We start from the raw sequence: 62,065 nt of genomic DNA, 5'->3' as shown, positions 1-62,065 counted from the left end.
CTATAACTGTCTCGCTAAATAAAACAACTTGATTTGTACAGGACGACAGCTGTAACTGTCTCACTAAATAAAACAACTTGGTTTGTACAGGACGACAGCTGTAACTGTCTCGCTAAATAAAACAACTTGATTTGTACAGGACTACAGCTGTAACTGTCTCGCTAAATAAAACAACTTGATTTGTACAGGACTACAGCTGTAACTGTCTCGCTAAATAAAACAACTTGATTTTGTACAGGACGACAGCTGTAACTGTCTCACTAAATAAAACAACTTGATTTGTACAGGACGACAGCTGTAACTGTCTCATTAAATAAAACAACTTGGTTTGTACAGGACTACAGCTATAACTGTCTCGCTAAATAAAACAACTTGATTTGTACAGGACGACAGCTGTAACTGTCTCACTAAATAAAACAACTTGGTTTGTACAGGACGACAGCTGTAACTGTCTCGCTAAATAAAACAACTTGGTTTGTACAGGACGACAGCTGTAACTGTCTCGCTAAATAAAACAACTTGATTTGTACAGGACGACAGCTGTAACTGTCTCGCTAAATAAAACAACTTGGTTTGTACAGGACGACAGCTGTAACTGTCTCGCTAAATAAAACAACTTGGTTTGTACAGGACGACAGCTGTAACTGTCTCGCTAAATAAAACAACTTGATTTGTACAGGACGACAGCTGTAACTGTCTCGCTAAATAAAACAACTTGGTTTGTACAGGACGACAACTGTAACTGTCTCGCTAAATAAAACAACTTGGTTTGTACAGGACGACAGCTGTAACTGTCTCGCTAAATAAAACAACTTGGTTTGTACAGGACGACAGCTGTAACTGTCTCGCTAAATAAAACAACTTGGTTTGTACAGGACGACAGCTGTAACTGTCTCACTAAATAAAACAACTTGGTTTGTACAGGACGACAGCTGTAACTGTCTCGCTAAATAAAACAACTTGATTTGTACAGGACTACAGCTGTAACTGTCTCGCTAAATAAAACAACTTGATTTGTACAGGACTACAGCTGTAACTGTCTCGCTAAATAAAACAACTTGATTTGTACAGGACGACAGCTGTAACTGTCTCACTAAATAAAACAACTTGATTTGTACAGGACGACAGCTGTAACTGTCTCATTAAATAAAACAACTTGGTTTGTACAGGACTACAGCTATAACTGTCTCGCTAAATAAAACAACTTGATTTGTACAGGACGACAGCTGTAACTGTCTCACTGAATAAAACAACTTGGTTTGTACAGGACGACAGCTGTAACTGTCTCGCTAAATAAAACAACTTGATTTGTACAGGACTACAGCTGTAACTGTCTCGCTAAATAAAACAACTTGATTTGTACAGGACTACAGCTGTAACTGTCTCGCTAAATAAAACAACTTGATTTGTACAGGACTACAGCTGTAACTGTCTCGCTAAATAAAGCATTTGACAACAAATTGCCCCTTCCCTGTAGCACAGCGGTATGTCTGCGGGCGTACAACACTAGAATTCGGATTTCGATACTAGTGGTGGGCAGAGAACAGATAGCCCTTATCAACAAACAAACAATCTAAGAAAAAAAGTGTTATTGAAGAGTGATTTCAACTAATACACTTCGTTCTATTGACAAGGTGAAAATATTATTTAAATATCATACACAAAGTTTTCTAACAGCTTTTATACAATTACATCAATAACACATTAAAATGGGATATCTAATAGGTTCGAATTAGTACACGTGATTATTAATAGTTTTCTGCACAGTCGTAATTATTTAACTTTTGATGCAATATGTTGTCTCTAGTTATATCTCTTTTTTTCACTAACTCAGTGTATAGATTCCAGGTTTCGATTACTGCAGGACAAACACTTTAAAAGTATCAACCAAATACCCAAATTTTACTTGTTCACAACGAATAAACACAAAATAGTTTTAACATTCTTATTTCGAGTTATCAAAGAACTGGAAAAAAAACACAAGCAAGAAAAATCTTCTAATGTATTATCTACATCAGAAGTTGAAATACATGTCTAAATATTTTCCATCAGATATTTGGTAGCTATGTGCCATTATTTCAAAGATTCTTTTTCTTTATTTCTATTTAAATAGTTTATTATATTCATATTTTGTACGCATACTGTTTCAAACCTACATGTGTGTTTATTTGGGAAAAAAAAAAATGCTTGTCAACCTCGAGTTCTACAGTTGCCTCAAGCATAACTTTGACAACCACATAAATGTCACATATGACTTGAAGGTTTGGAATACAACCGACGACATCTCGACAACTGTAAACCGTGACGCTGATACTGTTGCACATGTTTCAACTTAGATATTGACGTTGGGAATGTGGGGACACCGCCAATTGATATAGACGTTGCTAAAAATATATCTCAGAGGGATAAAAACAGCGTCACACTTTAATATGTGCCATTGATCTGATAACAAGATCAATTATTTAGATTATTAATAAATATGAAAAAAGTAGCACATAGTGATTGGATGACTGGCAGTGTATCTAGTGACGTACTTTAAAATGTAGCCAATCTTATTTCTTTGGTGAAATACACACGTGTTTATACTGACTCAGTGTTGGACAGGAGAATTCGTTCGTTTAGTAACCATACTTGTTTCTTGTCGCAGACCGGTTCTTGTCGATGTCTTTGGAATTGCAGTGCACTTTATTGTAACGTGTTCCTCCTCTGTCATGTTATACAGACGATGCCTGAAGCATGAGACGTGGTTAACAAGGAAGTACTGGTGAGTACAATCAGGTACAGTTGTCGAAATCAAGCTTCCGTGGTTAAATACACGATAAGAAACATACGGACTTATGTTGCACTAACACCAATAATATCGCCCTGATCTGTTGATAGTATTTCATGATTATCATTTGTCCAGAATTGCACAAAAACCATTAAACAAGACCATTGCACTGAAACATCGAGACAGTCACACTACAAAAACATGTTTGTATAACGTGTGATTGTTTTAAGATGGATATCGAAGGATATAAACCCCCCATTCCGTACCCCAGTAAGTTAGTGGTAGGTTAACGCACTTACAACGCTAAAATATGATGTTCGGTTCCCAGTAAACAGAACGCAAAGGAGGTCGTTGTTTAGAGATATTTTCTTAAGTTTAAAACTAACCACCTTGTGTTTGAAGGAGGAACTCAAATTGAAATGTAGATGAGAGTGTGTGTTTTAATTATAGCAAAGCCACATTGAGCTATCTGCTGAGCCCACCGAGGGGAAGCGAACCCCATAGATGAGAATATGTTCTGTTTACATTTGAAAGCAGGTGTCTCTTTTATTTTTGAAAACAGCCGAGAAACAAACCGATTTGTAAGAAGTTGTTGTTTTGAATTAAGCATAAAATGAACTATATGTGCTCTGCCCACCACGGGTATCGAAACCCGGTTTTTAGCGCTTAAGTTTGCAGACATACTGCTGAGTCACTGAGGGGGGGGCAATTTGTAAGGAGATAGACGTATAGGTTATAAATTTCAACAACATAAAATACATTTAATTGTTAAGTCAAAATTTCAATATTTCTGTCTTGGAAGGTGAATATATATATCCATACTTGTTGTAGTGTATTTCAATCATATAAAGGCACACAAGAAAAGTTTTACTTGTACAAGATAGAATAATAATTAGATACCTATAGAAACTGTCTAGTACATGCAATAATAATGATCGCTGACGCTGTAAAATAAATACAGAGTAGAGCGTTTTTACTTGGCTGTTTTGAGTAACTATGTTTATTACTTTCATTCGCATTTTAAACGTATATAATGTCTGTCTGTTTGTTTTTGTTCTATTTCCAACTAATGAAGTGAAAGTAAAAAAATAATTGTTTAGTCCTCTCAAAATTAACCTATTACGAGGTGGAAATACAAACGGACCGCTTCTCTTTTGTCCTGGCTCGGTATGGCCAGGTGGTTAAGGTACTCAACTCGTAATCTGAGGGTCGCGGGTTCGAATCCCCCGTCACACAAAACATTCTTGCCCTTTCAGCCTTGGGGGCGTTATAATGTGACGGTCAATCCTACTATTCGTCGGTAAAAGAGTAGCCCAAGCGTTGGCGGTGGGTGATGATGACTAACTACCTTCTCTCTAGTTTTACACTGCAAAATTAGAGACGGTTAGCGCAAATAGCCCTCGTATAGCTTTGCGCGAAATTCAAACCAAAAACCAAACGACCCAGAGAAGATAATTATTTTCACAAAACTGCATTAAAATAAACGTCTTTTTTTCTTCATTCCAGATCTCCCGCAAGTATTCGTTTTATATATTTAATAGTTTTCTGGTTGTTTTCTGAACCTGAGTTTCATGAGATGATGAATGGTTTTTTTTATATATTTAATAGTTTTCTGTTTGTTTTCTGAACCTGAGTTTCATGAGATGTGTTTTTCCAGGTGTTGAATTACGATTTAAATTTGATTTCCAATAGAAATATATAGCTAAGAGATTTAACAAATACAAACGCTTTAATTTGTTTTCAAAGCTACACAATGGACTATCGAGCTCTGCCCACCACGGGTATCGGAACCCGCTTTCTAGCAATATAAGTCCGCAGACATGCCGCTGTGCCACGGGGGGGACAGGAGGGACTCTTTAGCGTCAAATTTATTAAAAAAACTACATGAGTAATAACGTGTTAATCTGTCATCCTTTTATTAATATAAAATAACCTCTTAAAAAACTTAATCAAACTTGTATAACTCTTCATTTCAATACTTCACATGGTATGTTAAAGCGGGCTATACTTTACAATAGGTAAACTCTTTGGTAGATAGCTTAACAACAACCAAACCAACTCATTTGTTCTTTGCTGTAAACAATGTTTTTGATGGTGTTCCAATAACATTCCACTAGGTTGTACAGCTACAATGCATAATTGGCTTCAATATAAGATTCCCTCAACTATATCACGTGATTATATTGGATGTTTTAACCAAATAAACATTTGTATAAAACTTTCAAATATTATAAGACATTCCTTCTGTTAAGTCTCTTATCAAGTGGTTATTGTAAAGCTGGTATTTTGGGTGAAAACGCGTGTTGTTTTTATAAAATGTAGACTATGTAATAAATAAGTCATATTCAGCAGTGTATGACTTCGTATTAAATTTTCTCGTGATATTTCGATTAGGAAACTACGTTTAAATGATTCAAGAATAGATCCTTAAGAAATCGACAGAAAAATAATGAAATCACATAACCAGAAAATGTAAGATAAATTGTTTACTGATATTCGAGTAAAAAATGGAATAAGTTGGTTTAAGGTGACACGGTTGTTTCGCATAGCTGTGATGGGTTTCGTATCGCGTCATTTTAGATTCTAGCAGAGTGCGTCAATTCAAGCTACTCTGTCATGTACTCTAACATTTTTTTTCTCTGAACTGGCTGTCTTTATCTGTCATTTTCCACCACTTTATGTTGATAACTTTGAATTCTCTTGACGTTTTGAGTTTCTCTAATCTTTATGAACTCTCCTATAATATCATCATAAACTCTAATCTGTCTCTCTGTTTCAGTCTTGTTTGAATATGAGCAACTTAAAAAAGACGTATTAACAATATATATATATATACATGAAACAACCTGGAACAGGCAAATGAAGAGCAGTTAAAAAGATTGTTTGTTTGTTTTTGAATTTCGCGCAAAGCTACTCGAGGGCTATCTGTGCTAGCCGTCCCTAATTTAGCAGTGTAAGACTAGAGGGAAAGCAGCTAGTCATCTTAACCAACTCTTGGGCTACTCTTTTACCAACGAATAGTGGAATTGACCGTCACATTATAACGCCCCACGGCTTAAGGGCGAGCATGTTTGGCGCGAAGGGGATGCAAACCCGCGACCCTCAGATTACGAGTCGTACGCCTTAACACGCTTGGCCATGCCGGGCCCAGTTACAAAGAAAGATAAGCAGACAAGAAACAAGCCGCCATGCTAAGAAATAGTTATTGGTTAAGAGACATGCACAGATTATAAATTGAGATCGTGGAAAATTAAAATCAGGTTGTCGACAACAGTCTCAGCTGATAAAATGATAATAATAAAAAACATTTTGCGAAACGATTTGTTTTAGATAAAAGAAATGTGAAATATTTAGAATGTGATGTTTCTTTACACCAGTATAGTTTCAAACACTAAAATGGTTTAGTCATTGAAGGTCAATAAGAAACAGTTATAGTGAAGAAATAATAATCCGTGATAACGAGAAAACCCACTTCTAGAAAAAATTATATATGTAAAAACGGCTGGTATGGATACAGAAAGCACTATATAGAGGAGCGAACAACGTTTCGACCTTCTTCGGTCATCGTCAGGTTCACAAAGAAAGAAAGAGGTAACTGACCGATAGCTGACCCATGTTTGAAGGCGGTTGTGTAATTGAGTGTAGGAATATAGAGGGCGTGCTTAGATGTTGGATATATTTATTAATATAGGTATAAGTGTGTTCCTATGTATTGGTTTATTTTGAGCTTGAGTCGTATAAGTAAGGCTTCTTTAATTTTGCGTTTGTTTACCTTTGTTTCTTGATTGATTATTTGTGTGTTTTCTATGTTTATGTTGTGTTTATTTGATTTGCAGTGTTCGTTATAGTGAAGCTCAGTTTCACTCTTTTCTACAGCCATTTAGTGTAGGTTTATTAGTGTATTTCATTCATTTATTAACACATTCAACAGCCATTTAGTGTATGTTTATTAGTGTATTTCATTCATTTATTAACACATTCAACAGCCATTTAGTGTATATTTATTTGTGTATTTCATTCATTTATTAACACATTCAACAGCCATTTAGTGTATGTTTATTTGTGTATTTCATTCATTTATTAACACATTCAACAGCCATTTAGTGTATGTTTATTTGTGTATTTCATTCATTTATTAACACATTCAACAGCCATTTAGTGTATGTTTATTTGTGTATTTCATTCATTTATTAACACATTCAACAGCCATTTAGTGTATGTTTATTTGTGTATTTCTTTCATTTATTAACATATTCAACAACCATAGACTGTATGTTTATTAGCCTACTTCATTCATTTACTAACACATTTATCGACCCAGGAATGTATGTTTAAGCCTACGTTTTTCATCCTTATGACGTTACTAGTCTGTCTATATTTCTTATGTTTTTATGGCATTATCTTTATTTCTTTGTATTACTAGTTATCTGAACTGTTTGTTAGACTCATTGTTTCGAGAGTATATCTCCAGCTCTTTTTTTATGACTTTAAGTAATTTATTTTGATCAGCGATATATTATTTTGTCTCAAACTTTTGCCCCTGTTGTTTTCCAATTCCTTAGTTTATACTGTCTGGTGGTTAAGACACTCATCTCGGATTGAAACATGTTTTAATTACGGGGACATTTTCTCGGTTTGGGATTGACAACTTTGTAAACTGTGATTGGATTTGTTCCAAATAACATGGGAACATTAAGGTTGTGACTCCTCGTCTCAGTAAACAAAAAAATAAAAAAAAATCAGATTGTCGATAATTTTGGATCGTGTGGAGGAATTTATTGAATTTTGGAGGTGAACGTTGACGTTGTGCGATATAAATACATAAAATCTTGAATAGGAACGGCTGAGCAAGGGAATGCTATTTCTCTTGTTTTATATTTTATTAAGTTATTTCAACTCATTGCTGTAACATTATTGGTTGTAAAAATAATTTCTTTATTCGATTGCGTTTTTTTGTTTCATCAGAATTGTTCTCTGCAGTTTTATTTGAGTTCTCTTTGTCATTCTGTTAATGACAGCTGCTCGTTGACTTACCTTGTCGTCGAGCTGCTTGACTTAGTCCGTCTACCTGCACACCCGTACTTTTATTAAATTGGGTGTGTATTCTACGTCATCGTAAGCGTTTTATCCCATTTCCCAAGTAACATTAGTTAATAGTAGGTCTGTATCTGACTCACCGGTTGAAACGAGCGAGTTCATTTTTCGTGTAGTGACAGCGACAGCCATTAATTCTAATCCGAAACAAACTAACAACAACATATCTAACAATCTACAGGCCCACGCACTCTTTTTACTTCCTGAAGTTTTAGCTCAAAGAGAATAGAAGCATTATAAGCGTAGGAAAGAAAAGAAAAACAAAGGTTTTCTGTTGTAGAATGTGGAAGACTAACATATGAAACAAACACCATTTTGTTTGTACGTAAATTGCCCTACGTAGTACATGAAAAACCGTTTAATTATAATCATTACTTACACGTTCCTGAAACATGTGGAACAAAGAGTATAGGCACTCAGTGCTTTGTTTGTTTATTTACTAATGTAGTTTTAAGAAACTTCATGAAGTTTTAGCAGACTATATTTGTCACGAAGCGTCCATCAAATGGTGGTACCATCTGGTATAAAGGTTGTTGTTAGAAATCACTTCGTATCTGCGAAACAGCACGAAGAGAACTCGCATCTTCCAGTTCATAGTGGCAAAATTCTCGCGACTATTTTGCGAACTGAACAGATTAAATATGAATTGCCTGTTTACTCTAAGCCATTTGTTAGGCTTAGAGAACTTGTGATCAATTCTGTGAATTTAAACTTTAAATATTTGATTGCTTGCTTCAAATCACATCTTAGGCTTAGAAAATTTACACACAAATCCCCCTCGCTGACACTTTTACGGGTTAATTGTTTACTCCAAATTGCCAACTGGGTTTTAAAAATGAACATCCAAATCAGTGCTCTTAAGCTTTTACTATTTGACTGCTTGCTCTCAATCACCTTTTGAGGTTAGAAACTTTACAACCGGAACCCCGCACTGAAACTTCTACAATGTGGTTGTTTACTTCACGTCAGTTTTTGGCTTTAGAAGTTGAAGGCAGTACTAAAATGAAACTGGTATGTCTGTAAATTTTATTATTTTCTTTCTTTTCTAATTTAGAAAGGCGTAGACAGTATTGTTTTTCTCTAAACGTTTGTTTTCTCAAGAAACTTTGTAGATAAACTTAATAGCTCGTGACAGTTTTTGGCAAGTTTGTAGGCTTGCAACAATGAAATTTGGGTTTCGATACCCACGAGGGGCGCTACATAGATAGCCCAAATAAAAATGTTTCAATCTCGTGTCTGAAATATTGTAATTATATATCTCTTACATATATTTAGACAGAATTTAAATTAGTGCGAAAACATTCATGAAAGTGGTTGTTATTTCTTCTAAAATGGGTTGAAGTTGTTTTTTTTATATAAAAACGCTTTGATAAACTTAATTTCGATTGTTTAAACTTGCCCGGGCAAAACTGGACAGATATTTCTGTGTTAAACGTTCAATATGTACTTAACGAGAGCTTATAATTTTCAAAATGTCCTTGTGCATGCCTTGTGTAAAAATCTTACTTTTACAGTTCAGCCCCCACACCCCTCAGTGGCACAGCGATATGTCTGTGGGCTCACTCCGCTAAAAATCGGGTTTTGATACCCGTGGGGGGCAGAGCACAGATAGCCCATTATGTAACTTTGTGCTTAATACGAAACAAAAAAATTATATTTCGGTTAACGCATGCGTATGGCGAACTACAAACTGCTCAAGACTTTATTTTTCCTATAAAATTTAATATATATTTTTTTAAACAGAAAACGGTTGAAATACACTTATTATAGACATAGCACTTTCTCCTTTCCGGGATATATTTTTGTAAATGTTAATAACATACGATGAAATACTAAACGTTTGATAATATTTCACTAAAGAGTCACTTAAAATTTCGTTAAACAATCGGTATTACATATAATATTTAACTTCAATCAGAATTTGATACAAACAGTGTCTAGTCGGTCTTATAAGCTCTGGTATTAGTCGATAGGCTTGTTTTGGTTTGTCCTGAATTTCGTGCAAAGCTACACAAGGGCTGTCTGCGCTAGCCGTCCCTAATTAAGAAGTGTAAGACCAGAGGAAAGGCAGCTAGTCATCACCACCCACCGCCGACTCTTGGGCTACTTTTTTATCAACGAATAGTGGGATTGACCGTACTTTATAACGTCCACGCTGCTGAAAGGGCAAGCATGTTTGATGGGACGGGGATGCGAATCCGCGACCCTCAAATTAGGAGTCGAGTGCCCTAACTATCTAGCCCATGCTGGGCTTAGGCGAAACACCTGAATTGCACTGTAATGGCAGGTATAATGTTTCGAATATATTATTAAACATAATTCTTTGCTTTCACCACATGTGGTTTTCTTTCATTGACCTGCTACAGAAATAAGACTTCCTGGTTTACCAGCTCTATTGAATTACTACAAATTTGATCCAAATTATAATTTATAAATGGTATTAAAAATGAATGATGGCCAAGCATGTTAAGGCGTTCGACTCATAATCTGAGGGTCGCGGGTTCGCATCCCCTTCGCGCCAAACATACTCGTCCTTTCAGCCGTGGGAGCGTTATAATGTGACGGTTAATTCCACTATTCGTTGGTAAAAGAGTAGCCCAAGAATTGGCGATGGGTGGTGGTGACTAGCTACCTTCCCTCTAGTCTTACACTGCTAAATTACGGACGACTAGCGCAGATAGCCCTCGAGTAGCTTTGCGCGAAATTCAAAATTCAAATTAAAAAAATGAATGAACAATATTGTATTGTTAATTATCACCCTAACTTAATCTGTAAATGACTTTCATAAAATCGATAATAATTTACACCTGTTATGTATTATAACTTCAAATAGCCGAAATTTTAATTTAAAGTTAATTAAATATTTATCAGACTTGAGATTTTTATCAACAAGATTGCCACAATTTTGTTTATCAACATAAATTATAATTTACTATACAAATAATAATATAATTTGATAATAATGGTTTACATTACGAAAGTTTTCAAAGTTACAAACAATACTGAAGCTGTTATATGGTCTGAAACGCAACACTTTATCGACTGTTCACGGAGAGCAAATTAATTCTAATTTATATGCAAAAGTTTTGCAAATATTAAGTCTATCCGGTCTGGAACTGAACACTTTGTCGACAGTTTCTGAGAATCAAATTAATTTTATGTTGATATATAGATACACTTCACTTGATGGGAATTTTAGGCAGGTCTATTCTTCACACGTGAGTTTTTTTTATTATATTTTTCCGACGAAAATATTTAAAGCCCTCGTAGACGTAGTAGCGTCCAAAGTTAATTCAATGAAGTTTATAATGTCCAAAACCTATAAACGTTTCTGTTCAAATATCTGTAGTTCATCGATTAATAAGCTTATGTCACAATTATAGCATCCAAAACATATAGTATACTGACTGTAGCTGACCATCAATATTCTATTACAGTGAGATTCTCGAAAGTTCAACAATGTTCGAAGATACGCTAGTTTTTTTCGTAAAACATATTGTTGATTCATACTCTCGAGAATCTACGAATTTAGAGAACAAAGGGGAATAATATACGTTACGTGCATCAAACTAAAACAAACACTAACATTCAAACAAATGCATAACAGTAAATCCATTTCACACTTCAGTTAATCCATCTAGTCCTTGCCACTACAGTTGTTAGTTGAATGGAATTATGTATTAATTATGTTTCTGGTTTAGTTTTTAGTACTTTAAACAGCTTGTCTATTGAAAATCTCAGACAAATAAATTAATAGGTCCTAAGTTACCCGTTTTACAAAATTCTGTATAAGTTGAGATTTAACATGATAATCTAAAAACACCATCTGTATAATATTTTAGTCAAATATTTTTAAGTCAAGTCTTTTTAAGTCTGTGATCATGTTTTAACCGCAACTTTTCTATAATACCATGTTTTGATTATAGTTTCAACCTGTTATTTTATTTTAAATGTTGTTTTAGCTTTATATTATCTTGAAATACCAGTTTTAAAATGTAATTATCAAAAGACACTGATACGTTGAAAGCTAATTTGAATAAGCAGTAATAGACACAGTGAAAATATTCTGCCATAGCATGCTTTTGTGATGAAGTGAAATAATGGTACGTTAAAACATGAACTTTAAATGAAATGACTGATGAGATGAAACATCGATCTATTGGTAATTGCTTCGACAATAAACTTAAGAGTGTCGTGCAATGTTGTTATTTTTTTTTTATTATTTCTTAAGGCCACAGCAATTTATATAATAACGAAGCAACATTATTTTAGGTAAAACTAAATTTTATTCGCAGATATAAGTGTGTTAACAGATAAATTCATGTTTTTATGTACGAAAGAACGTCGTAATCGCACCCCGACGCTTCCTGGGGAATTGTTTCCAAGCTCCGAAGTTAGCTAGACCCTTAAAAGTTAAAGCTACAATTTGTCCTCACTAAATGACAAAATAGTTGGGTGGAACTGAGTGGTGACTGCGGTGTCGCTTTTACAACTTATATTTTAAATCTAAATTATTTACCTAAGCCTAATAATTATGGGTAATTTTGCTGTTTCACATTTTCTGTCTCAATTAAACAATTTTGACGATAAAATTAGACTGACGGAAAAGACCACTTCCCAGATGATTCGACGTCTTTTTATAAAAAACAACTTATTGTCGCAGCAGACAAACATTGTATAGTAAGCTTTCTAGATCAGCCACCATTTCTCAGGTACGTTTGTTTGTTAGTGTTTTTTTTTCATTTCGCGCAAAGCTACACGAGGGTTATCTGCCCTAGCCGTCCTTAAGTTAGCAGTGTAAGACGAGCCAACTCTTGGGCTACTTACTATTTAACAACGAATAGTAAAATTGACCGAAAAATTATAATGCTTCCAAAGCTGAAGGGGCGAACACGTTTGGTGCAATGAGGATTCGAGTCAAGCTCCCTAACAACCATGCCGAGTCCTCTGAGGTTTGAAGAAGACGGACTGACGATCTTGTCGAAACACGTAATACGTTCCCCCCAAAATAAGTCACTTCACCATGCTTATAAACCATTGTTTGCCAGCTTATTGTTATGATTGGATGATATAATTTTGATTTATGAAAAGTGTTTATAACAGTATATCACGTTAAACATAAAAAGAACTGTGACGTTTGTTTTATACAAAGCTTTTTGTGTAATTTACGGTCACTTGCGAGAATAGGTGTTTAATTGTAATACGTTTACACAGACAGGTGTTTAACTGTAATACGTTTACACAGACAGTTGTTTAATTGTAATACGTTTACACAAACTGACGTTTAACTGAAATACGTTTACACAAACTGGCGTTTAACTGAAATACGTTTACACAGACAGGTGTTTAACTGTAATACGTTTACACAGACAGTTGTTTAACTGTAACTCGTTTATTGTGACTGGTATTTAACAGACAGATACAGTAAAACAAATCTAGCCAATAAGAAAAATGTTTGACAAATAAGTTTGTTTATAAATATTCCGCGTAAAGCTACCGTTCCAAATTTTCAAGTGTTTTTTCTTTACTAAAGAACAGTGGGATGGCTATCATATTATTACGGCCTCCTGGCAGAAAAGGACGATCATAATTGGCGACAGGTTTCGACCCCTGAACTTCCAAATTGCTCGAATAAGTAATTCCTTATTCTATGATTCAATATCAGCCGTCCCTCACTGGTACAGCGGCAAGTCTACAGATTTACAACGATTCCCCTCGGTGGATTCAGCAGATAGCCCACTGTAGTTTTGCTATAAGAAAACACACACACATTCAATAAGTTACTAGTGCTGAGTTTTGAAAAGTGCGTCTTGTTAAGAATCACAAACTTCAAAATGTGTTTTACATTCTGGACTATTTTGCCGATAGAGTTCACTAATATTTGTGAAAGTCATAACTTTGTCAAGCGTACGGTTTAATGGTTTTACTGCCAGCACAATTGTTTCAATAATCGCGAAATTTACATTGTCCAATAAAATGTTGAAGCTGTCTTCGGAATAACCACGTAAATGCTGCTGATGAAAGTAGAATTGAAAATGCAGAACGAAGGGAATCCTGTGACATGCGCAGACGCTAGTGTGTGGAAATAAAAATGAGTACAGTAAACGCCAACTCACTTTCTTATCGTAGGGTGTGTGTGTTTTGTTTGTTTTCGTTTTCGATGAGTGGACCGAACTTTGATTAATAAACAAATACTCTACAGGTTTACTTTCGGCTACCAGAGGGTACTACGGTCGGTATTTCACTGAAACAATTAACATGGAATGTGAGCTTAAGGAATCCTTTTCGTTAGTTGAATTTCTTTGCAACAAAGTATTTTATGTCTGGATAACCTGTTCGTTCTCTAGTAATAAAACGTAAAAAGTCGAAACTCCAAGCAAGAGGTAATGAAACAAGAATTCAACAAATATAAGCGAACTGAAACATTTTTGAAAGATTTATCTGACAGTTAGTTGTTACTGGTGTGGCTTATACCGCTGACGTACGGTAAGTATCACGTGATCATTTGTGTTGAGAGACGTAAATAATACGATTTTGAGAATCACTTCAAATGTTATACGAGCCCTAACCTACTACGTTACAATGGTTCAGCGGTAAGTTTGCGAACTAATGACTACAAATCGGGTTTCGATACCCTTGATAGGGACAGCACAGATAGCTCATTCTGTAACTTTGAACTTAACTACAAAGAAATGTATTATACTTGTACTAAGCATTTTTTTTTTTACGTCCCAATGAATACTCATACGGTGTTTTGGTGTTAAGAAAACGTGAAATGTAGATTCAGATATTCAAGTATGGCATTGAGTCAGACTTTATACCAATCACAAAGCTGTTAGAAACAAAACGCTTGAAATGAACTGATAGTTCTATGTCTGTCGGTCAATTTTTTTTTCGAAAATCTCTTACGAAAAATCAAACAAAAGAGAATATTCATACAGATGAGAAACAGAGAGAAAGTGGATAATTTTTGGGTGACACTCGTTATTGTGGAGAAAATTTTGCTGTATTTCATAGTTTGAAATCCTTTTTTATCAACTTTTCATCCAGAAGACAGAATAAAACACAACTGACCCCTCTTGAAAAAATAATAAAGCTTAAGCCATCATTACCTGCTAATCCCTGTAAACTAAACTGTATAACTTGTGAGTGATGAAGTAAATCATGTTAAGGTTTATGGTAAACTATTGAAATGAAATAAAACTGTTTCATCTTGAACGTTTCTAAAGTGTTGAACAGTTGTAGAAAGCTGTATCTGTTCTTACTTTGCTAACAATACATAACCTATTCTACATGATATTTGCCAACGGCAAAAATGAATTCTATCGTAACGTATACATATAAACATAGAGTGTATCACTTGTGTAGTATAGATAACAAATTAACAGAAACGAGTTTGTTTGTTTTTGAATTTCGCACAAAGCTACTCGAGGGCTATCTGTGCTAGCCGTCCCTAATTTAGCAGTGTAAGACTAGAGGGAAGACAGTTAGTCATCACCACCCACCGCCATCTCTTGGGCTACTCTTTTACCAACGAGTAGTGGGATTGATCATCACATTATAACGTCCCCACGGCTGAAAGGGCGAGCATGTTTGGCGCGACGGGGATTCGAACCCGCGACCCTCAGATTACGAGTCGCACGCCTTAACAGAAATGAGCACACTTACAATATTGCACCATAAACGTTGTATTGGTTTTGATTCTGTTATAATTCGTCTACAAATTATAGTTATTAATATACATCAACCTTTATAAACCTCTGTGGTGAGGATTTGTGTTTGGTTTGTTTTCAGTTTCGTGTAAGCAACACGAGGGGCTATCTGCGCTCGCCGTCCCTTATTTAGCAGTGTAAGATTAGAGGGGAAGCAGCTAGTCATCACCACCTACCGCCAACTCTTGGGCTACTCTTTTACCAACGGATAGTGGGATTGACCGTCACATTATAACGCCCCCACGGCTGAAACGGTGAGCACGTTTGGTGCGACGGGGATTCGAACCCGCGACCTTCGGATTACGAATCGATCGCCTTAACCCATCCGGCCATGCCGGGCCCGTGGTGAGGAAGCCCAGTGGGCTTGTAGAATGGTCTAGGTATACGTGTTTCTGATGATATGTTAAATATATTTTAGTAATTGTAGTAGAAATATCGGAGTTTCTATGCATTTCTAAAACATACATCATTTAATACAATGGCCTCAAATCTCCCCTGTGGCTAAAGGGTAAGGCCCGGTGCTTATAACACTAAAAATCTGGTTTCGATACCTACGACAAAACTATGCTCACCAGATAAAATTAACGATGAATTAGACAAAATAAAACAATACTTCACCAACATCAATAAGTTTCCTCCACAAACCGTAGAAAACATTATACGCACACACCTAGACGGAAAGCAAAATCAACCAACTAAAGTAAATACAGCTCACGAATCAAAAAACCACGAAACCGTATACTGCTGTATACCATATATTCCTGACATCAGCAAACAAATAACCAACATTTGGCAAAAATTAGTAACAAAATATAACATTCCAATTAATACCAAATTTATTCAAAAACCCGGCACAAAACTGAGGTCTATACTATGTAAAAACTACACTGACAAACACCACACCAACATTAGTTATAAAATACAATGTGATAACTGCCACGACTTCTATATTGGAGAAACAAGTAGAAAAATGGAAACCAGATTCAAAGAACATAAAAAGTCACCTTCACACGTTTTCGAACACTGCAAGTCAAATAAACACAACATAACCATAGAAAACACTCAAATACTAAATAAAAAAACAAACATAAACAAACGCAAAATTAAAGAAGCCTTACTTATACAACAACTTAAACCCAAAATAAACCAATATAAAGGAACGCCTTTATACCTATATTAATAAAATAAATAAAATTATATATTCAAACATTAATACCGCCCTCTACATTTCGACACACAGTTACACAACCCCTTTCAAACATGTGGTCAGCTTCCGGTCAGTTACCTCTTTCTTTGTGAACCTGACGATGACCGAAGAAGGTCGAAACGTTGTTCGCTCTTCTATGTAAAAGTGTTTTCTCAGCCCAAATGAGCCGTTTTTGCATATAAATTTCTCAACAAGTGGGTTTCTCGTCATCACTGATTATAGATAACCCACTGTGTTGTTGTTTTTCTGATTACGCTAAATTTGCTTGCTTGGTTTGCTTGTTTTTAAGTTTAAACCTACACAATTGGCTGCCTATGAAATGTTATACACCAATTATAATTCTTCTTTAATTGTATATATTTACGTCAACAAAAAATGACGACCTTTTACCTATGACTATTTCGCAAACCAATCACCTGTAATCAAATATAACCATTGACAGTTAATTACAAGGAAGTAAGTTTATTATAAATATCAAAAGATATAGCTTAAAGGGAAGGGTACTATATTGAACGGGTGTAACAACTCAAATATGTAGGTGGAGTCTAATGACCGAATGGATACATAGTAACCAATGGTCAAAAACCACAATGTGCCTATTATCCAATAGTATCCAAACATGTAGCAAACTTCTTTATTATTGGAAGAAAAGGAAAAGCAATGGGAACATACCGCTTCAAGTAACGTCTAGAGTCGTGACGTCACAACTAGGTGCCTGGAATTAGAAAGCTGCCACCGATAGATGGAGCTCCCAGAACAAAAATTAACAAGAAAAAAGAACTACATAAGAGTTTGTGTCCCCAAGGAAGTTAGATAGGTGAGCTGGTGGACTCGGTCAACAAGAAACAAAGGTAAAGGTGTCATACGGGCGTATGAAGTTTAACATACGTTTCTAAACCGCTTGGACCGTGAGCTATATCGCAGTGAAAACTTCGGTTCACCGACCGTTGTGCGCATGTGTGTACGTGTGCGTTTGAAACTTAGTGACTGGTACAAAGTTTCATTTTGAGAATTTCAATACTTACGTAGAATCCCAAAGACCAAAAAGAACTGATGCCTATATTTGCATATCTATAGGAGTAAGTTTGTTTGTTTTTTAAATTTTTGTTGTTGTTGTTATTGGGGGAATACATGTACTTTGTAATCTCAAACGTTTAAGTTAAATATATTTAAAAGATAGACGGAAATTTTGACATTTGCGAGTAAAACGAAGACATGCGCGTTAAAAGAACCCTCTGAGGACATCTCTGATTTACAAAAATAATTGGTCACTTTAGAACAGTCACTTTTATGACTTTTGAGCCTTATTAGGTCATTAGTCCTTTGAATTCAGTGAACAGTGATGGAAATGACACCAACGGTCAACCAGTGCCAGGCTGCGGCTTATCGATGGACATATGACGGTCCACGTATGACCGAGGTTCCGCCAGATGACATGAATCAGTTTTACCACTATGCGAATAACACGAACATGAGCAACTCTGTGATGAGCCCAACCGGATACTACAGTGGTTCATCTATGCATAGTTACCGGTCTCCTAATGGTAAGCCAATATACCAGACTAAAAACATGCTCGAGAAAGGTATAGATGATTGAAATGTTTTAAACAACTAACATGTTTCACTTGTACTTCATAAAGACAATTCTATTTGAGGATGAACTTGACTGGGTTATAAATATCTGTCTGAATTATAAAATAACATTTGAATTAATGTAGTTAAATGAAGTGGATTAAAAACTAATTCTATGTTTAGATTTAAAAAATAATAATTACTGAATTACGAACTAGTTATATTTACATGTCAAGTGTGGGAGACCTGAGAAGTAATTATTCATGTACTCTAAGAGATAACTGTTTCTCTGCATTAAAAATTATCTTTTTGGGGTAGATGTATTGTAGCTATAAGTAGAAATAATTGTTTTCGTGGATTAAAAAGTAATTGTGTCAAAGGGTACACACCTGTTTGGAATGGAGACCCATTTTTCTGCACTAAAAGGCTGTTTGTCGGTATTAAAGATAGAGGCCCAACACGGCCAGGTGATAAAGGCACTCGACTCGTAATCCAAAGTTCGCGGGTTCGAATCCCCATAACACCAAATATGCTCGCTCTTTCAGCCGTAAGGGGGGATTATAATGTGACAGTCAATCCCACTATTCATTGGTAAAAGAGTAGCCCAAGAGCTGGCGGTGAGTGATGATGACTAACTGCCTTTCCTCTAGTCTTACACTGCTAAATTAGGGAGGGCTAGCGCAGATAGCCCTCGTGTAGCTTTGCGCGAAATTCAAAACAAACCAATTAAAGATAGTCGTTTGTTTAAACTGAAATATCTGGACTAAGATGTGATCGTTTCTCTAGATTAAGTGATCATTATTTACCTGAAGAGTAAAGATGTCTGTTTATTGGAGTTGAGAAGTCATGTTTCGCTCGCTACAGAGCGCCAAAAAAGTCTGCAACTATGGGCACTTCAACAAATTGTACAGAATGTCTTCCACGCTGTACAAGTTTGGATTAAACAAAAAAATTAAATCGACTTTTTTACGCTTTCACAACACCATTATCAATCACTTATCTGAAAAACTTCAAATCACCTATGGTTCTAGATAAATAGATACACACGGCCTTCGAAAAGTGGACTTAATCTTTTTGTTTCGAGGACAAAGTAACTATTTGTCTATATATTAAGAGCACCTATCTATTCAGATGAAGTTTTTATTATTTGAATGGGTAACGTTTGTTTGTTGTTGTTATTTTTTTGAATTTCGCACAAAGCTACTCGAGAGCTATCTGTGCGAGCCGTCCCTAATTTAGCAGTGTAAGACTAGAGGGAAGACAGCTAGTCATCACCACCCACCGCCAACTGTTGGGCTACTATTTTACCTTACCAACGAATAGTGGGATTGAACGTCACATTATAACGCCCCCACGGCTGGAAGGGCGAGCATGTTTGGTGCGACGGAGATTCGAACACGCGACCTTCAGATTACGAGTCGAGTGCCTTCACCCACCTGGCCATGCCGGGCCTTTGAATGGATTACGAAGTAGTATATATTTGTTTAATTAAGTAACAGTTTTATGTTTATATAACGAAGTTATCATTCACTTCTAGTAATGAAGAAATATTTTACTGGTCGAACATTATATATCGGTCTGTATTAAAAAGTAATTATTTCTTGGACTAACGGTATATATTTGCCTGTATTAAGAACTATTTTCTTGGTTTAAAAATAGATACTTCTAAATATTAAAGTATGTGTGTTTATTTAGTTAAAGAGGTAAGATTTTATCCAAATTAAGATATATTTATTAATATATAATAAAGTGTAAATATTTTAGGATATACAACGAAAAATCCTTAAAAGTTTTATTATGCATAAGACTTAAATAATTTAGGAAAACACTTTTCTGTAAACGTTCTCATGTCAGTTGTTACATGTAAACAAAATTAGAGAGATTTTTTCAATATTCTATTTCGTTCATTCTGTTATACTCACTATTTAGTTCTGATTCTTAAATACATCACGGCCCTTACGTCAATACTTACCACAAAATAATCATTGATTTCTATTAAAAATTCGTACAAATGTGTCGCTTTCGTGTGGACTTTCTGCAAGCTGTCTACTTATCTTAAAGTGTAATAATAAATTTTCCAAATTATTATTATATTACCATGATGTATTTCCATACACCATATGGTTTACTTGTAAACACAGTTCTATTTAAAATAACAACATTCTATAAACACTCGTACTTATCAGTTTGTAGAAACGTGTTTGTTGTTTTTATTTCAACTCAAAAACAAACGAATAACGTGTAATAATCTTTGTCGTTTTACTGAACATTTTTGCAGTTACCTGTATGCGTGTCTGTAGTTATTTTTTGAAATGTACTGAGATATTTACACGAAAACACCAGTTACCTGTATACGTGTCTGTAGTTATTTGTTAACACGTGTTTATATGCTTACACGAAAACAGCAGTAACTTGTACGTACATTCATGGTTGTGTATTATTAATACGTGTACTTTAAGTATTGTAAACTCTGACAGGAATAATAGTAACATAGTCATAAATATTTATTTTCATTCCTCATATATTAATATAAATAATGTTGTTGTTTTTCTGATTTTTAAAGTTCGTTAATAATTAAACAAGCCAGAGGAAACATAAGTTACTAGATCTGTTTGTTTCCTGCTCATCTGTATCAAAAATCTGAAGGTGAAATTATTTAACTGATGTTAAAATAAACCAGATATTAGTTGCTCTAAGGAACAAGTGTTGTGTGATCTAAGGGCTAAGAAGCTATAATGATTTAACCTAAGTGCTGATATGGTAGTCTTTCGAAATAATTATGTATTGTTGTAGGATCTGAACATTGATGAGTTTTATGTTCTTTATTGAAATAGAGCTGTGTAATCTAAAAACTATTGAGTCATATCTGTTAAAGTTGTCTATAAAGTGTTGAAACACATAAAAATTGAATTATGACTTTTCAGTTATCGATACTGTGTTGTGAGGTTCAAGTATTGAAAAACAAAAAGTATCCTATCTTTCAATAGGTTGCTGTTAAATATAATAACTTTGAGGTTTGTTTTGTCTAATCTTTAGTCTGCGAGACCAAAAAAACTGATGAACTTTAGCCCTAAGTCGTAAAATATGAACCTGTTAGTTTTAGCCAGTCTAACTTTAGATTTCGCTCCGTGAAAATAGCGAGGTTTAGTTGTTGGAATTATTTGTAAGGTTTTGAGAAATCTAAAATCTGAAGAACTGCACATATTTCCTGCCTGATATTAATGTTTTAAAATCTGAGATTTAATAAAAGCATTTTCCGGAATATCTAATAAAATGTTCTTCAGGATGTAGCTAGAAATTATGTCGAATATAATCAGCAAGAATATTTGTAAAATATCAGAGCTTAAGGAAATATAATTAATTCCTATATTGTAGCAGAAAATAGAAATCTCAGATATTAATTTTTGTGTATCTTATCTCTTGCTTACAAAGTAGAAATCAAATATTATATCTCTATTTTCGAACTCTCAGGAGCTCGATTCCGTTCAGTGGACTCAGCAGGTAGCCCGATGTGGTCCTGCTATAAGAAAAACATACATTTTACAACCTCCAAACTCAGTGGCACAGTGACATGTCTGCGGACTTACAACGTTATAATCTAGATATCGATACCCGTGGTGGACAGAGCACAGATAGTTCATTGTGTAGTTTGGTGCTGAATTACAAATAATAAATCTCTATTTTCTTGTCCTTGCTTTCTTGAAATGTTTTATCGTGTGTTGGTTATATTTTCATGATGTAATTCAAAGGTGGAGGATAATTAATGCAGTTCGCACATAGCTGTGCACACATAATTTTATCAGTACTGTTTAAAAGTGAAACTATAAATAAACTACTTGCACATAGCTGTGCACACATAATTTTATCAGTACTGTTTAAAAGTGAAACTATAAATACACTAGTTGCACATAGCTGTGCACACATAATTTTGTCAGTACTGTTTAAAAGTGAAACTATAAATACACTAGTTGCACATAGCTGTGCACACATAATTTTATCAGTACTGTTTAAAAGTGAAACTATAAATAACCTAGTTGCACATAGCTGTGCACACATAATTTTATCAGTATTGTTTAAAAGTGAAACTATAAATAACCTAGTTGCACATAGCTGTGCACACATAATTTTATCAGTATTGTTTAAAAGTGAAACTATAAATAAACTAGTTGCACATAGCTGTGCACACATAATCTTCTCAGTACTGTTTTAAGAGTAAAACTATAAATAAACTAGTTGTATATAATTGTACACACATAATTTTATTAGTACTGTTAAGGCCCTGCATGGCCAGGTGGGTTAAGGCATGCGACTCGTAATCTTTGGGTCGCGGGTTCGCATCCCCGTCGCACCAAACATGCTCGCCATTTTCAGCCGTGGGGGCTTTATAAAGTGACGGTCAATCCCACTATTCGTTGGTAAAAGAGTAGCCCAAGAGTTGGCGGCGGGTGGTGATGACTAGCTACCTTCTCTCTAGTCTTACACTACCAAATTAGGGACTGCTAGCGCAGATAGCCCTCGAGTAGCTTTGCGCGAAGTTCAAAAACAAAACTAACAAAGAGTACTGAATAAGAGTGAAATGATTGGTTAGAAACATTAGCCTAAAAACCCTCATTAACGTACACCTAATATAATCATTACAGCATTTAATTTTCAGCTCAATAAACATTTTTTTAAAACAAAGTTTAAGGTGTCCTTAACTTTGAAACGTTCGAGGAGAAACAGGTTGTGATCAAACGTCTGTTGTCAGCTTGAGAAAGAAAAGCAAATTTATGCACAAAGAAAACAAGAGAATCGAACGCACGTTTATAATACCGCGGAAATATACAATTAAACAACTAAAGCATAAACAGTTGTTGTCAACATATTCGTTTATTAGACTAGGTTTCACTGGAGATTCAAGGGAAACTTTAATAATACTCTTATAAATTAGTTTGTTTCTCTCTGAATTTCGCGCAAAGATATACAAGGGCTATCTATGCTAGCTAATCGTAATTTAGCAATGTAGGTACAGAGGGAAGCTAGTCATAAACACCCAGCGCTAGCTCTTGGGCTACTCTTTTATCAACTAACAGTGGGATTGACCGTCACTTATAATACCCACGCGCCCCTCAGGTTGCGAATCGAGTGCCCTAACCACTTGGCCCTCTGGGAACGACATAATTTAAAACAAACTCGCAAACCAAAAAAAATTTCGGCGTCCGAAATCGACACATGCATGAGAAAGGGGTAGAAAAGACAGTGTAATATTAAGTTGATATTAATTATACGAGTTTGTTTTTGGTTTTGAATTTCGCGCAAAGCTACATGAGGGCTATCTGCGATAGCCGTCCCGAATTTAGCAGTTTGAGACTAGAGGGAATTCAACTAGTCATTGCCATTCACCGCCAACTTTTGGGATACTCTTTTACAAACAAATAGTGGGATTGACCGTAACATTATAACGCCCCCACGGCTAAAAGGGCAAGCATGTTTGGTACGACGGGGATTCGAACCCGCGACCCTCGGATTACAAGTCGTGTGCCTTAACCACCTGGCCATGCCGGGGCCATTATACGAGTTAAAAGTACATTTCACCTCACCATCCAGTTTAGGTGTAACATTTCTGTACTGATTAGTCTGATTGCAAGTGAATTGAATATTTGTTTGAAAATGTCACACTGGTGAAGTAAAGAACCTGTGTCTTGTCGTGTTATGATAGTTGATTTGCAATATTACTTTAAATGATATTTCTAAGTTGGGCTCGTTGTGTATCTTGAGCTTCCATCAGTCATGTGTAAGTTTTTATACTTTTACAAGGTTTATTTTTCTATTTTTTTCTCCATCATCAGGGAGAATGTCTGCAAATTCAATGTACACCCATTTCCATCCGTGGATTTCTGACACACCTACACCCATGGTTTCTCATCCATCTCCTCACGGATCCCCCTGGTGCTCTACATTCCCCAACAAGTCGTCCCCCCACCCCAGTTCAGCAACGAGATCATATGCAGTACAATCTTCAAACTGTTCATCTTTTTCGAGCCACAGCACCCGTCACCTCTTTGGTTTTCCTCCGACACCCCCGAAGGATGCAGCTCCAGAAATGTTCTCCCATACAGCGTCATCCTGCCATGGGGATACCAAATCCAATCGATCTGACCATTGCTCATCAATGGATGGGAAAATTAGCACTTCGGCGGCTTCACTTTCCAACTTTAACAACAACTATTTGAGTAGCAACCACAAAAGAGACTATAATCTCCACCACCAAATGACTAACACTGACTCCATTTCTTATCCATCCCGTGGACTTGTTAGTCCACATCATCTTCCGAGCTGTGTGACCCCTACGTATGGTTCCTACTACAACAACTTGTCTAGCCTTGCTGACACTTCTGAGGATTCGTGTAACGATAAAACCAAGAAGAAAGGTCGCTCGAGTAAAGGTAGGAATCACACTTTACACTGTAATTATCTTCAAGTAAAGGTAGGAATCACACTTTACACTGTAATTATCTTCAAGTAAAGGTAGGAATCATACTTCATACTATAATTATCTTCTAAATGGCAATAGAGATGTTGGTAAAAATCCAAGAAGCCAGCTATCAATGATGTCAATATGTCTTCGGACTTGCAACGCTAGAAATCGGGCACATATGGCTCATTGCGTTGCTTTGTATTTAACGTCAAACAAAGAAACAAGCAAAAAACTCTTTTATTTTTTAACAGAGTGTTAGTGTTAATCATAACACATGCTCAACATGTCCCAGACATCCTACAGTAATATATCTCTATAGAACTATGTTTGTATTAATCAACTGTTCTTGAATGTCCCCTGTACCAAGTGTTTAACACCTCTTGATTACAACTCCATTGGTAAGTGGTAGTTCCGATCCAAATCCACTGAGCGTCACTTAGGATTTAATTTAATGCGTTTACTACGTTTGCTCTACAAATATATATATATATATACATATTTTAATTTTCTTATAGCTTAACACTATTCAAATGGAAATGAATGCTTTGCATTATAAAGAGAACATGACCACGTGATTTTTGGCAGACGTGTGTCTTTTCTAATAAAATTAATTACACGCCTAAGTCTGAGAAACAAACTGATGAACGTTAATTATAAGCTAACAGCTTATAGAAACACACTTTTAACGACAGTATCCGTTGAAACTTAATTTCTGACTCGTTAAGACGTTAAGACGTTCGACTCGTAATCCGAGGCCCGCGGTTTCGAATCCCGGTCGCACCAAACACGCTCGCCCTTTCAGCCGTGGGGGCGTTATAATGGTACGATCAATCCCACTATTGGTTGGTAAAAGAGTAGCCCAAGAGTTGGCGGTGGGTGTTGATGACTACCCGCCTTCCCTCTAGTCTAAAACTGCTAAATTAGGGACGGCTAGCACAGATAGCCCTCGAGTAGCTTTGCGTGAAATTCAAAACAAACAAACAATGAAAAACATTTGTTTTATTTCATTATCGTTTAATTCATCAATAATAAAACGCCGACTAGAAGTTTCATAAATACGTTACAATGCGAAAAAAAAACTTAGCTGTCAAATAATAACGTTTATAGTTTATAAGAGACTAACTGATTTCACTCAAGCTGACAATTCATCAGGACAAACAGTGTTAAGCGATTTAGGCTTAGCAAAAAAATTCAGAATAATTCGAGTCTGCGCCATGAGGGGGTGTTCATGCGAGAATATATAAACATAATTGTTGTATTACACACTTTTAACACTCATAATCACGTTTAGAGATATAACAATTAAATAAACAAATTATAATAAAAATCTAACGTCACACTTACCGTTCTTCTAACTCCATGGTCAGTTCAAACAAACTTGAAAAACACTGAATCGTGGACATTGGGAGTGCTGACAATAATAAATTTATTAGACAGTGATAATGGATTAGGTAAAATATCATCAAATATACCGTTTGAAAATGTTTTTAACAGGACTTTCACCAGTGTAAACACTAGTAGTTTGTTTCCAGTGATAGAGTGAGAAAAAAAAACGTGAACCATTAGGTAACCAGTACTTGGTGGTTGTTTTCAATACTTAAAAGAACAATTATTAGACATAAATCAATATATTTTATTTTTATAAGTTTATTGAATATATTAAGTATGAACAATTAACTATTATATCCGTTAACTTGAAGAATGATAATAGTATTGCATGGAAACAGTTGTTACGGTTTAACTTAGTCGAGTTACAAAGGAAAAGAGAGGTATCTTCAATTCTCAAATAATCCTTGAATAGAAAGAGAGGTATCTTCAGTTGTCAAATAATCCTTGAATGGAAAGAGAGGAATCTTCAGTTCTCAAATAATCCTTGAATAGAAAGAGAGGAATCTTCAGTTGTCAAATAATCCTTGAATGGAAAGAGAGGTATCTTCAGTTGTCAAATAATCCTTGAATGGAAAGAGAGGGATCTTCAGTTGTCAAATAATCCTTGAATAGAAAGAGAGGGATCTTCAGTTGTCAAATAATCCTTGAATGGAAAGAGAGGGATCTTCAGTTGTCAAATAATCCTTGAATAGAAAGAGAGGCATCTTCAGTTGTCAAATAATCCTTGAATGGAAAGAGAGGGATCTTCAGTTGTCAAATAATCCTTGAATGGAAAGAGAGGGATCTTCAGTTGTCAAATAATCCTTGAATAGAAAGAGAGGAATCTTCAGTTGTCAAATAATCCTTGAATAGAAAGAGAGGTATCTTCAGTTGTCAAATAATTCTTGAACAGGAAGAGAGGCATCTTCAGTTGTCAAATAATCCTTGAATGGAAAGAGAGGAATCTTCAGTTGTCAAATAATCCTTGAATAGAAAGAGAGGTATCTTCAGTTGTCAAATAATTCTTGAACAGGAAGAGAGGCATCTTCAGTTGTCAAATAATCCTTGAATAGAAAGAGAGGTATCTTCAGTTGTCAAATAATTCTTGAACAGGAAGAGAGGCATCTTCAGTTGTCAAATAATCCTTGAATGGAAAGAGAGGGATCTTCAGTTGTCAAATAATCCTTGAATGGAAAGAGAGGTATCTTCAGTTCTCAAATAATCCTTGAATAGAAAGAGAGGAATCTTCAGTTGTCAAATAATCCTTGAATGGAAAGAGAGGTATCTTCAGTTGTCAAATAATCCTTGAATGGAAAGAGAGGGATCTTCAGTTGTCAAATAATCCTTGAATAGAAAGAGAGGGATCTTCAGTTGTCAAATAATCCTTGAATGGAAAGAGAGGGATCTTCAGTTGTCAAATAATCCTTGAATAGAAAGAGAGGCATCTTCAGTTGTCAAATAATCCTTGAATGGAAAGAGAGGGATCTTCAGTTGTCAAATAATCCTTGAATGGAAAGAGAGGGATCTTCAGTTGTCAAATAATCCTTGAATAGAAAGAGAGGTATCTTCAGTTGTCAAATAATCCTTGAATAGAAAGAGAGGTATCTTCAGTTGTCAAATAATTCTTGAACAGGAAGAGAGGCATCTTCAGTTGTCAAATAATCCTTGAATGGAAAGAGAGGAATCTTCAGTTGTCAAATAATCCTTGAATAGAAAGAGAGGTATCTTCAGTTGTCAAATAATTCTTGAACAGGAAGAGAGGCATCTTCAGTTGTCAAATAATCCTTGAATGGAAAGAGAGGGATCTTCAGTTGTCAAATAATCCTTGAATAGAAAGAGAGGAATCTTCAGTTGTCAAATAATCCTTGAATAGAAAGAGAGGTATCTTCAGTTGTCAAATAATTCTTGAACAGGAAGAGAGGCATCTTCAGTTGTCAAATAATCCTTGAATAGAAAGAGAGGAATCTTCAGTTGTCAAATAATTCTTGAACAGGAAGAGAGGTATCTTCAGTTGTCAAATAATTCTTGAACAGGAAGAGAGGCATCTTCAGTTGTCAAATAATCCTTGAATGGAAAGAGAGGAATCTTCAGTTCTCAAATAATCCTTGAATGGAAAGAGAGGTATCTTCAGTTCTCAAATAATCCCTAATTTTTTTCAAATAAATCAAACATACTTGAAGTAGGCACATATTTTGACACTTCAAAAATAAAATGAAATATCCCACTACTAGGAACTCTTGCTACAAGTCATTGACGTGAAACATAACCTAAAGTTATAAATACATCAATATAACATTTACTACTGTATCACGTAACATGAAGTATTCAATTGTAGGGAAGTCTTGCCATAAGCTGTTGGCGTTAAACACATTTCTCTATAACTTAGAGTTACCGACACACTTATGTAGCAGCGACTACTATCGCACGTAACATAAATTATCCAAATACAAAGAGGCCATAAGACAGTCGCAGCACGATATCATCAATTAACAGGATTATTTTTGATAGAAGTTAATCATTGTTGAAGGGGTTCTTTTTTTTTTTGTCGGAATGTGGATGTGAGTAATAACTGGAGAGATCTTTTTCGGTAACGATAGTTTGATTTCTAACATTACTAGTGACATTGAAATGATTATAGTATTTTAAATGCCATGAGTGCATAAAACAAAACTGAAACCGAAATTATGCAAAGCTCACGAGATTACCAACACAGCAAAAAGAAGGCCTGAATAGCATTCACGGATTTCAGTCTGGTTTAATGACGTTCAATATATTATTTATGAGCTAAGTAAATTATGTAATAAAACTAATCCTATTGATTGTAAAATATTATCGATAACATATCTTTTTTTTCTTTCCTACAGTAAATAAATAATTAATTCTCACTTGAAGCAGTAATAATGACATGTGAAAAAATTAGACATTAATTTTCAAGCACAAAACTCTTCAGTTAATTGCAGAGGCCTGCGATGGTTTTATTGTCTTGAAATATTTACATGTTCTACGAAAAATCCGTCTTATTCTATCACACACAGATTTTTCACAAAATGCCATATATATATTTTTACGTAAGTGAATTATTTTCGTTAAAATTGGGTCACATTTTGATCACCACTGGCTATAGTTTTTCTAGACCAATCGCGACGTGAGGCTCTTATGGATCGTCCTAGAATCCAAAGATAAAAATAAAATATGTTTATTGTGGTAAACAAAGTAATAATTTGATCTATGTTGTTATTGTTTTTTATCTAAGAGGTTTTTCGTCGTTCCGATTTGTAAAAAAAAAATCCTTACGTGATATAAAAAAAAACATTTCGGAATATGCGTAGCTGGACTATGAAAAGTCCATTATTAACACCGATAACTTTTACGACATTTAAATTCGCAGGTCTCTGTTATGTTTTTATAAATCAATATCATTAAATGTTAAGCTAACAAAACGTGAAAAACGTAAAATAAACGCCAGAGTTCTCTTACGAATTCACTTCTATTTGAAGTGTCTTAAAGAAATATTATAACACTAACAACCGGCTTCCTTACATAAGTATCACTCTTCAGAAACGTAATTGTTTATAACATAATAACTTGTTAGTTATTTATCTGTGTGACAGTATTCGGTTTCGTTATATAAGTATCACTCTTGAGAAACGTAGTTGTTAATAACATAATAACTTGTTAGTTATGTATCTGTGTGACAGTATTCGGTTTCGTTGAATTCAAGGATATACTCATATAAGTTTGAAGAACAACATTTAAATCGTGAAACTGATTGCTAATAATTTAATAATTCATTAAGACTGTATATAAAAATGAACTCATAAGGTAAATTTTAGTTTTCAATGTAACGTTTCAGTGTAAATGATTCAACCATTACGTACAAATTTATACGTCAAAATAAACGTTTTATGGCAGACCATGTTGTCAGCAGTAAAACAAATAAGTTTCTCTAACTGCCAGTGAGTAAGGTTTTATAGGTTTATTTATAAGTTAAATATCACTTATTTGTGTACATGTTTCACAAAATATTCTAATCTTGCTATTTTATGTGGTTAGACAAATAAGAAATCATAGCAACCATAGTAATCTTATTGAAATTATTTGTTTACAGAGAAGAAATGGTGTGTAAATTGTAGTAATATTATTGGTTTATTTGTTTACAGAAGGAAGAGAGTGTGTCAAATGTAGTAATATTACTGGTGTATTTGTTAACAGAAGGAAGAGAGCGTGTAAACTGTAGTAATATTATTGGCTTATTTGTTTACAGAAAGAAGAGAGTGTGTAAACTGTAGTAATATTACTGGTGTATTTATTGACAGAAAGAAGAGAGTGTGTAAACTGTAGTAATATTATTGGTGTATTTCTTAACAGAAGGAAGAGAGTGTGCCAACTGTAGTAATACAATTGTTTTATTTGTTAACAGAAGGAAGAGAGTGTGCCAACTGTAGTAATACAATTGTTTTATTTGTTTACAGAAGGAAGAGAGTGTGTCAACTGTGGTTCCACTTCTACACCTCTATGGAGAAGAGACAGTACAGGACATTACCTTTGTAATGCCTGTGGGTTATATCATAAGATGAATGGGCAGAGCAGGCCGCTTATTAAACCTAAACGGAGGCTGGTGAGTGTATATTACACTTAGTACACTAATGAATTATAAAGCATTCAAAATTTACATGAATCTGAATATTATTTTGCAAGTATCCCGACCAATAATTTGTTTCTTTAAACTGTGACAATTTTCATGATTAATGTACGTGTAAAGAATGCCTTTTCTTCTCAAATTAACAATTCATTGCGACTAAAAATTTGTAAAAACACTACGTTTATTATGGAGTAATTTTAAATCATATGGGCATTCTCTTGGCTCTCGCTCAGTGACAAGTTATAACGTGTTGGAACACATTGCCATATGGCTTTAACACCTAATAACTATACCAACTTAATGATAAATGAAGCCGCCCAGAATGTATTATTGTGTTTGATATATTCTCCACTAATCACGAATCAGTTTTTGTGTTATTGTGTTTGATATATTCTCCACTAATCATGTATCAGTTTTTGTGTTATTGTGTTTGAAATATTCTCCACTAATCACGTATCAGGTTTTGTATTATTGTGTTTAAAATATTCTCCACTAATCGTGTATCAGTTTTTGTATTATTGTGTTTAAAATATTCTCCACTAATCGTATATCAGTTTTTGTATTATTGTGTTTAAAATATTCTCCACTAATTATGTATCAGTTTTTGTATTATTGTGTTTGAAATATTCTCCACTAATCACGTATCAGTTTTTGTATTATTGTGTTTGAAATATTCTCCACTAATCACGTATCAGGTTTTATATTATTGTGTTTAAAATATTCTCCACTAATCGTGTATCAGTTTTTGTATTACTGTGTTTATAATATTCTCCACTAATTATGTATCAGTTTTTGTATTACTGTGTTTAAAATATTCTCCGCTAATTATGTATCAGTTTTTGTATTACTGTGTTTAAAATGTTCTCCACTAATCACGTACCAGTTTTTGTATTATTGTGTTAAAAATATTCTCCGCTAGTCATGTATCAGGTTTTGTATTACTGTGTTTAAAATATTCTCCACTAATCGTGTATCAGTTTTTGTATTATTGTGTTTAAAATATTCTTCACTAATCATGTATCAGGTTTTGTATTACTGTGTTTAAAATATTCTCCACTAATCAAGTATCAGTTTTTGTATTATTGTGTTTAAAATATTCTCCACTAATCACGTATAATTTTTGTATTATTGTGTTTGATATATTCTCCATTAATCACATATCAGTTTTTGAAAATGTTTTGTACCATATAGTTTTCTCTACAAAATTTTCTGGATAGAATAAGAGAGCATGACAAAAATTCTCAAAAACTAACACGCGCGCACCGTGGTCGCACTATCTTGATTTTGATTTGCTGATTTAGCGTCCGGCAAGGATCGTTTAATAGGGTTTGGTTTAAATAACATGTCAACAAGCGCCTGTTCAATAAATTGAAAAAGCCTGTGTTTGTCGATGAATATGTATATTTGTAATTCACGTAATCTCCTTGTCGACTTCGTTATTTCAGTCTTATGTGACGAGGGCAACATAATGCCCGAACAGGTCAAAGTATTTGTTTAGTAGTGCCCATTAAAAACTACTAAAACAACAACTACAACTGCAGAAATATCACACATATAACAGTAAAATAACCTCACATCTGTTCGCTTAGACTTGATCTAAATTGTTTTATTTAGAATTATTTCATGAGTATCAGGATACGAATGTACTCATATTAGTAATAAGAACTATAACAGTTTATCTTTTAGAAAGTTTGATGATTTATCAGGACAAAACTAAACTCATATAGTGGTAACAGGACACTATAGTGTTCTTTGTAACTATAGAAGAATTATCACGACCAAACTCACATAGGGATAATACGACGCTATAGTGTTCCTTGTAACTATAGAATAATTATAAAGACTAAACTCACATAGGGATAGCAGCACACTATAGTGTTCTTTTTGACTATAGAAGAACTATCAAGACTGAACTCACATAGCGATAACAGGATAATAAATCACATATAATAATAACAAAACAATGTAAACTCTTTTAGAAAGAATTTAACTTTCAGTACAATAACAGAACAAGACAGTCTATCCCTCGAAACAGTAAATGTCTGAAGACAAACTAAACTTACTTAGTAATAGCATAACATAACTTAAAGCATGATAACAGAACAGTAGAGCATTATTTCGACATTGTCAAGAATCGTAAAACAAAATTAAGTTATTCAACAGAACAGCGACGCTTTCACATTATATTTTATATCAGGTTAATTATAGAGATAAAGAGCAACTGATCTAGGTTGTTTGTTTGTATTTGTCGCGTACAGATAAACAATTAAAATAAATAATCTAATTGATGCAGTAAACTATACTAGAGCTCAAACAAATAATTAATTCTTAGAAAGTTAACAATCGTTAAAGGAACACTGACCAGTTGTGGAAAGAATGATATTGTCAAAAAATATAGAATACAGACTTATATTATAATTGGCAGCCTTTCAATATGACAAGGCCCGGCATGGCCTAGCGCGTAAGGCGTGCGACTCGTAATCCGAGGGTCGCGGGTTCGTGCCCGCGTCGCGCTAAACATGCTTGCCCTCCCAGCCGTGGGGGTGTATAATGTGACGGTCAATCCCACTATTCGTTGGTAAAAGAGTAGCCCAAGAGTTGGCGGTGGGTGGTGATGACTAGTTGCCTTCCCTCTAGTCTTACACTGCTAAATTAGGGACGGCTAGCACAGATAGCCCTCGTGTAGCTTTGTGCGAAATTCCCAAACAAACAATCAATATGACATATTTAATTATACCAGTATAAAACCTTGTACTAAACAAGCACGAATTTTGTTTTTTTCGTCATAAGTTGTTTTAGCTATTGGTATGTATATTTTAGCATGTGCCCCAGCTTTCTTTTAAAGGCTATTATATTGAAGAAACATATGGTAATATCTTCTTTAAAATATATATTAATCATTAATTTGTAGATTTTTATTTATCGTAAAATTATTAATATTGGTGTAAAGGCAAAAGCCACACTTTCAGATGCGTCTCATCAAATTTTGATATAGTGGCGCATATTGTGAGTTTTACAGGCTCTAGTTAGGCTTAATAACTGCTGTCTGTAGTGCTTTGAAACAGGTAACGTTGAAAACTATTTCGTGGTAACTGTTCTTTATATAGTTTTTTCTTCTCTTTACTGATTGTTTATGACATAAAGTAAAAAACATACGTAAAACAAAACTTTACAAACCTACATTTAATTACCTCAAGGTTACCTACCAGTTCCTTTCTAATTGCGTGACACAAAATACCCTTTTAGTGACACTCAGCTAAAAATGTAGGTTAATAGAATAAAACTCGTATTAAATTAGGCACGTGTAGATATAGATATTGTGTGACCTCTCCAATGTCCTTAGAACATTCTGTCAGCTTGGCTTAGCTGACTGTTAATACTTTGTTGCAAAATATCAAACAAGATTTATGCCCAGTACATATGTAGCGCCACGTATGTAGATGAATATATTTTAATAAAATAATATTAACGACCTATTTATTCGTTGTATTGGTAGACATTAATAAGCAATGTAAGCGGATAAGACTTAAACGATGTGAAATCACCTGTAGACAAAAAAAAATCTGTCTTTAAAACAAGATGGCGTCCTTCTCTATGTTTTTTTTTTTTTTTGTTCAAATTAAATCGCTCTGATCAACGTTGAACACATGTTCGGATAACTCTGGTTAAATTTTACATTCTTTGTTAGACATGAGCTTAAACTTTACACGAGTTCGTTTTGCACATTTGTGGCAGTAAAAAAAAAAATCAACTGACCTGTAATAACGCTTTTCATGTGTCCGCGTATTAAATTATAACACTTTACTAAAAATACACATAGTAATCTGTAGGCCCAATTCTCTGGAGGCGTTTACCTCGTGCGTAACTATCATATAAATTTTACTTACAGAATCAGAACATGTGCTGGGAACAAATCACAAAATCCTGTTTATCACTCGTGATTCGCTGTAATATCACAGAGATCTTAATGACAGAGAAAGAAAATGTGTTGGAAACAAATCACATAGTTCTGTGAGTTTACCTGCCAAACAGTGCTCCACAGTTTACCTACCAGACAGTGCTCCACAGTTTACCTACCAAACAGTGCTCCACAGTTTACCTACCAAACAGTGCTCCACAGTTTACCTACCAGACAGTGCTCCACAGTTTACCTACCAAACAGTGCTCCACAGTTTACCTACCAGACAGTGCTCCACAGTTTACCTACCAGACAGTGCTCCACAGTTTACCTACCAGACAGTGCTCCAGGTTTACCTACCAGACAGTGCTCCACAGTTTACCTGCCAGACAGTGCTCCACAGTTTACCTGCCAGACAGTGCTCCACAGTTTACCTACCAAACAGTGCTCCACAGTTTACCCACCAAACAGTGCTCCACAGTTTACCTGCCAGACAGTGCTCCACAGTTTACCTACCAAACAGTGCTCCACAGTTTACCTGCCAGACAGTGCTCCACAGTTTACCTACCAAACAGTGCTCCACAGTTTACCTGCCAGACAGTGCTCCACAGTTTACCTACCAAACAGTGCTCCACAGTTTACCTGCCAGACAGTGCTCCACAGTTTACCTGCCAGACAGTGCTCCACAGTTTACCTGCCAGACAGTGCTCCACACACATGTTCAGTCGCTTGTGCTTTAAAACAGAATATTCCTACAACCATACATTAAACAGATTCAATATTCGTGTTTTTGTTATACACTGGCTTTAATAAAATCACCAACAACATGTAGAGAATCTAAGGAAACATTCATTTACTTTGTTTGCTAATCGCATGCACCCCGGAAATCATCCATAATTCCGTTGAAGAGGTTGTTTGTAAGGGCTTACATGATAGAACAATAAGAAACAGTGGAAAAAAACAACAACAAAGAATGAAACCGGTGAAGTTCAAAACGTTATGACTTGTACTTCGCTCAGATTACTGCTTCACTGTTGTTGATGTTTTAACGTTTTAAATTATTTGCTATTCGTGATCTGACGGATTCTTCAGGTGCATTAAGTAGTCTGCAATTATAGAGCAATTTATCAATTTAAAAGCACATTGTCAAATGTTGCTATAATACTGTTATTATGTGTACGATTAACCCGTAGCTGCATACCTTTAACGTTCAGGAAAGAAACTGACATATAACCAGCGTCGGCTGGAATGACGGAGACGCCACGTGTAAGGCTGGGTGATAGGCACCGCCCGGTTACTTGTTTCTTTGGTCCTATTCGTATAATTACCAATAATTCAGAAAGAAATATCTCAATTCTACTCTTTTCAATACTTGATAAAACAAAGTTTTAAAATTTGTCGGTTGAACTTCTATGACGAATATCTTTCTTTTTTGAGAAGTTAAAAATACAAAGTTATTGTGTATGTGTGTCGTATTATTAGATTGGCCTCTGAACTCAATTAAATATAACTGACTCCGTACTTTTATATATGCATAATAAATTATTCGTGTTACATTAAATGATTTCTTGAGTCTGATAAATCCAGAACTGTAATCGTATTATGATTAATATACAAGACCGTGCTTAAAATAAAGTATGACGCATGCTCCTAAAGGACACGACAGGAGTTCCCCGCCTAACATGGGCGTCCAAATACAACACTGACTTCTTATTCGACCGATGTCATCAAGAGTCCATTAACACGTGCAGCGAAAATGGAACACCTCTGTTGTTAGGTAAAGACAACGCACCACAAGTTGTTGCCACACTGAAGAAAGAGACAGTTAGACGTACTCGTGAAAGGTGTCAGATACGAGACTTTTCTATAAGAGTGATTCAGGTTTGATGTATCTATTCATGTCATGCATGCAATTAACATTAATGTTTTTCCTTAGGGGGAGTTCAGACCCTCGATTTATTTGAAGGACGAATTAAGTTTCAAATTCTGTCACAGTACTGCGTTTCTATGGAAACGTGGTAACACGAAACGTTCTGTTCGGTAGTTGATTCGGAAAGAAAGAGCGCAACCAATGCTGAGGTTGTCTTCCTCACCTGCACAGTATAACATTCAGCACTTTTAGGAAGATCTTGAAAGCTGTGCTCACTATTATATTATTCTGTTGATACTTGTAACTATATAATGTGTGTTGTAAGGAGATACATTAAAATAAGACACTCCAACGTGTCACGCAGCCTATGACACATTTAGTTCGATAGTATTATCACGTTTCCTTGGACCTTAATAAAATGAGAGCAATAAGTGTTTAAGATGTGTTCTTACGCTGCTATTGGTTTTTCCCTATATATATCCATATATACATTAAAGAAACTAAAGAAAGCATAATTATTAAATAGTAGGACAATCTTGTAAGGTTATAGCGCTCCCAGTGTTTTAATATATATATATATTCGTGCAAATTTTTATGGAAATAATTTGTGAGGCGCGCCATCTAGCGTTATCTTACACGCTCCAGAAAACGGTAAAGTATCCCACCACATGTGTGAATATTTTCGTTTATCATAAACACTTTACACGCTACTTGAATTATGGAAAATTAGCAAAGCAGTTTTACTGTATAATGACTTACCACTTACACTAGCTGTACTTTGGATTTCATGTTTACATGCTTCTCCAGGCGTGTACACACAACTTATTTATATCTCCTAACTGTCTCACTATCCGACTTAGCTGTTTAGTTATCCACACATCGCAAGGTTATGTCTGTTATATCGATATTACCTTCCTGTCCCAGAAGAAAACGTTTTATCACTCATTTAATGCTTTTGTTCCCTTCTGTTTCGTATTTTTAAACTTTATACACCACCATATCTCTTGTACCTCAGTCTCACCATTTAAAACATTTCACATTAAAATTCACTGAGAAATCGTTATGTATTATCCTAATTTTATTCTATCTACTTTTGGAAATGCACGTTTTGTTTCTTAATTATTTAATTCATTTGGAAAAATCCATTGTGATGTGAAAGATTTGAAGGTATTATATACGATAAATATTTATTATTTGATTCGGCAGAGCTCTGAATTTCAGATATGACGAGCAAGACTAGAATCTGTACATGACCATAGATTGTTGGCACCACTTTAACACGTGGTTGCATTTTAAGAGTCAATTTCTTTGAGATCATGTGTGGTAAAGAACTTCTGAATATGGTTGCTACAGCTCTGATCAGTTATTCAATATTAGGGACCACAACAGTTAGCAGACAGTTTCAGTGCTACTGCTCAGAAGAATAGTTAATCAGACAGTTTCGGTGTTACTGCTTAGAAGAATGGTTAATCAGACAGTTTCAGTGCTACGGCTTAGAAGAATGGTTAATCAGACAGTTTTGGTTCTACGGCTTAGAAGGTTGGTTAATCAGACAGTTTCGGTGTTTGGTTAAGTGTTTAGCAGACGGTTTCAGTGCCACTGCTTAAAAGAATGCTTAAGTGTTTAGCAGACAGTTTCAGCTGCTTGAGCTCAATTTTAGTTGAAACGTTTATATCCATAACGCCCCCTTCCCGACGACTCAACGGTTAGTCTCTGGGTTTATAACGTTAAAACTGAAGTTTCGATACCCGCCATAGGCCGAGCATAGATAGCTCATTATTTTAAATCTAGCTCACCCAAGCGAACCAATTCAATCTATAACTTCATTGCAAAATTATACTAGTGTTGAAATGTTTTTACATCTGTTATTTAAAGACAATTTGTTTTCTGAAACGCTTCGCGTATACTATTTAACAATAATTTATTATCGATACCGAAGTGTTCCTTTAACTGCACTCTTCTGATGAAGCTTTCACATCCTCCTAACCACTATCTAAAAACATGTTTTTTCACAAACTCTCCCATACCAGCCTTTTGTTACAACACTTTTTGAAATCACTATTTTAAGACAATTTCGACTTACAAAATATAAACGTTCTGTGAAACCTGTTTCTATTTAAGATTTTTTTCAACATTGTGGAAACTCGGTCCTCTGTTGAAATGTTTCTAATCGTTCATCACTTACATATGTATTCTTACAAAATATCTCACCATTTCGAAACATCTGTTTGCCGAAATGGTTCTCTCCAGTCACCCTACAAATTCAGTTCTGTAATAAGCTCATTACTCATTTTTGAAAGAATTATACTAAAACCTGCGATATATTACTTCATGTTATTTGTGATATTGGTTTCTTAAACAGTATCGTCACGCGTAGGTTTCAGTTTGTTGAAGTTAAAGAGTTTCGTACTGTTTTGCTTGTAATAATCCGGATAGTCTTAGAAGTATTGAACTAATGTACTGACCAGCAATGAAAACATGTTCCCGCAGTGTTTCTATTCAGTTTGAACTGTAAGGTGAGCAGTTGAAAAGAGAGAACAATCCAATGAACATGTCAGATCGACGTTTCTTTGCTCCTTCTTTATTATTTTCCCCTAGCACGACGTTTCTTATTTAAGGACTTTTTTCTATAAAAGCATTCTTTTAAAGACTTGAACCAGAGTTTACTAAGGTAATGCGGATTAGGGTAGGTAAAGATAAGAACAGTTACCATCTGCCCATTCAAACTTAGAAAAGAAAAATATATTCTATCGGTGAGATTTTCCGTAACCGCGTGATTTTGTAATTCTTTAACGTTTTGAAAATTTAAAGCCACTGCGGATATTTTGCTGTGTTATTGCTTTAGAATAATGATATTTTGCTGTGTTATTGCTTTAGAATAATGATATTTTGGCATGTTATTGCTTTAGAATAATGATATTTTGGCATGTTCAGGAGAGTGTGTTTGAATAAACGTTAATATAGTTCACATTTTTAAACGTGCAAAAATTGACGTTTATCTAAATCTGTTGATTTCGCAATTGCAAAACTGCAAAATTAATCGAGTTAACAGCTTCCTGTGGCCCCTGCATGGCCAGATGGGTTTAAGGCGTTCGACTCGTAATCTGAGTGTCGCGGGTTCGAATCCTCGTCGCACCAAACATGCTCATCCTTTCAGCCGTAGGGGCGTTATAATGTAACGGTCAGTCACCCTTTTCATTGGTAAAAGAGTAGCTCAAGAGATGGCGGTGAGTGCTGATGACTAGCTGCCTTCTTACATTGCTAAATTAAGGACGCTACTAATTTCCATTTTTGGAAGGTTGTTCATGACCAAAGTGTTCTCAATTCAATTTCTTGCGCTTACTATCCTCATACAGTATATAACCTCCCCCCACCCAGGGACGCAGCGGCATGTCTGTGAACTTAAAACGCTAGAAACCAAGTTTCGATACCAATTGTGAGTAGAGCACAGATAGCTTATTGTGTTGCTTTGTATTTAATTACAAGTAAAGATATATTGAGATATGGTAATGTTCGTATGTGGTTTCATAATGACGAGAGATCCGCTTGAAGTAAAAAATTTATTCTAAAAACAGCTAATGTGGATATTAAAACTTTAATTACAATAAAGTACAGGTTAAGCTGAAGATGATCTAAAACGGTTGAAACGTTATTCTGTAGTTTATTTTAATTAAAGTTTTAATACCCACACCAACCGTATTGAGAATACGTGTGTTTAGTTGCCACATTCTCTTCCTTTAGTTTCAGATTTTAAAGTTTCAATACCCACACCAACCGTATTGAGAATACGTATGTTTAGTTGCCACATTCTCCTCCTTTAGTTTCAGATTTTAAAGTTTTAATACCCACACCAACCGTATTGAGAATACGTATGTTTAGTTGCCACATTCTCCTCCTTTAGTTTCAGATTTTAAAGTTTTAATACCCACACCAACCGTATTGAGAATACGTGTTTTTATTTGCCACATTCTCTTTCTTTAGTTTTAGATTTTAAAGTTTTAATACCCACACCAACCGTATTGAGAATACGTGTTTTTAGTTGCCACATTCTCTTCCTTTAGTTTCAGATTTTAAAGATCTGTTCTCACTTAAAGTCGTCGAAATATCTGATAAATTCGATGTTTTTTTTTAAACCAGCTACTTTGTTATCTATACTGGGAATAAATTAATGATATGTTGGTAAGATGCGAAAATCTAAACATCAAAGTTGGTATGTATCACCTAGGCGTCAGGTAATTTAACTTTCATGCAGGTTGAAAGATCTGTCTGGTATTTTATGGTCGATGCCGTATGAGATAAGGAGTCTCACTCTGAACAAACAGATTTGTCTATTTTCTGGTTGTTTACTCACATTAACAAAGCTCGGATTAAATCAAAGCAAAGTCTATTTAGTAATGTACAAAATGTATTTTTGGTGTATTCATTAGCATAGTATATGGGATTTCACTTCAAATTAAACCACAAAGTATATCTTATGCACATATGAATAGCCATTTTGTTCTTCTTTCTTACAGTAAACTTGTTTTACTAATGATAACTCTATTTCTCATATAAAATGTAAGACAAACAGTTGTCCTGTCTCATCTTACAACGGGTGTGTTCCAGTCAATGTAATTCATTTCACACTACGCTGGTTTCTGTGTGTTAGATCGATTCTGATGTATTAGTTTTTTATGAAGTGATTATTACAGCACTCCTACATTTTGTTTTTGCCAGTTTTTATCATAATACATTAAATAAAACAACGTTAAGAAAAGAACCAACTGATAAGTGGACTGCAGTAAACAGTTTACACACTTTGACCAATTCGCCTAGACTAGTATGGTCTGGTGGTTAGTACGTTCGACTCCCAATTTGTGGATCGCGGTTCGAATCCTGTTATCGTACGCGAGGGCGTAATTATGTGATGAACAGTCTCATGTTCTATTGGTAAAAAGTAGCCTAAGAGTTGTTGGTAAGTCAACATGACTAGTTAATGTCAACATGACTAATTAATGTAATTCTTGTATTTGACACTTCTAAGTTAGGGACGTGCCTACTAGTGCACATCATCTCTCAAATAGATTTGCGCAGAATTTGACAAACAGACCATGTCTATGCGACTTCTTTCTATTATAACACGATGGTTTCTTTCTAATTTCAAGCAGTCAACAGCCAAGAAGGCGGGAACAACCTGTGTTAATTGTAAAACAACTTCGACGACGCTCTGGCGGCGTAATCAGAATGGTGAACCTGTGTGTAACGCCTGTGGTCTCTATTTCAAATTACATAATGTAAGTAATGTGTTTTTTCCTCTTCGTTCTTTCTTACAATTTCTTTCTTATTAACTTATCGTTTGTTCCTTTACATCTGATAACATTGTGTTTTATAATGTCTTTTAATCTGTTTCGAGCATGATGTTATTTTATCGGGTCACGTATAATATTTTATTGGAAACTTCTTACGTCCATTTTCATCAATGATATTAATGTTTTATTAGCGTTTACTTGTATATACGTATTTTCGCTAGCACCTTCTACAGAAATTGTGTTCCAGTGCCGATGAAAAGAGGCCCCGCATGGCTAGGTGGTTAGGGTGATCGATTCTTAACCTGAGGGTCGAGTGTACAAATCCCCGTCACACCAAAGATGTTCGCCCTTTTAGCCGTGGGGGCGTTATAATGGTCCAGTCAATCCCACTATTCGCTGGTAAAAGATTTGTTTGTTTGTTTGGAAATTTCGCACAAAGCTACTCGAGGGCTATCTGTGCTACCCGTCCCTAATTTAGCAGTGTAAGACTAGAGGGAAGGCAGCTAGTCATCACCACCCACCGCCAACTCTTGGGCTACTCTTTACCAACGAATAGTGGGACCGTCACATTATACACCCCCACGGCTGGGAGGGCGAGCATGTTTAGCGCGACGCGGGCGCGAACCCGCGACCCTCGGATTACGAGTCGCACGCCTTACGCGCTAGGCCATGCTGGGCCTAGCTGGTAAAAGAGTAGCTCAAGAGTTGGCGGTGGGTAGTGAAGACTAGCTGCCTTTCTTCTAGTCTTACACTGCTAAATTAGGGACGGCTAGCGCTGATAGCTCTCACGTAGTTTTGAGCGAAACTCAAAAACAAACAAAATGTTATATTAGGGACGGCTAGCGCAGAGAGCCCTTGTGCAGTTTTGCGCGAAATTAAAAACAAGCCCCCGTAAAACTCGATGTTATTTGGTTTTTTTTCCCTATGTTTTAAGCCCATGTTTGTTACTATTTGGTTCAACTAAAATAACATCCATCTTGCACCATACCATTCTCATATACTCTTATAAAATAAGGTTTATGTCGTTTTGAGTAAAGATCGATTTTGTTTATTACTCATTAGTCTGCACGTAGGCCTAAGTTAAAAACACCATTGAATAAATCTTATAGAAACGAAGATATCAGTTTGTGTGCTTGTTTTTATATCTAAAATAAATAGGAGTTTCTCTTCTATCTGATCACGGATTTATTTATATATTATCATATATTTTATTGGCTATTTGTGTTTTAGAATTACGTGTTTTCTTAATGGTTTACTGTATAATTTATTTATCATTTGATTTAACCTCTCATAAAACAGTTTGTTAGTAAGAAAAAATTTGATAGGGTAACTCATCACTTCCAACTAGTAAGAAACAACTTAATTATAACCTTTTATTAAAGTATTTTTCCACGACCACAAAATTGTAGTCGGGCGCGATATTAACTTGTATAAAGCTGCATGACTGTGACCCTAAAAAAATTCTTATATAACCATAAAATCGCTATAAACATTTCTTGTTAGGTGTATTTAAAATAATGTATAAGTTTAGTGAAAAAAAAAAACGTATATAAAGATCCATTTACATTAGATATCTCGCTTTCGTTATTCTGTCGTAGATATCAAATAGTAATAGACATACCCGCTAGGGTTTCTTGGATACAGTCATGCCCATATGTACTTCTCTTTCAACTAATTCATTTATCTTTCTTTAAGCCTACTTCTTTAAGGCACCTTCTACCTATTTTATGTATTAAGACCAACCGAGAACTCATTAATAAACATAGAAAAATATATCAATTATCACGCCCTCTATGGTATGACCTTTATGACACTATTGCTCAACAGGGGGCATTGCATATATAAATCAATCACTGTATGTGGTACAGGGTGGAATGCAATATATCTTTTTTTTTTCTTCTTTTTTTTTTAAAGTAAAAGAGATAACATTTCGTATAAGATAAAACGTAGGATAATTTTTGTGTTAAAAGAAATAACGTTTTAAATTCAGTTAAATTTTAATACATACGTCAATGAAAAAATAATTTTATAAATGTAAAATCCAGTCATGAAATATTAATTTTGTGGTAATTATGTGGTAAAATATGCGTTTCTATTTAACGAACATTGGTTTGCCTTATATCTTTAAATATGAGAAGGCAATTACAACAGATGTTAATTACAGGTTACAAAACGAAATTATCCATCAGTATGTAACTGTTATTCCTAAAATAGAGTTCAAAATTGTTTTTATTCCGGTGATAACAGCGTGTTAAGGCGTGCGGCTCGTAATCTGAGGGTCGCGGGTTCGCATCCCCGTCGCGCCAAACATGCTCGCCCTTTCAGCCATGGGGGCGTTATAAAGTTACGGTCAATCCCACTATTCGTTGATAAAAGAGTAGCCCAATAGTTGGCGGAGGGTGGTGATGACTAGCTGCCTTCCCTATAGTCTTACACTGCTAAATTAGGGACGGCTAGCACAGATAGCCCTCGAGTAGCTTTATGTGAAATTCAAAAAACAAACAAACAAACATTTTACCCTCGTTTGATAAGAATCGCGACACGGCCCCTATATTTGTGGTCTCGTTTTTCACATATTCCTCCTACGCTACTCTTTATTAGGACACAGGTCATAAGAGAAGCCCTTCCCATCTGCAGAACCTTGGTGTTTAGCTAGCTGTGGTTGTCACTGAGGGTTTATCTTCATATTTAGAGCGAATGAAGTCTAAAGACACTTGAGTTTTGTCTGTGGCATTTCCGTACGACATTTCAGTAGTAGACAACTACTTGGATGACCCCCAGCTGTGAGCTATCTTGTTGCAATTTAGCGGTCTCCTGCTATAAGCAACAAGAGTAAGGTCTTCTCGGCTACAATTCCAACGGCGTCTGTAGATTTGTTGGCGCTCCCCCCTTTTTTTTTTACCGCAAACACGAGGACTGAGACACTATCGTTGGTGTATATCTGTCATTCTTTCCGACTGGCGCCAACTTATGAATGCCGTGTAACAAGAATAAAGGGCCTAACTGGTTGATAATTTAGGTTTTTACAGTTTATTGGAAAGAATGGCGAGCTGTATATGTTATTAATAGTGTGCTGTGTAAACCAATTTAAATCACTGAGCATAAATGATATTCTACGATTTGTTTGTAGTTAAGCGCAATGGGCTGTTTGTGCTGCGTCCACCACGGGTATGGAAACCTGTTTTTATGTTCAATGGATTCAGGTATTAAAAATAGCCGTTCGTAACGATGAGAAATCCACTTGAAATAAAAATGTATTCTAAATGTATTCTACACTTTAGTTTAATTAAAGTTTTAATACCCATAACAACCGTTTTGAGAATACAAAAGTAACCGTTATTAACCATTCTATAAAACTGAAATATGTAGTGATTCCGGTTGTTTACGGTTAAGCCTAAAGCTACATAATGAGCTATCTGATTTAAAAAGCATGACAATAATTTTATATTATACACATGACTCGAAGTCATCTTAGCTTTATTCTAGATCCAAATAGTAACTAAACTGTTTTTGATTTAGTTAAAGTATAAATTTAAAGTGTAACTAAATTATTTTTATATAGCTATATTTTAACTCTGAATAAACACTAAAGTGATTTTTATTTTGTTGTATCTAGAGCGGTATATTAATTACAGTGTTTTAATTTATTTGTATTATAAATATACGCAGTTAATTTAGATGTTTTATAGATTTGCATCACAACTGAAATGGTTTTCATTTAATTGTTTTCGAAATGTGAATAGCAACTAAAGTGTTTTTATTTAGTCGTGTTATAGATACGACCAGTAATTAAAGCGTATTTTACTTAATTGTATTCTAAGTATGAAGAGTGACTAAAACGTTTTTCACTTGGTTGTATTTTGAATTTGTATAGTAATTAAATGTTTTTGTATCAGTTGTACTATACATCTGTTTAATAACTAAAGTATTTTTGTTTTGGTTGTGTTCTAGATTGAATAGCAACTAAAATATTTTTGTTTTGGTTGTATTCTAAACTGAATAGCAACTGAAGTGTTTTTGATTTAGTTGTATTTTAAACTGAATAGCAACTAAAGTGTTTTTGATTTAGTTGTATTTTAAACTGAATAGCAACTAAAGTGTTTTTGTTTTAGTTGTATTCTAAACTGAATACCAACTAAAGTATTTTTGTTTTGGTTGTATTCTAAACTGAATAGCAACTAAAGTGTTTTTGTTTTGGTTGTGTTCTAAACTGAATAGCAACTAAAGTGTTTTTTTTTGGTTGTATTCTAAATTGAATAGCAACTGAAGTATTTGTGATTTAGTTGTATTCTATATCTAAATATTAACTGAAGTGTTTTTGATTTAGTTGTATTCTAAACTGAATAGCAACTAAAGTATTTGTGATTTAGTTGTATTCTATATCTAAATATTAACTGAAGTGTTTTTGTTTTGGTTGTATTCTAAACTGAATAGCAACTAAAGTATTTGTGATTTAGTTGTATTCTATATCTAAATATTAACTGAAGTGTTTTTGATTTAGTTGTATTCTAAACTGAATACCAACTAAAGTATTTTTGTTTTGGTTGTATTCTAAACTGAATAGCAACTAAAGTGTTTTTGTTTTGGTTGTGTTCTAAACTGAATAGCAACTAAAGTGTTTTTGTTTTGGTTGTATTCTAAACTGAATAGCAACTAAAGTATTTTTGTTTTGGTTGTATTCTAAACTGAATAGCAACTAAAGTGTTTTTGTTTTGGTTGTGTTCTAAACTGAATATTAACTGAAGTGTTTTTGATTTAGTTGTATTCTAAACTGAATACCAACTAAAGTATTTTTGTTTTGGTTGTATTCTAAACTGAATAGCAACTAAAGTGTTTTTGTTTTGGTTGTATTCTAAACTGAATAGCAACTAAAGTAGTTGTATTTTTTGTTTTGGTTGTATTCTAAACTGAATAGCAACTAAAGTATTTGTGATTTAGTTGTATTCTATATCTAAATATTAACTGAAGTGTATTCTAAACTTTTTGATTTAGTTGTATTCTAAACTGAATACCAACTAAAAAGTATTCTAAACTTTTGTTTTGGTTGTATTCTAAACTGAATAGCAACTAAAGTGTTTTTGTTTTGGTTGTATTCTAAACTGAATAGCAACTAAAGTGTTTTTGTTTTGGTTGTATTCTAAACTGAATAGCAACTAAAGTGTATTTAAACTGAATAACAACTAAAAGTTTTTTTGTTTTGGTTGTGTTCTAAACTGAATAGCAACTAAAGTGTTTTTGTTTTGGTTGTATTCTAAATTGAATAGCAACTGAAGTATTTTTGTTTTGGTTGTATTCTAAACTGAATAGCAACTAAAGTGTTTTTTGTTTTGTGTTTTTTGTTGTTGTTTCTAAACTGAATAGCAACTAAAGTGTTTTTGTTTTGGTTGTATTCTAAACTGAATAGCAACTAAAGTGTTTTTGTTTTGGTTGTATTCTAAACTGAATAGCAACTAAAGTATTTGTGATTTAGTTGTATTCTATATCTAAATATTAACTGAAGTGTTTTTGATTTAGTTGTATTCTAAACTGAATACCAACTAAAGTATTTTTGTTTTGGTTGTATTCTAAACTGAATAGCAACTAAAGTGTTTTTGTTTTGGTTGTATTCTAAACTGAATAGCAACTAAAGTATTTTTGTTTTGGTTGTATTCTAAATTGAATAGCAACTAAAGTATTTGTGATTTAGTTGTATTATAGATCTAAATATTAACTAAAGTATTTTTGATTTAGTTATATTCAAGTTCTGCATAGTATATTACGTAATGTATTAGAACATCAAATAGGCTGAAATTGAGTTAAATCGTAATTTAGATTTAGAAGTTAAAATGTCAGTATATATCCAGTTTATGATATTTACCAACAAAATTGATACACACATTTTTCTTTCTTTCTAATACAAACATATTTTAACATACAAACAATAATACAATTTATAATAATGGTTATTTTATATCTTAACAAGGGTTGACGATGAACGATTTAATTTCGAACTGATGTGTGAAGATTTTATAGAAATTTCAGCCTGCACAACAATACAGGAGATATGTTAGTGTTTACGTAACCACATTTATTGTTGATATTTATACTCAGTAATTTTCTACAACTTTGTAAATAATTGCGGAAATTTTGCAATACAGATTTAAAAGTATAAGTTATGGACATTTCTAACTAGGAACTCAGATTAAAAACTATCGATATTAGAATAGTTATATAATAGTAAAGTTCGTAACAAAAGTGTTTCTGATTTTATTGTATTGTAAATCTGAATAGCAACTAAAGCATTTTTATTTAGCTGTATTCTAGGTCTACATAGTAACTACAGTGTTTTTGTTTTGGTTGTATTCTAAATGTGAATAGCAAATTTTTTAGTTAGTTTTATTCAATATCTGCTTTTTGAGTGAGTTGTGTTCTGGATCTGAGCAGTAAGTAAGGTGTTTTTGATTTAGTTTTATTCTGAATTTGAATAGTAACTACTGTGTTTTAGATTTACTTGTATTATATATTTAATTGTAACTGAACGTGTTTTTGAGTTAGTCATACTACAAATCGTCTTTGTAAGTAAAGTGTTTTTGATTTAAGTGAACTATAAATCTGTATAATAATTACAGTGTTTTTGATTGAGTTGTATTCTTGATACAAATAGCAACTGAAGTGATTTTATTTAGTTGTATTCTAGACCGGAACAGTAACTGAAGTGTTTTTATTTAGTTGTATTCTAGACCGGAACAGTAACTAAAGTATTTTTATTTATTTGTATGCTAAATCTGATTAGTGATTGGTGATTATTTATTAACAAAAGTTCGCGAGTTATTAATTTTTTTTTTTTTTATGAGTGAACTTTGCTGTGGTTAAAACTCACCTGTTGTTTCTGAGTTGGTTTTGTAAAGCAAGTGAAAATAATACTGTAGTTTCTCCCTCCACGATTTTTAAACATTAATTAGTTAAAATTCCTTTTAACTGAAGCAAAATGAAAACAAACAATCGAAAACTTTTGTGACTAGCTAGATTTGTATGTCTTATTATCTGATTTTTACTGTTTACTTCTGGTGTATGACAATAAATAATTGGTGAGGGTAAGAACTCTTCAAACTTTCTTCCAAAACAAAAGATTAGAATCAAGCTTTACAATAGATGTGACGTCTGATATAGTAACTTGACAGTGTTTTCATTTACAATAGATGTGACGTCTGATATAGTAACTTGACAGTGTTTTCATTTACAATAGATGTGACGTCTGATATAGTAACTTGACAGTGTTTTCATTTATCTGTTTGTCACTGAAGATAAGTTCACGTTTTGTCCACGTGAACGGTTTTGTTTTTAAAAGTAACTTTGACTATTTTACTCAGTAAATTATTCAAATAACAAGTGAACTTTATATTTCTAGAACTTATTGGGCAACTATAAATAGAATGTGATAACCTACAAACAAATAATTAGAATGTGATAACCTACAAACAAATAATTAGAATGTGAACATCATATACAAACAAATAATTAGAATGTGAACACCATATACAAACAAATAATTAGAATGTGAGCACCCTACAAACGAATAATTAGAATGTGAACACCCTACAAACAAATAATTAGAATGTGAACATCATATACAAACAAATAATTAGAATGTGATAACCTACAAACAAATAATTAGAATGTGAGCACCCTACAAACAAATAATTAGAATGTGAACATCATATACAAACAAATAATTAGAATGTGATAACCTACAAACAAATAATTAGAATGTGAACACCATATACAAACAAATAATTAGAATGTGAGCACCATATACAAACAAATAATTAGAATGTGAACACCATATACAAACAAATAATTAGAATGTGATAACCTACAAGCAAATAAATGTACATATCAAAACTGTTCCACATGTCAGATAATTAACCAGGAATTTCCAAACACAAAAACAACACGATGTCCTACTTTTCACATAACCATTTATGAACATCAAAAATGTCTCAAGTTTCAAATGATCAGTTGTAGAACTTATAAACGTTTTAGACTTTCAGGTACTAATTCAGGCATAAAGCGATCAATTTGAATTTATAACCAGGTAGACGTATATATATATATACACACACATATATATGTATAAATATAATTATGAGTATATCTTACACACAAAAAAGTCAACTGTTATGTGAAAATTTATTCCTAACGTCGTGAACGTCACACAGATTTTAATTATTGAGCTCAAATATGAACTTTTATAATAAACACCCACGACACGTCACCTGAGAAAACGTGCTTTAAACGTCAACGCCTACTGCCACAACGCGCCTGGTAAAGTGATTAGTAAATTAAAAAACAAACAAACGGTTTTTTGTATTTATTCAAATAAATTGCTACGCACGTATAAAAATACTTCATGACTGAACTACGTTTTTCTAGTTTTCAAATTATATAATACTTTCAATTATTTCCTTATAATTTTAAGAGATTTTTATCATGTTGTCATTTTCACGTGAAATGTTACACGTGACATTAGAAACTTTAAAACAACAACAATTTTATCTTACGAAATTTATATAACTTGATCTGAAAGGTGCTCAGAGTTATTGTAGTAATTTTTGTTTGAAGTAGCCAGTTTTATTTTCCAAATTCCTGTCCGTCCTCACATTTCTTGATAAAGTTTTCCTTATTGGATCATTCTTTAACTTTCCTTGTATTAATTATTCTCTAGATTAATCGTCCATTGACGATGAAGAAGGAAAACATTCAAACTAGAAACCGAAAACTTAGTTCCAAGAGTAAGAAGAAACGAGGATTTATTGCCTATCCGGAGTGTATCAAACCTCCAGACAGATCTTATCCAACATTTCCTTATCATGGCGGAAGTCAGTTTGGTCCGCCAATGTCTTCCATACCGCTACCTATATCCATGACAGTTACCCACGGATATTTGCAAGAGAACAGTATTCCAATGTCCATAGCAGGATTTATTCCCTCATCTAATACCCACATTAGTCCAAGTCCAGCAGGATATCATGGACTGTCCTCATTTTCTTCAGGAAGTTCGGGACATTATCCATCTTCCTGCGGTGTAGTAGGAGCAATAGGATAACAATGATTCCTCTTGTGCAGAAAGTCGTGTCAGTTCTCTATATGTTTTCTGAGTTGCGCTGGGAATACCTGCCAGGAAGTTATTCACGAGGGATGCAGTAAACAGTGGTCGCCACCTCTCCATGTATTTACCGAAGTGTAGCAAGAATATTTGATATAAAATTACTGAAGAATGGAGGAAGTCACTGCTTAAGAATTTACATCAGATGAAGCTAGTCATCCTCCTATGAGGAGTGCTGGAAGCACTAGCTAGACAGTGCTGGAAGAATCAATTGATTAGTGACTTAGAACGCTGGACTACGAATGAACCGAAATTTGTTTTTTCGTAGTCACTAGACACTGTACCATAAGGTGTTACGTACCAAGGTGTTACGAACAATTATTGGACGTTGTGGTTTAAGGTTGTTGGAAAAATTACCAATTCTCGTATATACAATAGCATAATAGTAAGACGTATAAAGTGTATTTTTTTAACAGAAAACTTTTGATCGTTGAATACCCATATCTCACAAGTAAACCCACTGTACAATATTAAAAACTACGTATGATATCTCACAAGTGAACCCACTGTATAATATTAAAAACTACGTATGATATCTCACAAGTGAACCCACTGTATAATATTACAAACTGTGTATGATATCTCACAAGTGAACCTACTGTACAATATTACAAACTACGTATGATATCTTACAAGTAAACCCACTGTACAATATTACAAACTACGTATGATATCTCACAAATAAACCCACTGTACAATATTACAAACTAAGTATGATATCTCACAAGTGAACCCGCTGTACAGTATTACAAACTGCGTATGATGTCTCACAAGTAAACCCACTGTACAATATTACAAACTAAGTATGATATCTCACAAGTGAACCCGCTGAACAATATTACAAACTAAGTATGATATCTTACAAATAAACCCACTGTACAATATTACAAACTGCGTATGATATCTCACAAGTAAACCCACTGTATAATATTACAAACTACGTATGATATCTCACAAGTAAACCCACTGTACAATATTACAAACTACGTATGATATCTCACAAGTAAACCCACTGTACAATATTACAAACTGCGTATGATATCTCACAAGCAAACCCACTGTACAATATTACAAACTACGTATGATATCTCACAAGTAAACCCACTGTACAATATTACCAACTGCGTATGATATCTCACAAGTAAACCCACTGTACAATATTACAAACTGCGTATGATATCTCACAAGTAAACCCACTGTATAATATTACAAACCACGTATGATATCTTACAAGTAAACCCACTGTACAATATTACAAACTACGTATGATATCTCACAAGTAAACCCACTGTACAGTATTACAAACTACGTATGATATCTCACAAATAAACCCACTGTACAATATTACAAACTACGTATGATGTCTCACAAATAAACTCACTGTACTGTATTACAAACTACGTATGATATCTCACAAATAAACCCACTGTACAGTATTTCAAACTGCGTATGATTTCTTACAAGTAAACCCACTGTACAATATTACAAACTACGTATGATTATCAGAGGTGTTTTGATCATTGTTGATTTATATTAAATATTTTATAAAAACAAAACCAACTTGTCTTGTGATTTTTTCATGTGACAGTATAACAAGAAAGAAGACCGATAAATAAATTATTATTAAAGCTAAAATATTCAGTGTTTGTCACATTAGCTGGTCTCTTACACGACAATAGATTGCTTTTAAAGACGTGAGTGAGATTTGATGTACTTTTGGGACAGGAACTATACCAGAACCATTCTGAATGAAATGCAACATTATAAGTTGTGTATTGCTTTATTTGTAGGTTAATTCAGTCTGGTTCATATTTCATATTTTAAGAAATCCAACTTCCCAGTATAATCATTTCTCTTTCTCCCTTTTCTTACACTCATTGTATGTTTCTCATCATTCTGTGTTCTCACTAAAACAAACGTTGGGTTTATTTTTCCAGGTGTTACGACTTTGTCTTTGAATATCAGTACTCGTATTAGATTAGAGGTAAGATGTTAACCGAAATGTGACTCAATCACAATATGCTGATGTCACTGTTGATCAGAAATACGGTAGATCAAGTTTCGAAGATATTTTAATACAGAAAGTAAAATAGAAAACCGTTTCAGTAAATTTAATAACATTATATCCATAGGTTATTGTTAAAGCACAAATTTACACGGGCCCGGCATGGCCAGATGGTTAGAGCGCACTACTCGCAACCTGAGAGTCGCGGGTTCGAATCACCGTCATATCAAACATGTTCGCCCTTTCAGCCGCGGGGACATCATAAACTCACAGTCAATCCCATTATTCGTTGATAAAAGAGTAGCCCAAGAGCTGGCGGTGAGTGGTGATGACTAGCTGCGTTCCCTCTTGTCTTACACTGTTAAATTAGGAACGGTTAGCGCAGGTAGCCCTCGTGTATCTTTGTGCGAAATTCCCAACAAACCTGACAGAACTTACACAATCGGCTATTTACACATGTCCACATAATTTGAGGATAATAAGGTTTCACTCTTTACACTGAGTAATTGGAGAAGGTGTTTCCACATTCTTTATGGATCACTCTCTGTTTTTACGGATTCAGTTCTATATTTCATATATACTCCATTAATTAGCGATAATGGTTTCATCAGTAAAGGCGTCATCAGATACAGACGGCTACAGACTTCTGTTTTATGTAATACCTGTTCTTGGAATCAACTAACTACATAGTTCAAGATGGAACATACATATTACAGTCAAAGATTGTAGTGATTATCTGTAAAGGGAGAATATATTCATTATTCTATCATTCATTTGTTAACTTATGCATTGTCTGTCAATCTAGTAGCTTTGGTACGAAATTGATATTTCAAAACAACCGACAATCTGTCAGAAACAAAACGCAAGTTCATCCCGGCACAAATGAAGAATAATACGTTACGGTCTCTGTATTCTAGATAATTTATAATAAGCTCTCCATGTTAGAAAGATACAATCAAGTAGAAATTATCTGTCTTTAATGGTTATTCTAAAGTTTTGTTATGGAAAGTCTAATATTTTATCACGTTCATATAACAACACTAGGGGTCATCATTTCTATATATATATATATATATAAAGCAGAAACTGAGTTACATTTAAACATAGGCTCGTCATCACCAGATGGATTAAGGCGTTCGACTTGTAATCTGAGGGTAGCGGGTTCGAATCCCCATCGCACCAAACATGCTCGCTTTTTCAGCTGTGAGGGCGTTATAAAGTGACGATCAATCCCACGATTCGTTGGTAAAAGAGTAGCCCAAGAGTTGGTGGTGGGTGGTGATGACTAGCTGCCTACCCTCTAGTCTCACACTACTAAATTAGGGATGGCTAGCGCGGATAGCCCTCGAATAGCTTTGCGCGAAATTCAAAAACAAACAAAAACATTTAAACATCTACGTACAAGGAAGAGAACGAGAAAACCGTGCCAATATTTATGTTTATAATATCACGTGCCTCATATGCTAGTAGAACAAGTAATGGTAGTTTTATAAAGGCATGATCACACACATCAGGGTCTCTTTCGCGAGCACGTGTATTTTTCTGAGCCATGTATACCTAACTATTGACTGAAAGAAACAAGTGTCAAAATGTCACCAAATATTATGTTAAGATGGTTACTTCTCTACTGTTCAGTGAACTCGATGACTCATACAGGACTAATACGACTGGCAAACTATTCACTAAACAAGTACTCTCTATTTAATTTCAAACATATCTTCGAGTAATGGAGTACGAAACTTTTATTGACTTATTTTCTAAACATTCTAATAGTAACAACAGCAGTGTTTAAACTACAACTAGGTTTAATTACTTCAAAACACGTTATTATGCAGTGTAATGTTTCACAATCAAAACTCGAAAGCATGAACGACCTCGCATGGTCTGCTGACTACCTGCCTTCCCTTTAGTCTGTCATTGGAATGAGAGGACGGAAGCCCAGGTAACCAACCACAGTATAGCTTTGCACAAAATTCAAACCAAACAAGCAAAATACATATTTTCTCATTACTTTTAAGTGGATTTTGTTCAGTAACACCTCAAGAACTTGTTATTTCATATCATTGAAAACACTTACCGATAATAAATTTAAAACCACACACAAATCCCACATCAGCCGTCTCTTCAATATAAAATGGCAGTATATCGCTACTCTCGATACAGTTAGAATCCCACATCCTATTTGTGTTACTAAATCTCAAGAAATTCGTGTATGTAACACCTCTCCCGGTTTCTAACAAAATGACATTAGAAGAAAATTCGAAACATGAAATGAGAATTCTTTTCCACTAAAACGTACTTTCAGGTGATATACAAAATAACTGTCACACCTACGAACATTAAGAAACTAATAGTGATTTTACAAACGTGTTTTCTGTTTATCTCATTCAAGCTTTGGTTTTGTAATGCCGTGGATGTTAGAAAACCAATATTTTATATCATTTATGCATGAATGGTGGTTACTGTACTTTTGATAACAATCTATTAACTACAGAATTCGTAACATAATGAGCGGGTATATTAATCTGTAGTAATAAACAGCTATTACAAAAAACCTACAAAACTGAATACAGTGCGTTAAATAAACTGACTTGTCAGTTACTCATTTCTAGTCGCTTCATTATCTTTATTTGTATCGTCAAATATAACACATATATTAGAGAGTAGTTAATGAGATTAATTTCCAAATTAAGAGTTATTTCACACATTATTAACAACTCCAGTTATAGTGTTCGTGGAACAAAGTGCAAATATCAAAATACAATTTCATAAAATACGATGTACCAGCTTACGAGATAAGAAATAACAAAACATTAATACATAATACACGAGTGTTTTCTAAAGATTATTACACTATTAATTATTTTAACAATTATGTTCTGATAAATATTATACTTAAAAATAAATATTACATAATTCCTTTCAGTTGTAAACTTCCTGTACCAGTAAAGAATAAAGTTACGTTCAATATTAGTCGGAACATCGTACCAAATTGTACCAACGAAAATGGAAGTATCTCATAACGACGAACACACTTGAAGTAAATATATATTTATGTAATAGAGACGGCTGATTCCGTAAAAGATTTTAATACCCATATCAGCCGTCTTTATTATATACAAAGTACTTCACGACAACGATGAACACACTTGAAGTAAATATATACAGTCATGTGAAAAATTTAGGACACCCTATGAAAGCCTGTGTATTTTTGTAACATTTTTTGGATATATAGATAGTTAATCTCAATTTCAACAATACTGAGAGATTATAGGAATATAACTAAACAATTAAAACTGAAGAAAAGATTTCAAGATCTTCTGTAAATGTAATTCTACAAAAATGCATATTCTACCTGAGGAAACAGTGAGGACACCCTACCCCCTAATAGCTAGTGTTACCCCCCTTTGGCTGAAATAACTGCAGTGAGATGCTTCTTGTAGCCATCTACCAGTCTCTGACATCGGTCTAAAGAAAGTTTGCTCCACTCCTCAATGCAGAATTTTTTCAGCTGTGAGATGTTTGAGGGGTTTCTTGCATGTACAGCCCGTTTCAAGTCACCCCACAGAAATTCAATGGGATTACGATCTGGGCTTTGACTCGGCCATTACAGGACTCTCCATTTCTTAGTTTTCAGCCAGTCCTTGGTGGATTTACTGGTATGTTTTGGGTCATTGTCGTGTTGCAGGGTCCAGTTCCGCTTCAGCTTTAATTTTCTTACAAATGGTCTCACATGATCCTCAAGCACCCTCTGATACACAGTAGAATTTATGATGGATTCTATGATTGTGAGCTGTCCAGGTTCCGCTGCAGTAAAGCAGCCCCAAGCCATGACACTTCCACCTCCATGTTTTATAGTTGGTATGAGGTTCTTTTCCTGGAATGCTGTATTTGGTTCACACCAAGCATGTCCTCTGTTCTGGTGTCCAAATAATTCAATTTTGGACTCATCTGCCCAAAAACCATTATTCCAGAAGTCCTGGTCTTTGTCTACATTCTCTCTGGCAAACTTCAGTCTGGCCTTGATGTTTCTCTTAGAGATTAAAGGTTTCTTCCCTGCACATTTCCCATGCAAGTTAAACTTGTGCAGTCTCTTTCTGATTGTAGAGGCATGCACTTTCACATCAACAGTAGCCAGAGCCTGCTGTAGGTCCTGTGATGACATGTTAAGGTGTTTGGAGACCTCTTTTAGCATCTCACGGTCTACTCTCGGGGTGAACTTGCTTGGACGACCAGACCTGGGCATGTTGGCAGATTCATAAGCTGCTACAATTTTCTTTCTGAAGGCCTCAGACAGCTCTTTTGCTCTCACCATGGTGCTCACTCTCACTTCAACAGTCAGGAGCACACCAAACTAAATGTCTGAAGTTTAAATAGGGCAAGCCTCATTCAAAATGCTGAGTAACGATCTTCTAATCATGTGTACCTGGTGTGATACACCTGTGTGTGAGTTGAGCCATTTTAAGTGGGAATAAATGTAGGGGTGTCCTAACTTTTTCCTCAGTTAGAATATGAATTTTTGTAGAATTACATTTACAGAATATCTTGAAAAGTCTTTTCTTCAGTTTTAATTATTTAGTTATATTCCTATAATATTTCAGTATTGTTGAAATTGAGATTAATATATAAATATATATCCAAAAAAGTTACAAAAATACACAGGCTTTCATAGGGTGTCCCAACTTTTTCACATGATTGTATTTACGTCTATAGTAGAGACGGCTGATTCCGTAAAATATTTTAATACCCATATCAGCCGTCTATATAAAATGGAAGTGTATCGCTACACTCGATACATTTAGAACCCCACATTTCATGACATTCCTGGAAGCCCCGGCATGCCCAGATAGGTTAAGGCGTTCAACTCGTAATCTGAAGGTCGCGGGTTCGATTCCTTGTCGCACCAAACATGCTCGTCCTTTCAGCTGTAGGGGCGTTATAATGTTACAATCAATCCCACTATTCGTTGGTAAAATAGAAGCCCAAGAGTTAACGGTGGGTGGTGATGACTAGCTGTCTTCCCTCTAGTCCTACACTGCTATATTAGGGACGGCTAGCACAGATAGCCCTAAGTAACTTTGCACGAAATTCAAAACAGACGTTCCTGGAAATATGCATTAAACGCAGTATAGTAAAATTCATTTAATAAACTTATATTTCAAGAACAAAACTAAGTGTTAACCATAGTTTTATTGTATATATAACAAAATTCCAGTTAATTAAGCTCTGTGTCTTTTACGCCTTCATTGCAACTCAATTTTCAAGAAAAATAAAAAGTCTAAAGAATTGTTAAGAACACGTGTGTTGATGGTACTGATTTCTTTCTAAGAACACCCTCTATCGGTAGTGTTTTTTATATAAACTATTGTTTGTTTGACTAACTCATTTCCGTAAAACCATCCATTCCAGGTTTTGTGAATCAGTTTGCAAATATTCTTCCGTTCTTACAAACATGCAAAATATTGGAATTAAACACAAGCTGTTTGTGCTCTGTCCACCACAGGTATCGAAACCCGGTTTTTCGCGGTGTGAGTCCGCAGACGTGCCGCTGTGCTACTGAAGAGCACCAAACATGCGAAATGTATTATTGACCAATGGAAAGCGTTTTCTAGTTTCTTCAGTGGCACGAGAGAGAAGACAATTATTTATAACTTTAATATAAATATATTGGATACTTTATTTTAACTAAGAATACGTTTCCCTAGTGGCTAAGCGGTAAGTGTGGGACTTATAACACGAGAGGATGAATAATATTAGCTGCATACTCACGTTCACTATATATATATGGAAATGTTGCTTTTCTTATATATTGCGTTTACTCTTATTTCTTGATGGATTGCGTCTACGTCTACTTTAAACTACACTGAAACAATTAAGATAAGAAAGAACGTGATAACATGCGCCATCTACTAGACGTTTCGAGTTTTCCAAAATTCCATGTTCAGTAAGCCAGAAGTAACAAGGAAACATAATGTTAATTGTACCAAAAAAATGATATGACCTGAAACAAACAACTTGAATACAAAGACGAACAGAAGAAAGTGAAATGAATTATATTATCATAGATTTAAGTCAAATGAATAATGTTTATTACTTAGTCAAATGAATAATGTTTATTATTTAGTCAAATGAATAATGTTTATTATTTAGAGGCCAAAGATAAATCTCTTTTTATTAATATCTACCGAGTAAGTTGGGGTTCGCTGAGACACGAGGTTGGAACGAATACACATGTAGTTGATGTGTTTACAAGGTGATATAGATACAGGTGGAGATAATAATGCAATGTATATGTTATTTCGTGGCAGCTTTTAGCTTTGCTAACCTCGGGCCTTACCTCTTGTAGTTTCGAATTACTTGGGAAAGCCACATCGTTGCTACAACTGTTATAAAAGTAAATAATTTATAGAAAGAAGGATTTGTTATTAAAACCTCGTAAAGACGTTAAAATAATTTATTGGTCTTAAATTCTGAACCAGCGCATGCCTACAAATCAATCACACGGTGGTCTTGAAAGGATAAAAATAAATAAACAGAGAGAGAGAGAGACAGGATAATCGTGTCATCAAATTCAGGTGCTAGTTAAAATATAAACAAATATAAATGGGCTCCGGTTGGCTCTACGGTAGAACTCTGGATGTCTGAGCAAAGTAACAGGGCTCAGATCTGTAACATAATCCAGAATATCCCCCTCTCCACGCACGTACACTTTAGATTATGTGTGCGTTATAAGGATGACAGACAGTCTATAAGAATGGATGGCAGGTTTTAGGGTATTGCTGAGTGATAGTCTGGGTAGCTTTGCCATACATACAGGGTATAGATAGATAAGTAAGTTTCGCAGCACTTTAAATATTGCTGTTTGTGAACCTAATGACTAATGGTCTTGTTTTTGAAGTCGGTGAATTAAAAAAAAATTCATTCGAAACTTTTTTAACTTACGTTATTATATTCAAAACAATGATAATAAAATGATTATACAGTTAACTACTGTCAAAACTCAAGTTATGTTTTTCTTTTCAATTGAATCTTGTTCATGGTTACTAATGAGGAAGGCGGGAATTCCTTGAAATCGATTCAACTCGGTGACGAGTGGTGAATCCAGTAATAAATTGGGTTTTCTTATTTATTTTGAATAAGAGTACCATTGACCCACTGGAAGTTTATTTGTTTGTTTGTTTTAGAATTTCGCTCAAAGTTACACGATGGCCATCTGGGCTCGCCATCCCTAATTTAGCGCTTGTAAAACTAGAGGGACCGCAACTTGTCATCACCACCTACCGCCAACGTCTACACTACTCTCTTATCAATGAATAGTTGGATTGATCATCAGATTATAATGCCTCAAGGCTGAAAGAACGAGTATTCAAACCTGTGGCCCGCAGTTTGCGAGTTAAGTACATTAACCACCCATGTCAGGCCATGCCAGAAAGGAGGACTTATTGCTTTGGAAAATTGTAAATATTTCTTGTTCAGGCATAGTATTATAAATATATAGTATTATATAAATAGTATCTTAAATATACTGAAATACTCTTAATATTCCAAGCCGGTAATGTTCACGATTGTGGATCAGAGGGTTCGATTAGTGTGAACCAGTAAAAGGCAGTGAATTATGTTGACTAATTGTTTTAACTTTAACCTATAAATTCAAAATATGAAATAGCTTGCCCAAAATGCCCTTTGTGTGGCGTTTTCCAAATATACTTTACCCATTCAGTCCCAAAAAATTAAGGTTTGTTTGCGACACCAAGATTAAATCAAACATGTCATAAGAAAAGTGGCGCTTAAGTTCATTGGACATCGACTAAAGTGAGATAATACAATAAGTAAAACCAAATACATCTAATAAATAGAAAAAAAATGAACAAAGCTACAGAACATGTATTGACCAATGAGATCTATTTCTTTATTTAAATTACGAATGAGAATTCTTACACTGTTTTTTTCTACAATTCTTATACTTATTATGCAAAAATAGGCAAAATATATATTACTCATTTGTTTGTTTGTTTTTTGAATTTCGCACAAAGCCACTCGAGGGCTATCTATACTAGCCGTCCCTAATTTAGCAGAGTAAGACTAGAGGGAAGGCAGCTAGTCATTACCACCCACCGCCGACTCTTGGGCTACTCTTTTACCAACGAATAGTGGGATTGACCGTCACATTATAACGCCCCCACGGCTGAAAGGGCGAGCATGTTTGGCGCGACGGGGATGCGAACCCGCGACCCTCAGATTACGAGTCGCACGCCGTAACACCCTTGGCCATGCCGGGCCTAAAGGTTATTAGTTCTCGAGAGTCGCGCTCGCAGCAGACTCATGAAAATCCTTATGTGGGGACCAATTTTTCACATTATTTTCGCTCGGTTAAAAAGATGAATTTGAAAGAATGTTTTTATTCACGCTTTAAGACGTTCTTTATAACCTGAATTTAATAAATTATAACATGAGAAACCTGATGTATTTACACAAATACAAATAAAATGTAACAATGTTAATTCATAACACATTAATTTCATGTTAGGTATCTTCGTAAGACATAAAATATCACATTTCTTCATAAGTTGTATATAAATACTAATGTTTCTTATGGCAGTTATGTTAAAGAGTTAGGTTGAAGTTAGGGTATCGATTCTTTGTCTAGGTTTCAGTGTGTTAGATTTCACCATAAAATGCATATAATACAGAAGCAATCGACTGATCAAGTTATAACTTATTTTGTATTTTAATATTGCATTTTTAAATATATCTATACCTAACCAATCAGCGAAGAATCAATACAGTGTAGTTTTATATATTCAAACAAACCGGTTTTCAGATCCTCGAGTACAGAAAAAAAAAAAAAGACAGTTTACAGCAATATTTAAAAAAGTTAAGTATAAGCTAAACCACGTGAAAGATGCGTGGTTGCAATCTCATTCTAATTAATGTTTGATTTGTTAGATTAATCAGTTTGTACGTGGTATGCAGAAAGTCAACCACGCCCTTTGAACAGTTTTTTGGTAAAAGTAACTTTAACCATTTTCCTCCTTCT

The 62,065-nt window shown here is 34.5% G+C and overlaps 1 protein-coding gene across 2 annotated transcripts; it reads left to right on the top strand.

Moving 5' to 3' along the window:
• The first annotated feature begins 2,601 nt into the window (after positions 1-2,601).
• LOC143251085 (GATA-binding factor 3-like) lies at positions 2,602-52,594 on the top strand. Of its 2 annotated transcripts, none has more exons than XM_076502447.1 (5): positions 2,602-2,764; positions 24,184-24,780; positions 30,653-30,798; positions 41,735-41,863; positions 50,583-52,594. In XM_076502447.1, the coding sequence occupies exons 2-5, from the start codon at positions 24,189-24,191 to the stop codon at positions 50,961-50,963; spliced, it is 1,248 nt and encodes a 415-aa protein (XP_076358562.1). In that variant the 5' UTR covers positions 2,602-2,764; positions 24,184-24,188; the 3' UTR covers positions 50,964-52,594. The 2 variants fall into 2 exon arrangements, with proteins under 2 accessions (XP_076358562.1, XP_076358561.1); XM_076502446.1 differs by lacking the exon at positions 2,602-2,764 and adding an exon at positions 17,347-18,327.
• The last annotated feature ends 9,471 nt before the right edge of the window (positions 52,595-62,065 follow it).

Source organism: Tachypleus tridentatus, chromosome 5 (assembly GCF_004210375.1).
Source record: "Tachypleus tridentatus isolate NWPU-2018 chromosome 5, ASM421037v1, whole genome shotgun sequence".
Taxonomy (NCBI): Eukaryota; Metazoa; Arthropoda; class Merostomata; order Xiphosura; family Limulidae; genus Tachypleus; species Tachypleus tridentatus.
Note: the sequence above shows the minus strand (reverse complement) of the source record. Positions and strands in the feature narration are given on the sequence as shown.

Excerpts from the sequence above, each read along its gene's own strand:
- LOC143251085 (XM_076502446.1), top strand. The coding sequence starts at position 18,126 with ATGGAAATGACACCAACGGTCAACCAGTGCCAGGCTGCGGCTTATCGA. Across the intron at positions 24,781-30,652 it reads GAAAGGTCGCTCGAGTAAAG|AAGGAAGAGAGTGTGTCAAC; the intron begins GTAGGAATCACA and ends ATTTGTTTACAG. Across the intron at positions 30,799-41,734 it reads TTAAACCTAAACGGAGGCTG|CAGTCAACAGCCAAGAAGGC; the intron begins GTGAGTGTATAT and ends TCTAATTTCAAG.